The following is a 72,089-nucleotide window of genomic DNA, read 5'->3' as shown; positions in this document are numbered from 1 at the left end:
AGGTGTAATGGAGCTTGAAGTGTTGATGCTATCTTGGCACAAAATAGTTAATGCACCAACAAATCCAACAACAAATGGAAATGATAACAAAGAGAATGATGGTTTCCAGCTAGCATTAGTGAACACAACAAATTAACCATCACTTGAATGGAGCCAAGAAGGGACCACTGTTGAACAGCCACAAGACAAGTTCAATACATGCAAATACTTCAAATTCTCAGGACGAATTTCATGGTGATACTACAACTCCTCTTGGAAAAATCATCCCAATCTAAGGTGGGGTGAAAACCATTGGCAAAAGAACAACAGCCACAACCACACCCGTACACAAATAACCAAATCACCATGCCACTAACACTAATCAATATAGAAAAACAACACATATCAACCACCTCATAATAACTCACAAACTCACCAAAGCAACTTCCTGCACCAACATCCAACGCACAGAATTACCACACTAATCACCCACAACTTTCAACAACAATCAACCCCCTCATATCCCCAATTGACCATCATGAGACTAGAATTTCAAGTCTTGAAGCAACCTTGCAAGCACTTGCTCAAACCACTCAAGCCTTAGCTAAGGGACAAAGGAACATGAGGTCACCATGAAGAATATGAGAGACAAGGGACAATTAGCCAAACAAGCTAAACGCCAACCCAATGTTCTTCCAAGTGATACGATACCCCCCCCAAGAGACACAAAAAAGCCATAAAATGGGAGGAGTGTAAAGCAATCACCCTGAGAAGGGAAGAAAGTGGAGACAGAAGCCATTACTCAGGAAGCACATCAAGAAGGCTTAAAAGAAGAGGTGAAGGAACAAAAGCAGAGCAAGAAACCTATACACAAAGTGATAAATTAGCTAGGAGGCAGTGAAAGCATACCAACCAATGCTCCCATACCCTCAAGGTTTTTAAAGAAGAGAACAAAGAGAACAATATTCCAAATTCTTGGAAATATTCAAGACACTACACATCAACATCCCCTTCATTGAAGCACTTGAACAGATGCCCCTATATGCTAAGTTCATGAAGGATTGTTGACAAAGAAAAGATCCTTGAAAGAGGGACAAACGGTTGTGATGACCAGGGAGTGTAGTGCCATCATCCAGAAAAAGTTGCCAAAGAAGATGAAAGACCCATGGAGCTTTCACATCCCCTGCACAATAGGCAACATGATTGAGAGAGCATTTTGTGATCTTGGTGCAAGCATAAATCTGATGCCTCTATCTTTGATGAGGAAGCTTCAGATTCATGAATTGAAACCTACAAGGATAGCCCTTCAAATGGCGGATAAATCTATTCAGCAAGCACTCGGGGTTGTAGAGAATGTATTAGTAAAGGTGGACAAATTTTTCCTCCCGTTGACTTTGTCATCCTAGACATAGAGGAAGATGACAACACTCCCATTATTCTAGGGGCCCTTTTTAGCTACTGCCAGGGCATTGATAGATGTCGAAAAAGGAGAATTAATGCTAAGGGTGCATGATGAGCATATAGTGTTCCATGTCTTCAAGAATTTGCAAGACTCCACCCAAGAGGAAGAGTGTATGAAGATTGATTCCATAGATCCAAACTTGAAAGAGGCACCTGATGGGGCACTTCCAAGCTCATGCAGGAAAGAAATGAAGAGGTGGAGGTGCTGCAACAAGCTCAAAGAATAGAGGAGAAGCTGCAATCAAAGTCAGCATTTAAGATTCATAGCAAGGACCGTCCAAAAATTGAGATCCCAAAACCTGAACTATCTCCTGGAAAAGAAGAGTCCCAAGAAGAAAATGCCAAGAGGATGGAGAAACAAGAAAATCTCCACTGAAGACTTCTCACCAGGGGATAAAGTAAGCTAACTTACCAACCAATAGAGACATTTCCACACTTTTCTGGATACTACACAGTGAACAAATCCTCTCACCTGAACATGTGGAAATCATCAAGAATGATACTGGAAGGAAGCTCACGGTGAGAGGGGAAGGATTAAGGCACTATGATCATCATCCGCCCTAAAGAGGGACAACCGTCAAGCTAATGACGATAAAAAAGCGCTTGTTGGGAGGCAACCCAACCAAAGGTAGTCTTCTTTTTCTTAGTTAATTCAATAAAAGAGTTAAGTATATTTATCTGCATTGCAAGGAGCTAAGTTTGGTGTTACACACCAACAGAATTCAAAGGTGAATGTGAGGTGCTAAGTTTGGTGTTCCACCAAAAAGTTTCATTAAAGAACATTTTAACCCTTTGCATGATTAGTCACTAGCTCCAAACAATCAGAAAAACTACTTAACAATTGCTACTTTTAACTTAGATTTTATTTCCTTAATAGAAGCACTTGATGTTTCTTACATGTATTCATTCCACTGCATATAAAAGTAAGCAAGGAACTAAGTTTGGTGTCCCCACACCAACTTATGTCTAGAAGATCACAAGCATACATGCATGCTAACCATCTCTCAAGTGCTTGGGGACAAGCAACTTTCAAAGTTCATTGTAGGCGATCACTTCAATCTTGAAAAGGATCAAGCATCATCAACCAAAGAGACAAAGAGGGATATAAAGACCAACAAGGATGATGATAAGGAGTAAAGCAAGTAAACTCCAAAAGGTTGTATTGTTGAGTGATTGTCTTGTATTCAAACTACTATGATTGAAAGTGATATTGTACCCTGTTTGTCTGCTTAGTATAACTTCTTTGTAGTTCAATAACTAAGATGTTTGATATATCATAACACCATACTCTTGAAATTGCTTGCACTCAATACCTATGAAAATGCAAACAGAGAACATTTCTTTGAAAAGAATGATTGAGGAGTCAAAAATCTATTTTGAGGCAAGCAAAAGATTAAGAGAAGTGGTGGTTCTAGTTGTATGATTGTGTATTGAGGTTGCATGTTTGTGAAAACTTGCATGGGAGCTCATAGGCAGGAAATAGAGTTCAAAGAAGTATTATGGAGATTCTCAAACACTTATTGATCCAAGAAGCAGCAACAAAAGAAAGCAAAAGAAAAAAAAAACAACAAAAGAACATGGCAAAAGGCTCTGAGCATCAATTACTAGGAAGAAAAATAAGGAAATGAGAACTCAAAGAGTTACTATCCTAGTTAAATGCTTGTGGTAGAATTGTGTCAAAGAGAGAGGCTTGAGCAAGTAAATCCTAAGGGGTGTTTCAACACCTAATACCTTAAAACCAACTGGTTTGGGAGTATTGATTGAAAGCTTATCTAAAGAGCCGCTTTGAGACATGACACTTAGAGTCAAGGCCAAGACACATAAACTATGTGCTGTTTCAAGGTGATTACCTATAGAGAGATTTCCATGATATCATTTGAATGAAAGTCCTAAGATCTAAGACTCCCAAAATGTAAGGACTGATAAGCACTGGGACCCTTGCATGAACACATAATTCAGAGTTCACCCCACTATCACTTAATCACTTCACTCACCAAGGTATTACAAGTTATTCCTCAACTCATTCCAATTAAAAGAAATCTTTGTGCATAGTTCTTTTGTTGCTTGAGGACAAGCAATGTTTAAGTTTGGTGTTGTGATGCATTTGCATATTTACTATATTAGCTAGTTAGTTTAGTTGGTTTTAGCTTAGTTTCACTCATTTTCTCTAAATAAACAAGTCTTTTTATGAGTTTTGTCTTCATGCATGAGAATACCAAGGAACATGTGATTCTAGCCAAATTCATGCAAATGATTTAAGGAATGCATATATGAATGAGTATGAATGAATCTCATGAAATTTATTGCATGAATTGGTAAGACTTTAAAGCTATTTCCCTTGCTGATGATAGGTGATGAAACAAGAAAGCATGGAAGCAAGAATGATGCAAGCTGGGCAAGAAGAAGTTGGCGTTGCCAACTTGGAGATAGTGGGCGTTGTTCATGGCAACGCCAGGCAACCTTGGAAGAGAAGTTGGCGTTGCCAACTTGGAGAAGGGCTGCGTTATTGGAGGCAACGCCAGGCAACCTTGGAAGAGAAGTGGCGTTGCCAACTTGGGAGAATGGGTGCGTTTTTGGCAACAACTTGGCAGCTTGACCTTACCTTCTTTGAGGAAGCATAACTTGAGCTAGGAAAGTCCAAATGAGGTGATTCCAGTGGCATTGGAAAGAAGACATCAAGAGCTTTCCAATGATGTATAATAGTCCATATTGAAGCAGAGGATTGACACTCAAATTCTGGGAAACATTAGACATGAAAGAAGAGTCAAGAAGAAGAAAAGCAAGTTGTTGGCAATAACTTGGGCCAGCAACGCCCAAGTCTCAAACTTCACTTCCAGGAAAATACCATGCACGTTGCCAACGTGCATTAAGGCCAGCGTTATTGACAAAAACGCCAAGCCAATGGGCCAGAAGCATGATGAATGAACTCTTCCTTTCCAAGTCTAGCAACACTTCTTCCAATTGAGCCAAGAATTCAACAAAGAGGAAGCCCATATTTCCAACCCAATTCAAGATCTTTGAAAGAGATTTGGGACTAGTATAAATAGAGATTGAGTTTGTACTTTGAGGGGACTTTTTGACACTTAGAATTTTAGACTCTTAGCACTTTATTTTGAGAACTCCTTTAGCCCTTCCGGGAGGATACCCGGAGAGCATTTTTGGTTCTTCTTGGAACTTCTCTTCTTCATTTTCTTAAGCTTTAAGCATTTCCTTATTCTTCTTCATCTTTCTTTGCATTTAGTTTAATTTTGGTTTATGGCAATTGTTGTTGAAATTGGAGCTATGACTCACTAAACCCCACCTTCATTAGGGGGAAGAGCTCTGCTTGTTGGAATGGATTGGTGAACTCATCTTCTCCTCCTCAATTCTAGTGGTTGATCTAAAGAGGGAACTCTTGTTCTTCAAAGATTCAACCACCATCGAGAGAGGGGTTAATCTATATGAATTATGTGGTGAATTTGAGGAAGGAGCCACATAATTCAGTTTAGAGTTCATCTTTTCATGATTTCTTTAATCAATACACCTTGGTTAGTATGTGAGATGTAACTCTCCTTGGTTGAGATTATGGGAGTTGTGTGGCTGGATTAGATTTGAGCTTCATCTCTTCTCATGAACACTTAGATCACGAGAGTGGCAATTGGTCATGTTGAGAGAAATTGAATCACCAAGAGATTGGGATTCAATTACCCACTTGCCATGGATCTACACCCATGATTGAGAAGGATTTGACTAACATCAATTCATGAAAACTTGCATCTCGGATCCCTAATGATCCTCTCTATCATTACTTCTTATTTCTTTTGCTTCTAGTTATTTGATTACCCATAACCCAATTCCCTTTTACATTCTGTCAATTTATTATTCTTGTCATCTACAGTTTGTTCCTTTAATTCTTGCTATTTACTCTTATGTTCTTTAAATTTCTGCACCCTTTAATTCCTTGCCATTTATCTTTGATGTCATTTAAGTTTCTTGCAATTTAAGTTTCAGTTATTTACTTTCATTTTATTTCTACATTCTAGTTCTTTACATTCTTTGCCATTTAAATTCTTGCAATTATGTTCAAAAATCAAAATGCTCATGAAATCAAAACTATGTTTGCTTGACTAAATCTACCATTTAACTAAAGTTGCTTAATCTACCAATCTCCGTGGGATCGACCTCACTCTTTGTGAGTTTTATTACTTGATACGACCCGGTATACTTGCCGGTTATACGTGAAATCTTAATTTTTACGTATCAGAACCCAAGAGATAAACATTAGAGCCTTGTTTGCTTGTAGAACAGAAGTGGTTGTCAGTCACTTGTTCATAAGTGAGAATGATGATGAGCGTCACATAATCATCACATTCATCAAGTTCTTGAGTGCGAATGAATATCTTGGAATAAGAACAAGCCGAATTGAATAGAAGAACAATAGTAATTGCATTAATACTCGAGGTACAGCAGAGCTCCACACCTTAATCTATGGTGTGTAGAAACTCCACCGTTGAAAATACATAAGAACAAGGTCTAGGCATGGCCGTGAGGCCAGCCTCCCAATAATCTAAGAACAAGACGTCCAAAGATGATCTAGAGATCTAAAGTGATCAAAAGATGTAAAATACAATAGTAAAAGGTCCTATTTATAGGGAACTAGTAGCTTAAGAATTACAAAGATGAGTAAATGACATAAAAATCCACTTCCGGGCCCACTTGGTGTGTGCTTGGGCTGAGCATTGAAGCATTTTCGTGTAGAGACTCTTCTTGGAGTTAAACGCCAGCTTTTGTGCCAGTTTGGGCGTTTAACTCCCACTTTGGTGCCAGTTCCGGCGTTTAACGCTGGGAATTCTGAAGGTGACTTTGAACGCCAGTTTGAGCCATCAAATCTTGGGCAAAGTATGGACTATCATATATTGCTGGAAAGCCCAGGATGTCTACTTTCCAACGCCGTTGAGAGCGCCCCAATTGGGCTTCTGTAGCTCTAAAAAATCCACTTCAAGTGCAGGGAGGTCAGAATCCAACAGCATCTGCAGTCCTTTTCAGTCTCTGAATCAGATTTTTGCTCAGGTCCCTCAAGTTCAGCCAGAAAATACCTGAAATCACAGAAAAACACACAAACTCATAGTAAAGTCAAGAAAAGTGAATTTTAACTAAAAACTAATAAAAATATACTAAAAACTATCTAAATCCTACTGAAAACATACTAAAAACAATGCCAAAAAGCGTACAAATTATCCGCTCATCACTTGCTGAGCTTGTTGTTGATTCATTTACATCTGCTTCAGCAAGTTGGTCATCTCACATATACTCTGAGCTAGAGCCGCAGTCTCTCTGTTAGAGGATACTTCTGCAACGGCTTTTGAACGGCCTTGTCTTTGCCTGTGGTTCCTAGTAGATTCAGCTAAATCACTGATCAATTGCCATGCCTCATCAGTGGTCTTGTACTTCTTCATAGACCCATTGCTAGCACTTTCCAATGTGGTCTTATCTTGGGGCCTCATACCCTGTGTGATATAGCTGAGTAACACCATCTTATCAATTCTGTGGTAGGGGCATGCTTCTAGAAGATTATTGAAGCACTCCCAGTATTCAAAGAGAGACTCATTGTCATCCTGAACAATGGTGGAGATATCCTTCCTCAGTTTATCAGTAACTTCAGATGGAAAGAATTTCTCCAAAAACTCCTTTCTGAGTGTATCCCAGTTGGATACATTTGCTAGAGGTTGAGTGTAGTACCACTCTCTTGCTTTTCCCTCAAGAGAAAACGGGAAAGATTTCAGCAAAATTGAAGTTTCATCAGTACCATCACGCTTGACAATAGAACAGGCTGCCTGGAAATCTCTCAAGTGCTTGATGGGCTCTTGAGCAGGTAAGCCATGAAACTTGGGCATCAAATTTAGCAGTGCGGTCTTTATTTCGAAATCTGTAACTACCGCTAGATGATGCGCTTGAAACGGTTGCATCGTAAAATCAGGAGCTCCTTCCTCCTGGATGGTAACTCTCCTAGCTGCCATGTCTTCTGCACGTAAAACAACCGAATCAGTAGAACGGGGGCTGGTTTCTTCCTCAACTGACGGTTCAGATTCGTCCTCAGAGAGGACTAACCGACGCTTAGCTCGCCTTATTCGTGAAATAGTCCTTTCAATTTCAGGATCGAATATTGGCAAGTTGGGGTCAGGTAGTGAACGCGTCATTTGACGAAAGAAATACGCAGCTCATAGTAAAAACAATAAAATAAAATGCAAATAAATAAATTCTAATTAATAACTTTAGCACTCTATTGCAACTCCCCGGCAACGGCGCCAAAAATTGATGGAGCACAGAAAGTGGTGAATTAAAAATTATTAAATTAATTATGTTGCCAGTATAGTTCTTAACTCACCAAAAATATGCCTATCAATTTAGAAATATGTCACAGAGAATTTAAATTAAAAATTACTGGGAGTTTGAGTCCCAGATCGTCTCCCAACGAGTTGCAGGAAAGTGTGCTATTTTATTAATTAGATGTTTCCAAAAAGTTGAGTTACGTAGATGAAAAATTAAATTGAGAAAATTTGAAGAATATAAATAAAAGCCTTGACTGGGAGTTGATTAGTTGGAATCTCTATTATTGATGGAGTGATTTTAGGATTAATTTATAATTAATGGTTGTTCAGTTTAGTTATCCTTTACTAGGTAAAGGAAAGTCAAACAAGTTGGAATGATAGATCTGTTCACGAGTTGCAACCCACTCAGTTCAAAGGGATTGGTGTTAGTGACAAGATAGCAATCCAACAGTTAACCCAATTACAAATTCTCTTTCAATCCTTCCAACTCAAGAGTTCCTTTCAATCAACTCTCCATCAAGTGAGGGGAACTATTCGCTCATTGTAAATAATAAATCCATAACATATGAAAGGAAATTAAAAGAAGACATGATTATTGGAAGGTAAAATAGATTAAAATGAAAGAAATAATTCTTGTATTAAATAATCATAAAAGTATTCAAATGACAAAATTGAACAAAGCAAAGAACATGGAAGAAATAAACCAAGTTAAGTGAACGAACTAGAATGACGAAGTCTTGATGAGGAAATAACTCTTCTCAATGTTCCAATGCTAAGACCAATTGAAAATTAAATTCTAAAACCTAAAGAGAAAAACCTAGAGGAGGAGTGAAAACTAGATCTAAAACTGAAAACTGTGTAGAATGAATGTTATGTTCTGTTTCTGCATGTTCTCTGGCTCTAGTCTGCTGTTCCAGGCCGAAAACGGGGTCGAAATCAGGTCCAAAATCGCCCCCAGCGAATTCTGCAGATTATGCAGATCGCACATGTCACGCGATCGCGTCACCCATGCGGACGCGTCACTCGCGCTTTTCCATGCCACACGTCCGCGTCGTCCACGCTACCGCGTCGCTTGAGCTTTTCCAATCCGCGCGGCCACATGAGCCATGCGGCCACGTCACTGCGATTTGCTCCCCTTCACGCGGTAGCGTGAGCCATGTGACCGCGTCACTTCTCGCTGGTTATCTCCTCAAATTCCTGTGTTCCTTCCATTTTTGCCAGCTTCTTTTCCAATCTCCCATTCATTCATGCCCTGTAAAGCCTGAAACACTCAACACACAGATCACAGCATCGAATGGAATAAAGGAGAATTAAAAATACATAATTAAAGTCTCTAAGAAGCAGTTTTCAACCATGTAATAAATTCAGGAAGGAAATCTAAATGCATGCTAATTTAATGAATAAGTGGGTAAGGATCATGATAAAACCACACAATTAAACACAATATAAACCATAAAATAGTGGTTTATCAAGGGGTTGTAGGTGTCATCATAAACTTCATTTGATCCAGAACCTTGGTTGTGCACATATTGAACTTGTTCCTGCTGCTGATCCTCTTAGTTTTCTTCATTTGATCCCCACCCAGTTGATGGTTGATTGGTGACATTCACTGATGCAACTTGCAAACTGTGAATTCTCTTAGTCATTTCCTCAAATTGTTGCTGGATTTATTGCTTCATCACCTTGTGTTGAGCTAGGATAGTGTCCACACCTTCCAACTCCAAGACTCCTTTCCTTTGGGTTGGTTGGCGTTGCCTTTGATGAGCAAAAAAATGTTGATTATTTTCCACCATATCAATGAGATTTTGGGCCTTCTCTGCTGTCTTCATCAATTGCAAAGAACCTCTTGCTGAATAATCTAGTGCTTCTTGAGCTTTCAAGGTCAAGCCTTCATAGAAATTCTGAACTATGTCCCATTCGTTGAACATTTCAGGGGGACACTTTCTGATCAAGGTCTTGTATCTCTCCCAAGCCTCATAGAATGACTCTCTATCCATTTGAGTGAATGTTTATACCTCTGTTTTGAGTCTAATGATTCTTTGAGGAGGATAAAACTTGGCTAAGAACTTGTTCACTAGATCTTCCCAATTGTTGATGCAATCTCTTGGAAATGACTCCAACCATTGAGTAGCTTTGTCTCTCAGGGAGAATGGAAACAACAACAATTTGTAAATGTCAGGATGCACTCTATTGGTTTTGACAGTGTCACGAATCCTTAGAAAAGTGGATAAGTGTTGGTTTGGGTCTTTAAGTGGGCCTCCTTCATAGGAACAATTATTTTGTACCAAGGTGATGAGTTGTGGCTTCAATTCAAAGTTATTTGCATTGACATTTGGGGTAAGTATGCTACTCCCACAATGCCTTGGATTAGCAAAGGTGTAGGATGCCAACACTCTCCTCTGAGGTTGACCATTGTTGTTGGCTACTCCCACTGGTGGATTTGTTGGATTCTCCTCCATTTCTTGATACTCTTCTTCAGATGTTTCTTCACCAACAACACTTTTTCCTCTTGCTTCTCTTCTTAATCTCCTGAGAGTTCTTTCGTCAGTCTCACAGAGGGTAGGGGTCTCCCTCCTTGCCTTTGTCATACAAACAACAAAAAACACACACAAAAGTAGAAAACAAGAGCAATTCACTCTACTGATAGAGTGAGGTTAAGGCTAGCAAAAATTCAAACAGTTAGTGTGCTTGTTAAAAACAAAGAAAATAAAGAAAAACAAAGAGAAAGTGATTAATCTAGACCACCACCTTACTTAATCATTATCAATCTAGTCAACCCCCGGCAACGGCGCCAAAAACTTGATGGGTGGAAATTAGATTCCTACACAAAACTCACCGGCAAGTGTATCGGGTCGCATCAAGTAGTAATTACTCACATGAGTGAGGTCGATCCCACAGGGATTGAAGGATTGAGCAATTTTAGTTAGGTGGTTGATTTAGTCAAGCAAATAGTTGAAAATTTGAGTGAATTATGATTAACAGAAGCTAAATTACATGAAAGTAAAAGGGAGAGAGGAAATTGACAGTAAAGTAAAGTGCGGAAGAATAAATTGCATGAAACTTAAAGTGCAAGAAAGTAAAAGAGCTGAAACTTAAAGTGTAAGTAAGGTAAATGACTGAAGATTAGATTGCAAGAAATATAAATAGCTGAAGCTTAGAGTGCAAGGAATGTAAATTGCTTGAATAGTAAAGGGATGTGGGAGTTGGGATTCAGAATTCAACAAGAGAATGTAAACAGCAATTAACCAGAGAAGTGGAAGATGGAATAAGTTGCAGATAATCTAAACAGAAAGATAAAATTGCTTGAAGAACAAAACAGAAAGTAAACTTAGCTCAATTGTGAAATCTAAAAGAGAAATTGAAGATCTCAGGGGATCAATGAGACTAGATAGTAGATCTAGATCTCAATTCCTTCTTTGATCAAACAGAAAATAAGCTTGCAGAAGCAATGTAAATGAAAGCAGTAAGTGAAAATCAAAATCAATTTCTAAATTCTCAGAATTAAGCAGAAGAAGAATAAAAAAGGATTTCAGATCAAGAATTGAAACAGAATTCCTTCAATTTCAATGCAAAATCCCAAAACAGAAAGTGGAAGTTGTAGAAGCAAGAACAATGAAAAAGAAAACTTAGATCTCAATCCCAATTTCCCAATTTCAAAGTGAAAACTAAAAAATTAGCTAAAGGAAATTAAAAATGCTAAAAAAGGTTCTCTACAAATCAAACTAACTCCTATTTATACACTTTCTATTTTTTTGAGTTTCAGAACTTGGAATGGGCTTTTCAAATTGGTGAAGAATTGAATCCAAATTGGTTTTTAATTGAAATTCAACCATGGCCACCTCCCAGGGGAGGGCTCGGTTAACTAAGGCAACACAGCGCTATCAACCTTGGCCCAGGCTTCGAACCAAGCCTTCCTTCATAGCGTGTGGTTACTTATTTCAACGTAGCGCTACTAGCTTTGGGTGGGACTCCCCCTTCGAACCATGGTGGCCTCCTTTTGGCCCATTTCCTCATTAAGCATAGCACTCAGTGAACTAAGTTCACGTAGCGCTCTCTCTTGCCTTGGACAAGGTCCCCATTTCGACCCTTGGTGACTTCAATTGTTAGCAATTTCCTTGCTGCAATAGCGCTTAGTTGAAGTTAAGCAAAGTGGCGCTCCCTTGTATGTGCCTGGTTCGAACCTTAGCTCCACCTTTCCTTGACATTGCGCCTTGCTTTTTTTCATGAGGAGCCCGATAAAGTTAACAAAGTTAACCGAGCGCTATTGATTTTGCCTTGTTTTCTTTTTTTCCTTGTAGCGCTCGGTTAAATCACCCAATGTAGCGCCTTGTCCTTGCTCCATTGGCTTTGGACTAGCGCTCAAATAGAGAGCGTTGCGCGCAATAAGAGAGCGCTACACCCTTGCTTTCTTGATGCCCCTTTGGTGAGTGCCATGCTTTTGTGTCTTGGGTCACGCTTTTCAAAGCGTGGCCTAAAGTCCAAAGCTTGCTCTAACTTCAAAAGTGTGCCAAAATCCCTTTTTTCACCATTTCTTCACTTACAAATAATCAAAACAACCAATCAAAGCATCACCAATTTCACAAGGCTTATAAATCATTCAAAAACCAACTAATTTTAGCTTAAAACTTATGATTTTGTGTCAAATAAAGGATGGTTGATTGATTCAACAAAACCATGCAAATCCACTCTAAATCACTTACTTATAATGCAAGAAAGTGCAAAAAACCTAATGAAACAAGTGAAAAATTCTTGAAAAGCTAGCATAAGATGACTTGTCATCAAGTACGTGAGTTTTTCCCACATTCAAACAATTAATAGTATGTGCACTGCGTAAGAACTAGATTTTAGAATAAAATAATAAACCGATTAATTAGAATAAAATAATAAATTAATCTCCCAGAATAGGTTTAAAATTTAGAAGTATTAATTTGAAAATTTAACAGTGAGATTTGATTTCAGTGGATTTTTTCGACTGGGAAAATGTAATTTTCTGCAAAAATTTGCGTAAAAATGCATACAGATAAATTAGCCGGTAGCACTGGCTTAAGTCTCTCTGGTATTGTGTGAGAGTAATAAAAATGGTAGAAAACCTTAGAAAAATATTTAAAGTTGAAAATCGGGCGATAATTCTAAAAGTTTGGCCCAAAGTTGGGCCAAACGGGCCAAAAATGCTAACAGGTTGGACTGGATCCAAGTTGGACTCAAGCCCAATATATAAAAACTCAATTAATGAGCCAACAAGCTCATTCTCAGCCCTAGAGAGAGGGAGCCACGTTGAGTGAAGAGAAGGGAGAAGAAAATGGATGTCACTATTCATCGTCACTTTCCGGGAGCCATAACATGAGCTACGGTACTCCGATTGACGAGCCATTTATGGCTACACGAAGCTCTCGTCGAGCTCTTCATTTCTAGCCAAACAAAGGTGGTGAGAACTCAAAGCTCATACTCCAGTTTTCTGCCCTATGTAATTCCACAATTTTGGGTTTGGTTTTTGAGTAAGTTTTGTGATTTTGATGGTTTAGGTGAACTCTAGTAGTGGATAATTATCGGATTTTGCCTCAAACACCATTGGGTAAGGTAAGGAACCTCTATACCCTTGTGGTTTGGTGTATTGTAAGCTTTCATTATTGATTTTGGTATGTTATATGTGTATAGCTTGATATTTGGTGATTATTGGAAGTGGTGTTGTCTTTTAGATTGGGTGTTGGTGGTTGAAACTGTGTGGAAGCTTATTGGAATTCATTTTGGGTGATCTTTGAGTTGCATGAAAATCGGCCAAGGTATGATTTCGGTTTCTTTTATGTAATATGTAATATTTCGTGACACTTAGCCTATTGGCCTTTAAGATAGGATTGAATGATGTGGTTGTATGATTAATTGCATGTAAATGTTATCGTTGATGATGATTTTTATGAAAGTTGAAGAAGTTGTATATGGTGGAGTATGAATATTGATGATTATGAAGATTGTGATTATTGGATGAATTATGATGTTAAAAATGGGTAATTGTTGATGTGTTGATAATTGATGATGTTGTTGTTAATACATGAGGAAAAATTAAAGAATTTATAATGATAAGTTGATAAACAATGTTTGTGATGGTTTAGAATGCTGTATATGTGAATTGTTTGATGTTGGAATTGTTGATTATGTTTAAGATGGTCATATTGAGAAGACATTAAGGAAATTATGAGGATTTGATGGTTTGATAGCTAGATGCTTGAGAAATGGTTGGGAAATATTTACTATGAATATTTGATTTGCGTTGAGTGCGTTTTGTTTGGTTTGGTTTTAGAAGTTTTGGAAAAAAAAACTAGAGAATTGTCACTTTTGGTAAAAACCTATTCTTGGTGAACTTTGGCGAATCATAACTTAATCTTTAGACATTGAAATTGAATATTTTTATTTTAAATTAAAGATGATTTCAAGAGCTTTAAAATGATATAAAGTTTTAGAAAAATAGAGTTTTATAGAGGAAGTTATGAGCGTTTGAAATTCGGTGCAAAAATCTGAAATTTTGTAGCTTTAAAATTTTTCCAAGTCTGCTAAGGCGAGTACGCGACACATAGATGCGTACGCGGCATGGTCCAATTTTACTTGGATGCATACGCGACACATTGGCACGTGTACGCGGACACAATTTCTGCAACCTGTGCGTGCGTACGAGTAGTGTGCGTACGCGCAACCCCTGTTTTGCTGAAAAATTATTTTCTTTACTTTTCAAGGATTTTTTAGCTTTCTAAACTTCTTTAATTACCATTTAAGATTCCTATATAGTAATTAGGTCCTAAGACTATTAGAGGTGAGTTAGTAAATTAAATTGATGAATTTTTGTTATAAGTTTAGAAGACGGTGACTAGGCTTGGAAAGTTCTGTAGATGGAATAGCTTGAGTGTCTTAGCGGAGTATTGAGGTGACAATGAATTGAGAAACATGAATGATTATGGTTAATGAGATAAGTATAAGCAGGCTTGTGCTATGAGCAATTATCTCTGAGATTGAGTTTGTGCTTGTGATATGCATTGTTGTCCTTCGTAGAGGCTGTGGTTGTGTCCCGTATATGTTCAGGTGTGAGGGCTATGGCAGTCTCCCACTCATGTGACATGTATTGAATTGTTAAGTTGCTATGCACCCCGAACAAGGGCTATGGCAGTCTCCCACTTGTCGAGGTAGCGGTGCTGGCGTAGGGGCTAAGGTAGTCTCTCGCCTAAGTTGAGATGTAAGGTCTGAGGTAGTATGCTGCTTGCGTAACCTTTTCTACTGCAAGAGTACGCCAGGAAATGTATCCTTGGAGTGAGCATGCAAGTGCGCCAGACACTATACCCTTTGAACGGTAGTGCACAGGCAATATATCCTCGGAATGATAGTGCGCGGGGCATTATATCCCTGACGCGGCATAAAAGCGACATCTAAAAGGATGTGACGGGTTGGCATTTATGGACCAACAAATGATATCATGAGCCAATAGGATAAACGTTCATCATATTCATTTTCTATGTGTTTGTTTATTTTGCTTATCTTCAATATGCCTAAATGAATCACATGCCTACTTGCTATTTGTTTGCTTATTGTATATGTATATTACTTGTGTTTACTTTTTTGTATTACTTGTATTTTCTGTTGGAATTGAGGAAGCTTGGTAGGTAATGGCAATAAGATCGTATGGAGGTTAGGTTGGTGAAGGCTGTGGGACAGCGGTGTTATGTTAGTTGGAAATCCCTTAAGTTAGATTACCATGTTTATGGTTTAAGTTATTTATTTCGTTAAGCTTGAATATTTGTATCGATGTGAAGTTCTATGATTGCCTTTGGTGTCTTGGAACCTTATATCTTACATATTCAGCACTATTACCATACTGAGAACCTTCGGTTGTCATACCATATGTTGTTTTTATTTTCAGATGCAGGTCGTAACCCATCTCACTGCATTGCGCGATGGTGATAGAGCGGAGGATCTTTTACTATCTTTTGTATTATGGTTATTATGATGTAATTATTCTCTCATCTTTTGTATAAATATAAATTTGTTGCCTAAGAAGCTTTAGTTTAAAACTTCGCGAGATAGGAGTAAACCTTTTATAAAACTCTGTTTTATTTTCTGACTAGTTTGCCTAAACTCCACAGGTTGTGACTAGATTTCTTTTTGTATATCATACTTATATATATCTTGTCTACTTTAATTATTACCTTGTGTAACCTGGAGCTATCTACAAGGTTATATATGTACATATTATGTTTTGTATCTTTTCATGCCAACACGTTTAATTATCGTATGTGAATGCTTCACGATTTGTAATTCTGCATTATGCGATTTTGAGCTTTTATTCCTTTATTGGGCTTCTAGTATTCTTACTTCTATATATATAGAATGGTATGAGCATTAGAACTATCATAGCACTTTATTATCCTTTGCCTTACGGTTAGAGGTAAGGCTTAGGGTGACAGGGTATTACATTTAGTAGTATCAGAACAGTTAGTCCTCGTGAGCCTGAGGGATGGACCAATTGTGCTTCATTGCATACTTTGGGTCATTTTTCTTTCGTGCTATTTAGGATATCTGCTTGATATTGCATAGCATATTTGTTTGTGAGTGCCTTTTTGGGAGAATTGAAACACTAGGCTTGAGATATTGAGACTGATCACCATTATATCGATTGTTTGGTATGGACAGGAGACCTAAATGGTGCCTTACAGGCAAGGTCGGCCACGTACACGAAGAGAGAATGAGAGTTACCACATTTGATTTTTGTTTATGTGTAGATTATAGGGTGAATTGTTTAGTGCAAAGGCAGGTAGAAGTGGAGAGAAACAAGTGAACATGATTTTAGGCTTGAATTTGGCTGTGTTTGACATTTGATTTTAGTTATGATAAGTAGAAATTCATTAGTTGTTTAGTATGTCTAAGGGAGGTTGAATTGTATACATTGGTTAAATTGTAAATGAATTGAATAATTGAATGCAGAATAAACGGTATGGTGGTATTGTGGACCTTGGTATTTTGTTGAATGAATAGAGAAATCCAATTTCTAAGCTTATATTCAACATATAAACATCACCAAAGAACCATTAAATATTAAATTTCAATCACCAATTCATCAATCACACATAAAAAATTATTTCTCAAACAACTAATTTAATTAAACCCTTACCTTTTTCTTAAGCTCAAAACTGGTTCTCTTTGGGAGCTTTCAACCTCACTTTCTTTCCTAAATTTCAATGAAAGATAATTTTTAATGCAAGAAAACTATGAAGGCTGAACTTTCATCAACAAAATAAAGCGGATTTCCTCATCTTTCTCAAGATAGAATTGATGATTTCTTTCTCCACAATGCCTCTAAATATGATTTCCTAAGCAAGAACATCAAGGAGACATCAAGTTTCGTTCATGAGTTCAGCTTGGCCAAAACTTCAAGAAGAAAAAACAAGAAGCATACATCAATTTACTTTGATGACACTACAACAAATAAAGGTTTCGCAACGGTCAAAAATTGTTGCCATAGATAAAAAAACTGTTCCTCAAACTTTAGGCAATGCTTTGACAACGATTTTTGAATTGTTATGTATAAGACCGTTAGCAATGCTAATAAGCAATGGTTTTTTACCTAAGGCAACGAAAATAAAAAAAATGGATGCCCTTGTTACCCTAATGGACAACAGTTTTCACAACAATTTTTAAAGAACAATTTTTACCATTGTCTGTCATTACACACTGGTTTAGAACTGTAATAGGATAGGCAATGATTTCACGTTGTTGTAGCTTTGTTACTAATTTGGACAACGATTTGAAAACTGTTGACTTTTATTGATAACTTTAAGAATTATGAACCGTTACCTTTTGTATTTTTTTATAACGGCTTTAATACATTGTCATTTTGTAGCTGCCTTTGACAACGATTTTAACACCATTGCCTTTTGTGACTTTTGACAACAGTTTTTTGTAGTTATATATTTCTTTATTTTCAATGGTTTCTCATGTTGCATTGAAATTAGTATTCTAACTATTTTTTAATTTAGTGTCATTAAATAACCTTAACTATTTGAATCAAATTACTAAAGAAAACTAATAGAATATTTACCATCAAATTTGATTCATAAAGTATTCTATAAGATCTACATACATTATATCATTATTGTAAAATACCATAATATTAGTCTAAGTCATAACCACTTCTAATTATATCATGATTGTTCAAAAATACCATAATACTAGTCAAAGTCATAACAACCTCTAACTATATCATCTTTGCAAAATATTTAATAACAAAAGAGAGTCGAAGTAATTAAGTAGCAAGTAGGATTATCAACAAGTCCACAATGTCATGACTTTTGCTTTCTAATATTTGATCTTTAAATTTTGTGACATTAATTAAGTTCATTTTTCCCTTCAACGTGATTTTCCTGTGAACAAAATAGAAAATAGTAAACTAAATATAAAACAATACCTTTCTAATATTAATAATGCTTGCTAAAAAAATGTTTGAGAGAGAGAGAGAAAGAGGAGGACAAATATATATAATATTTCTCTATTTCAATACACAAGACAATAGTATCATAAATTTTGCGAAGTTGTGAGCATATAGAATCAAGATCAACATAAATCAATCGTTATTTAAGATATGATAACTTATAGAAACTTAGTGGGTGATGCAAATATATCAAAAAACAAAATAAATAGTACCTGCCAAGTAGATAGACACTTTTGTTGAGCATTTTGATCTTTACTTTCTATTGCCTTGAAAATAGAGTACACAAGCAAAGCAATTCCACTGAACAGCTGCAACAAGAAGCACAAAGTGTAAATAGTTGAATGACGAATTGAACAAAATCTAACGGAATGACAAATCAGTAATAGATAACAATAACACTAACAAAATCAACAACAATAACTAAACAATAGAGAACAGAATAACAAAATAATAGACCTTAGAATCAATAATCAGTAACTAAATAATAGAGAACAGAATCAGTAAAATCCATAATCACCAAAAAAAATATATAAATTAGTAATCAATAAGATATTCATCCAACAAATCATCAAATATCAGTCAAAGCTCAAATAGAATCATCAAATATCCCTGAAAGCTTAACCAGAAAATACAATCATCTAACATCCCTCCCACGAACAAAAAAAAAAAGAAAAATTAAGAAAAATAAACAAATAGCTTTCAAGAGGAGAGAAGACCTTTTCGGCAGAGAACAGTGGCAACTCACCGCCATCCGTTGTAGACCTGAGAGGGGGAGAGAGAGAGTACCTTCGTAGCTATGAGGGAGAGAGACAGGGATGCTGGTGCAAGGGAGAGAACCTCGTTGTCGCCGCTGATACTTTTTGGGCTCTAGGCTACCCTACGAGAGAAAGAGAGCTATGAGAGAGGAAGAGTCGCATCGTCATCGCCATCGGTGATTCCGCTGCTTTCTGGGCTCTGGGCGACTTCGATCCGAGTTGAGGGAGAGAGAGGTAGGGACACAGGAAACCAGTACAAGGGAAAAAGACCGAAGCAGTTGTCGCCGCCAGCAGTGCTCTGAGCCACTGTGGCCTGTGACGTTGCCTCCTGCCTGCAATTGCGTGAGAGAGTGGGAAATCGCAAGGGTGAATAGGGTAGAGGGAAGAGAGGAGGGTGTGGGTCTTTGGGTGAAACTGAAACCCTAATTTCCAATAATTTATGATTTATATGATGTTTTAATTATTTTTAATAAATTATTTTTTAAAAGTAAAATTCTCAAACTAATAAAATAAATCATAAGTAATTTAGATTTAAATTTTTAAAAGAAACAGATAAAACGTTTAGCACAGAAAAAACTGCTAACACGTAGTATACATGTTTAATGTGAAAAAAGAAAGCAACGAAGGATTTTATTTGTGAAAATTTTTTAACAATAATAATATATTAAGTAATGCTATAAATTAAGTATTTTTAAAAAATGGTTTTCATATATACTATAAGTTAATTTTTAAGTATATTTTTGCATAATTATTTAAACAACACTTAAAATCGTTGTTTAATAAAAAATCATTGTAACGGGTATAAAATAGTTCTTTATAGTAATCTAAGAGAACGAGTTTTATATATATTTTGTACATAATTATTTAAACAACATTAGAAAATCGTTGTTTAATAAAAAATCTTTGTAACGGTCATAAAATCGTTCTTTAAAATACTTAAAGAGAATAGTTTTATTTTATTGCTATAAAATAATGAAAAGTTGAACTTCAACCGCAACACTACAAAAATCGTTGTCTAAGACCATTTAATAGAACATTTTTAAGGTATAGCAAATTTTGGCAACAATTTTATGCGTATTGATAAACCCCATTTGTAGGGTTTATCTTGTATTGATTTTAGGGGATTTTATAACTTTTTACCCACATTTATCCATTGAAATAGCATGGTTTTATAACTTCTCCTTTAATTGTGCTTAAGAGTGAAAACATGCTTTTTAGGTCTGAAAATAGCTAAATCTAATTCTCCTTGATTCCATTAGATGCCTTGATATGTTTGTTAAGTGATTTAAGGTTTAGGAGGCAAAGATTGGATCAAGGGAATGAAGAAAGAAGCATGAAAAGTTGGAGAACTCATGAAGAAATGAAAGAACCGGAGAGCTGTCAAGCCGACCTCTACGCACTTAAATGACCATAACTTGAGCTACAGAGGTCCAAATAATGCGGTTCTAGTTGGGTTAGAAAGCTAACATCCGGAGCTTCGAAACGATATAAGATTTGTCATAGTTGCTACATGTATGGTGGTGCGCACGCGCAAAGTACGCGCACGCGCCGTTGCTGCCACCTGGTTCACTTAAAGCAAAACGTGGCCAGCGAATTCTAAAGCCTTGTGGGCCCAATCCAACTCATTTCTGATGCTATTTAACCCAAGGAGTGAAGAGGGAAACATATGTTAGTTACCATTAGTTTAGGATTAGTTTAGAAGTAGTTTCTAGAGAGAGAAGCTCTCACTTCTCTCTAGGATTAGGATTAGGATTAGTTCTTAGATCTAGGTTTTAATCTTTGCTTTCTTCTACTTCTATCCTCTTAATTCCTTGTTGTTACATTCATCTTCCTCTATTCTTTTGTTGTAATTTCCTTTATGTTGTTCTTATACTTTGTTGTAGATCCACTTTTGTTCCTTCCTTTCTCTTTCAATTCAATTCAAGGTAAATCATAATAATTGTGTTCCTTTTGATTTGTGTTGTTAATTCCTTTCAATAATTGTTGTTAGATTTTGTTCTTGTTGTTGATTTACTATGTTTTCCTTTTATGCCTTCCAAGTGTTTGATGAAATGCTTGGTTGGATTTTAGAGTAGGATTTTATACTCTTGGCTTGGAAAGGTAACTTAGGACCTCTTGAGTTACTAATGTCCAAGTGATTGATGATTGGGAGCCATTGACTCTAGTTCTCACTAATTGAATTAATGGAGAGTTAGGAATCATGGACTAGGATTGATATAGCTCATTTGACTTTCCTTTACTACTAGTTAGAGGATGATTTAATGAGATTAATCCTTGCCAATTCTCATATTGTGGTTAGTGATTAGGATAGAGATCCTTGACCACCAACCCTTGCCAAGACCTTTTTAGCCATTAGTTTACTTTCTTGCCATTTATCTTTCATGTTTCTTATCAAAACCCCAAAAAAATAACTCATAACCAATAGCAAGACACTTTATTGTAATTCCTAAGGAGAACGACCCGAGGTTTGAATACTTCGGTTTATAAAATTAGGGGTTTGTTACTTGTGACAAACAATCTTTTGTATGAAAGGATTTTTTATTGGTTTAGAAACTATACTTGCAACGAGACTTCAATAGTGAAATTCTATACCGTAAAAAATCCAATCATCAAAATGGCGCCGTTGCCGGGGAATTGCAATGGTGTTGTGTTATTGGTTATTGTATATATGTGTATATTGTGAATAGCTTAATTTTTGGATTACTTGTTAGTTTTTGCTAGTCTTAGTATTTTGTTTCATTATTTCTTATTAATTTTTGTTTCTTATTTTCTCTTGCTACCATGAATTCTCACTTTGGCTATGAGTGTAATGACAACTATGTTGTAGGTGATGAGAACTATAATGAGAATGTGTATCAAGAATAGGATAACCAAAGGTGGGAGGAACCATATGCTTATGATCAATCCTCATGGCAACAACCCCCACCAATGCACTATAAAGAAGAGCCATTCCATGATGCATACCAATCCAATGGCTATGGTGAATCTCCTTGTGACTTTCAAGAACCACCACCATATGCCTATGAGTCATATCCTCAACATGAGCCTCAACCACACTCACAAGCCTATTTTCAACAAACACCTCCATATGACCATGATCCTTACCCACCATACCAACCGCCTTTTGAACCATATGAGCCATACATGGAACCACAATTCCAAGATTACTACTCCCAAGAACCACCTCAATACACACCACCACCTTACCAAGAAGAACCACCTTCCTATAATGAACCCTTTCTCCAAGACAATGAACCCTCTTATCCACTCCAATCCTCAATGGATGAAATCCTTAGCCTTGTACTTCAAGGGCAAGGAGAAATGCAAAGGGAGACACTAGAATCTATGGCTACCTTGACCAAGGTAGTAAGCACTTTAGCCTCCCAATGCTTGAGCACTCAAATCACTCCCATGGTCACATGTGGAGAATCAATTAAAGAGCATAGCATGAAGGAGAGATTGGAAACTCCGGTGGAAAATGAGGAATACCACTTTGTATTAGAACAATTGGAGAAGCCTATGACTATTGAAGAAAAGGAAGAAGTGGTTGAAGACTTAGGAGATGCGGAACCTCCATGGGAACCTAGAGTTGAACAAAACCCCTCCAAGAAGATTGAGGTTGATGTTGATGAGGAATGTGCACAACCTCCAAGGCATATTCCATATGAAGACTTGGAAGGAACGGAGCAAGAGTTGAGTTCCCGTGGTAATGAAGATCATGCATCCAATCTTCTTGGTGGTGAATCCTTTGAACTTGAAGAACCTTCTCCCAATGAATTTGAAAGTGATGTGGAGGTAGATTTCTCTCAACCTCCCAATTATGACTTGAGTGATGGAGAGAAGTTAGATGAAGTTGATAAACAAAGGATTGAGAATGAAGAAGTTTATGAAGAGGTAGTGATTGACAAGGAAGCAAACAAGGGAGTAGAGCTTGCAAGCACATTGGAGATACCTCTCCCCAAGCCACCACCATCCATTCTCTCATTCAAGTGGGTAAATTCCTTATGCTCAAGCTTTATTATTCCCCTTGAATATGGTTTGCTTAAGACGGATGGTCAACTAAGACATATTTGTGGCTTTAAGAGTAAAAAGGAGATGGTTAGTGGTTTGAAATATCATTCTAGGTTCATTATGGTTGCATGCTCAAAGCTTAATTGTAAAGGTTGGTGTATAACTAGAATACATGGGCCTGGAAGGATGTTTGGTCACTTTGTTGAGAATTCACCTTGCTCACCACCCACATGGATTAATGATAATCAACTTGGAGATGGGTGTGAAGACAAAATATGGGATCCGGGAACACATGAGGATCAACATTGGGAGCCTATGGTTTGTGAAGAACTCCATCAAAGCTTGGAGATATTAATCTTGAATAATGAAGCTTATTGGAAGTCCAAGTATTGGTGGAAGTTCCAAGATGAATACAAGCACAAGCCACCTTGAGAGGAGCTCCCCATAAGTCCAACTTAAGGACAATAAACAAAAGTGCTAGGTGGGAGACAACCCACCATGGTAAAATCCTTTCATTTTCTTTTTTGTACATATTGGTAGAACTAGTTTAATTTCATGTTTAGATTAGTTGGTTGAGTTTAATTAGTATTTTATCATGTCAAATAAGGTTTTATGGTATTTTGGTAGATGCTTGGAGGTTTAGAATGCTTGGATTGGTGCAAAAACATAGCAAAAACATTTTTGAAAAACAGAGCACCATCCACGCGTACGCGCACTTCACGCGTACGCGCACATCATGCATTTTGGACCATCCACGCACGCGCGCCATGCGTGCGTACGCGTGGATTGAGAAGTTCCACATTCCATACATTTTCCAGAGAGTTATGCCTACGCCACGCCAACGTTGTGCCTTTGGCACAACCCCACTTGCGCGCATGCGCACATGACGCGTACGCGCCACTCTCGAAATAAACCATCCGCGCGCGTACGCGTGGATTTCCTTCCTTCACCACATTTCTTTTCTTCTCCTCTTTCTATTTCTTTCCTCCTCCTACCCCTCATCCAACACTTCCAAACACCATAGATAACCATTTATTTTAGTTAGTTAATTAGTTCGTCGGTTAGTTTGTTAGTTAATTTTAGTTTAGTTTTCATTTTATTTTCTCTCTTTTCATCATAAGTGTTGGATTATTGACTTTGTTTACTATGCATTGCTTCCCCCTTATTGCCTAAATGCTAATTTAGCATTAATGTTTTTAGATAATCTTTGTTGGATCCTATGATTGAGGTTATATTTTGCTACTTGGTCTTGAGTTTTTCATGCTTATCTTTTGAAAAATACCAAGTGATGAGAATTGCCTTCGAGCTTGTAACTCTTCTTGAATTACATGATTTGGCCACCATGTGATTTGAGCCTTATTTTGTGATTAGGCAACCTCTTGATGGATGATGTTGTGCATTTACCTTAATGCATTGTATTTTATGATTATATGCATCCATATGTGTTTGGCTTGAATGCTTTCATGCTTCTTTAATGCTTGTTTTACCTTACAAGTTCACTTAAAGCATCTCAAGCATAGTAGAATGAGTAAAGTGCATGCTTCTTTTGTGACATAACTTTTATGCTAATGTGTGTTCTAAACCGTGCAATTTAGAATTCACACACTTATTTGTCATTAATGTCACACTAATTCACTCACTCAATTCTAGTGATTTACCTCATTCCAACAATTATGCTTCCTTGCTTTTGTATTACCCTACCTTATGGTGTTATATTTTTGTTTTTCATAATGAATGCACCACAAGCAATAACAAAAGCAAGACTAAGAACACGTAGCAATCCGGAGAGTCGTCGTACCCCCTTGTTCATCTTTGAGTGCACCGAGGACGGTGCAAACTTTTAAGTGTGGGGAGGTCGTCACCGTTCGACGATTTTGGGTGACAAGTTTCTAATCCCAACACTTTTGCATTTTATTCTAGGATTTTAGGATTTTTACTTGCATTCTCTTAATTTTTGCATATGTATACACAATAAGCTTAGTCAAAATAATGAAAATTTTCAAGATTTCTATCTATAGGGCACCTTAATTAATTTGAGTGAAAACTTTTCATAGAACTTGCTTGAAATATATATATATATATATATATATATATATATATATATATATATTGTGGATCATATTTTTGAGCTAAGAACACAAGCAAGTGAGATTTGAGCCTAATGGTGTGGTTACATCCTATAACCACTTATTTTCCTTCTTGTGTGCATTATTCTCTTTCTATGAATGTAATCTTTGATTTGTTTGATTCTTTATGTCCATTATTTTGTGTATACATGCATTTATATGATTGAGGCCATCATTTCATTAGCTCACTTATCCAAATAGCCAACCCTTTTATATTCCTTTGTTAGCCAATTTGAGCCTACGATTAACCCACTTGTTCTTAATTTTAGCACATTACAAGCCTTAAAGCGAAAAACAATAAATGTCCTTATTTGGATCTTTGATTAGCTTAGGCTAGAGTGTGTGAGTATCATTCAAGTGTGGGAACCTTGGGACATTGGGTGAATAAAAGGGTAATTTTGTATTGTTATTGAAAATATTGGGAATTGGGTACATACTCATGTATTGATCAAATGTAAAACCTTATGCATTGAGATTCTTGTATATAGAAAAAAAATGAGAAAAACAAAAGAAAAAGGAAAAAAAATAATATGGAAAAGAAAAAAAAAAGAAAGGAATAAAAAGGAGACAAAATGCCCCAAATCAAAGTATAGTCCAATAAAATCAATGCATAGGTGTTGTGAAATTAAAAAGGAATACATGAGTATGTGAAAGAGTGAAAAATGGGTAGTTAGGTTGGAATTTAATTGTATAGGATGTCATAGGTTAGGTGGGAAGTTTAAGCTTATCAAAGATTCAAATTTCAAACTCACTTAACCAAATATGCATCCTACCTTGACCCTAGCCCCATTACAACCTAAAGAAAAGACCTCATGATACTTGTATGCATGCATGAAATATATGTCGATTGTTAGAAGAAAAACAAATCTTAGAAAGCATGATTAGGAGAGAATTGAGTGAATCAACCCTAAACACTTGAGCGAATAGAGTGCAAATACATTCGGTGAGGGTTTGATGCTCAATTACATGTTTCCACCAATGATCATCTCCTTTCATGCAAGTTTGTAAAAATATTTAATAGCTCAATTCAATTGTGGTTTGGCATGGTTGTTGATGACAAGTCATCATATACCCATTTTTCAAGCTAATTTCACTTGTTTTGTTAGTCTTTATGCACTTTCTTGCTTCTTAAGTAAGTGATTTGGAGTGAAAATGCACAACTTCTTTAAATCAAGCAACCACCATGAAATTAATGTTAATCCATGAGGTTTAAGCTAATTTTAATTGAATTTTAATTGATTTATAAGCCTCTTGAATTTAGTGATACTTTGAGTGGTTGTTTTGGTTTATTGTAGGTGAAGAAAAGAAAAGAAAAGGAAAAGCGTGGCCTAAGAAGTGTAGCCCAAGGAAAGGAAAGTGTGGTCAAAGCAAGAGGAAGTGTGCCGCATGCAAAGGGGGAGGCAAACATTGCCCTCCACAAGGGCACACTGCCCTCTAGGAGGGCAACATAAGGGAACCAAGCAAGGAAGGCAACTCTGCCCTGCCCACTACAAGGGCAGAGCACAAAATTGTGCCTTGGAACCAAGAAGAAGAGAACCTTGCCCTGCCCTCCACAAGGGCAGTATCGGGCTCACCAAGGAAGAAAATCAAAGGAAAAATGTCACCCATGCATGCCACAAGAATCGAACACGGAACATGGAAGAAGCAAGGAACTAAGGTTGAGTGCCGTGCCAAGAAACCAAGGAAATTAATTGAGCGTGTGTTCCAGCCGTGTTTCGAACACGGGACATCAAAGTGGAAACACTGCCCTGCCCTCCGCGAGGGCAGGGCAGCATTTTGTTGGTGCATGGATCTGGCGCACCAAGAGACATTTCTGGCGCACCAAATCACTCTCCTGGCAGCACCAGCGCGCATCACAGCTCAATCCTGGCAGCACCATATTATTCTGCCCTGCCCTCCGCGAGGGCAGGGCAGCATCCTATGCACCAAGGCAAATTCTGGCGCACCAATTCTTGATTCTGGCAGCACCAATAGCGCACCAATGCAATTTCTGGCGCACCAAAAATTTTCGCCCTGCCCTCCGCGAGGGCAGGGCAGCATTCTGCGCACCAAGGCTGCACCACGCCACACCAACAACGCACCAAACTCCAAATCCTGCCCTGCCCTCCGCAAGGGCAGGGCAGCCTCCTGGGAGCAACTTCTCATGGGCCGAAAATTCAAATTAAAATCCCATTTTAATTCATTTCTTCACCAAATCAAAAGCCCATCCAAATCCCAAAATCCAAGAATAGAAAGTGTATAAATAGGAGCTAGTTTGATGTAATTAGGACTTTTGGACTTACCTTTTGCTTTGCCTTGAATTTTGCACTTTCTTTGAGCTTTTGTAACTTTCCTTGAGAGACTACACCAAGATTTCAGAGAATTGGGGAGGAAAATTGATCTCTCTTCTTCCTCATTCTTGCTTGGGTCTTTTTAATTTCCTTGTTTTGATTCTTGGGTGTTAAGAATTGAGGAAATTCTGTCTCAATCTCCACTCAAGAACTCTTTAGTTACTTTTCTGCATAATTGAATCAATTTACATTCTTTTTACTGCTTCTTCTTCAATTCCTTGTCAATTGCTTTGTGAACTTGGATCTGGGAAGGCAAATAGAGATCTAGGCTCTGCTACCTAGTCTCTTGAGACCTGAGATCCCATTTTACTTTTGGTTCTTCTGTGAACCCTGCTGCACGTTAATCTCATTTTCTGTTTGAATCTCTGTTTGATCCAATTCATCTTCTACTTAATTAATTGTTGCAATTTAATTTCTCTTTGTTTAGATTCTGCAATCCCAGTCCTCAAATCCCTCTTACATTCAAGCAATTTACATTTCTTGCCATTTAAGTTACTACTATTTATATTTCTTGCACTTTAAGTTTCAGTCATTTACTTTCTTGTTCTTTAAGATTCTGCAAGTTTACTTTCCTGCTCTTTAATTTACTGCAATTTGCCCTTTCCCTTTTACAATTACTGTCATTTACTTCCTGTTAAACACAAATCACTCAACCAACACTTGATTCGCTTGACTAAACCAACCACTAAACTAAAATTGCTCAATCCTTCAATCCCTATGGGATCGACCTCACTCATGTGAGTTATTATTACTTGATGCGACCCGGTACACTTGCCGGTGAGTTTTGTGTTGGATCGTTTTCCACACATCAAGTTTTTGGCGCCATTGCCGGGGATTGAAATAGATTGACAATGATTAAGTGAAGTGGAGGTCTAGATCAAGCATTTTTTTATTTTTGTTCTCTGATTCAAATTGAAACCAAGGTGTTTGCGTTTTTGCCCCACTAAGAAATTCTCATCTCAGACATGAATTTCAATTTTCCTTGGTGTTGTGTTTTGCAAAATTCAAATGGAGTTCACCTCATCTTTTAGTCAAACAAACTTCTTGGGATATTGACCGCCATCACAATATGATTCAAGTCAGTATTCTAATTATGGTTGGGAATATCACCAGGAAGACACAAATTCTGAGCACTCCAATCCATGGAGATTTGCTTCAGAACCCCAAGATGAGCAAGAGAATTATGAGGGATACCAACCACCACCACAAAATGCTTCATATCATTATTCTCATGGTGGATGGGAGTATCACCAAGAAACTGCAAATTCTGAGCAGTCAAATCACATGAAAAATTATCCACCCTCACTTCCCAGTTTCTCATTTAAAAGTTCTTCATCACCTGATTATGCCTCAACACAAAGTTTCCTCCAAAATCCATACAAGTCATCCCATCAATCACACAACTCATTCCACACCCCTCAACACAACTTCACCACAACACATCCATGTCACCAAAATTACTCTCTACCTTCATCTCTTGAACCAGCAGATGAGGATTACATTCAAGCCACTGAAATACATAGAAAACTCGTGAAAAGATACACACGACCCCAATCCTGGAAAGAAATCATCCTCAAGAAGATGAATGGGCCCTTAGAGCAAACAAGAAGGAACCTAGAACCATCAAACAGAGAGGATGAAGACCAATTTGTGGGTGAGGAAGTGGAAAAGCAAGATGAGGAAGCCTCTGTGTCAAATGAAATTTCAATAGAAAAGGAGGTTGTCGAGGTGTTTGAACCTGTAGCTTCATATTCACAGAAGCTAATTGACGTGATAGAAGAACCTGAAACTTCTCTCCTAAAGGAATTAAAGGAAAATCATGAAGAAGAAATAGAAGAAGATACTCAAGAGAATTCACACTCAAGTGAAGTAGAGAAGTGCACAGAGGAAGAGCTCATTGAACCATCACTGCAAGGAACTCTTGATGAAGACAAAACTCCAACAATTACACAACCACCAAGACTTGGACTCAAGGAAGTGAAGGCAATTAACAAAAGCACCGAAAAGAGGATTATGACCAAGCTACAAAAGACAATATTCATGAAGAAGAGAAGGTCAACTACAAGCAATCTTCCCCCTGATCAAGCAAGCAAGCTCAATCAAGCCAATTTCAAAAGAAAGCTTGCTGAAAGGAGACCAAGACAGGGGATAATAGCTGAATCTTTCCCTCCTTTGAGGTCATTCCTCTTAACAAACTGGAAGAAGAGGAAGAAAGTGAAGAACAACATGTCAAGCTAATGACACTAAAAGAGCACTTGTTGGGAGGCAACCCAACCTGAGGTAGTTTTCTTTTCATAGCCTTTTCAATAAAAATGTTGAATAATTGGTATGCATTGCAAGGAGCTAAGTTTGGTGTTGCACACCAAAACAATTTAAGGGAGAATGAAAGATTCTAAGTTTGGTGTTCCACCAAAAATCTCATTTAAAAACACATTCTCACCTCTTGCATAATGCTAGCTCTAAGCAATCAAACAAATTATCCAACTATTTAACTGCTTTCTAGTGTTGATTCCATAACCTTTAGCAAGGACACAAGGTTTCAAATATGGTTAACTTGTTGCATCTGAGACAGTGGCAAACAATTAAGTTTGGTGTTCCCACACCAAAATGAATCCAAGAGCCACACTCAATTTATGCATACTAACCATACACTTAAGGGCTTGAGAAGCAAGCAACTTTGAGAAATATGCAGGACATAAGTCAACAATTGAAGATATTGTGCATCCTAACTCAAAGAAAACACAACAGAAGGAAGAATCAAAGGTCTGCAACTTCAAAGGTTGTATCTAAACTTAATCCTTACTGCTGTGAATTGTTTTAAACATGGAAACCATTATATATCTTGCTAAAGTGTGTATCTAGTTGCAAGTGAAATTGTTTGTTGAAAATGCCAAATCTGCATAATGCTTGTTATCCATCACTTAGCTTTAATTTTGTTTTGTTTCCCATATGCTTGAATAAAAGAGATTTGGTTTGAATTGAAAAGTAAAATATCCAATGTTGCATAAGTAGAATGGAAGTTAATGGTGGTATATGTGTTTGATTAAATGCATAACTCATGAAATAATTGCTGCATAATATCAGTTTCATTCAAGTGTGAGTTAGCTTGCTGTTATCAAGATCCTTACCAACAAATAAAAAAAGCCCTTGAGAACAAAAACAGAAAGAAAAGGGAGAAGAAAAAGCCAAAGTGGCAAGAAAAGCAAAAAAATTAAAGGTTGGACACCAATAGCTTGGACCCTAGGACACATGCCTGTGGTGTTCTTGTACTAAGATATGCTTGGATGAGTAAATTCTAAGGGGTATTTTAAAACCCGGTCACTTAGATCAACTGATTTGGGATGGCCAATTGAAAGTCCACAATAAAGAGCAACTTAGATACAGAACATTTAGTTATCCAAAGAGATGCTGGGCATCAATGATCCTAGGAAGAATTAGTGAGCCAAGTGTCTGTGGTGGAGAGATGTTGAGTAAAAGAAAGAAACAAATAAAGCCAAAGGCTAATACTGCAACATTTGACACCAAACCTCCAAAAGAATAATAAGCTTGCTAAGCATTGTAAGCCAAGGAAAGTTAACAAGGGAGTAATTAAAAAGTGAGTCTTCTAACAGCAAGTTTAGCAAGCCTTTGAGGAAAGATGTGTATTATGTAGCAGCAACAATAAGTGAGTTGTCATTGTCTGCATAAAGACCCAATAAATCAAGTTCTGCTATATGCCTAATAAGGATATGTGTTCTTTTCTTATTCATGTCATTTACTCTTAATTTTTGATGCTTGCTTGGGGACAAGCAAGATTTAAGTTTGGTGTTGTGATGACAAGTCATCATATACCCATTTTTCAAGCTAATTTCACTTGTTTTGTTAGTCTTTATGCACTTTCTTGCTTCTTAAGTAAGTGATTTGGAGTGAAAATGCACAACTTCTTTAAATCAAGCAACCACCATGAAATTAATGTTAATCCATGAGGTTTAAGCTAATTTTAATTGAATTTTAATTGATTTATAAGCCTCTTGAATTTAGTGATACTTTGAGTGGTTGCTTTGGTTTATTGTAGGTGAAGAAAAGAAAAGAAAAGGAAAAGCGTGGCCTAAGAAGTGTAGCCCAAGGAAAGGAAAGTGTGGTCAAAGCAAGAGGAAGTGTGCCGCATGCAAAGGGGGAGGCAAACATTGCCCTCCACAAGGGCACACTGCCCTCTAGGAGGGCAACATAAGGGAACCAAGCAAGGAAGGCAACTCTGCCCTGCCCACTACAAGGGCAGAGCACAAAATTGTGCCTTGGAACCAAGAAGAAGAGAACCTTGCCCTGCCCTCCACAAGGGCAGTATCGGGCTCACCAAGGAAGAAAATCAAAGGAAAAATGTCACCCATGCATGCCACAAGAATCGAACACGGAACAAGGAAGAAGCAAGGAACTAAGGTTGAGTGCCGTGCCAAGAAACCAAGGAAATTAATTGAGCGTGTGTTCCAGCCGTGTTTCGAACACGGGACATCAAAGTGGAAACACTGCCCTGCCCTCCGCGAGGGCAGGGCAGCATTTTGTTGGTGCATGGATCTGGCGCACCAAGAGACATTTCTGGCGCACCAAATCACTCTCCTGGCAGCACCAGCGCGCATCACAGCTCAATCCTGGCAGCACCATATTATTCTGCCCTGCCCTCCGCGAGGGCAGGGCAGCATCCTATGCACCAAGGCAAATTCTGGCGCACCAATTCTTGATTCTGGCAGCACCAATAGCGCACCAATGCAATTTCTGGCGCACCAAAAATTTCCGCCCTGCCCTACGCGAGGGTAGGGCAGCATTCTGCGCACCAAGGCTGCACCACGCCGCACCAACAACGCACCAAACTCCAAATCCTGCCCTGCCCTCCGCAAGGGCAGGGCAGCCTCCTGGGAGCAACTTCTCATGGGCCGAAAATTCAAATTAAAACCCCATTTTAATTCATTTCTTCACCAAATCAAAAGCCCATCCAAATCCCAAAATCCAAGAACAGAAAGTATATAAATAGGAGCTAGTTTGATGTAATTAGGACTTTTGGACTTACCTTTTGCTTTGCCTTGAATTTTGCACTTTCTTTGAGCTTTTGTAACTTTCCTTGAGAGACTACACCAAGATTTCAGAGAATTGGGGAGGAGAATTGATCTCTCTTCTTCCTCATTCTTGCTTGGGTCTTTTTAATTTCCTTGTTTTGATTCTTGGGTGTTAAGAATTGAGGAAATTCTGTCTCAATCTCCACTCAAGAACTCTTTAGTTACTTTTCTGCATAATTGAATCAATTTACATTCTCTTTACTGCTTCTTCTTCAATTCCTTGTCAATTGCTTTGTGAACTTGGATCTGGGAAGGCAAATAGAGATCTAGGCTCTGCTACCTAGTCTCTTGAGACCTGAGATCCCATTTTACTTTTGGTTCTTCTGTGAACCCTGCTGCACATTAATCTCATTTTCTGTTTGAATCTCTGTTTGATCCAATTCATCTTTTACTTAATTAATTGTTGCAATTTAATTTCTCTTTGTTTAGATTCTGCAATCCCAGTCCTCAAATCCCTCTTACATTCAAGCAATTTACATTTCTTGCCATTTAAGTTACTGCTATTTACATTTCTTGCACTTTAAGTTTCAGTCATTTACTTTCTTGTTCTTTAAGATTCTGCAAGTTTACTTTCCTGCTCTTTAATTTACTGCAATTTGCCCTTCCCCTTTTACAATTACTGTCATTTACTTCCTGTTAAACACAAATCACTCAACCAACACTTGATTCGCTTGACTAAACCAACCACTAAACTAAAATTGCTCAATCCTTCAATCCATGTGGGATCGACCTCACTCATGTGAGTTATTATTACTTGATGCGACCCGGTACACTTGCCGGTGAGTTTTGTGTTGGATCGTTTTCCACACATCAGTTGTTAATACCTTTTGTCCTTGTGCTTATATATGCTTCTTGGGAATTAATTTATTTTGACCAAGCAATTGCATTCATGTAGATAGTTGCATATAGGTAGATTGCATTTAGTTAGTTTTCATTGAATAAATGTTGATCCCTTTGCTTTCTTTTGGTTTTAGCATGAGGACATGCTTGGTTTAAGTGTGGGGAGGTTGATAAACCCCATTTGTAGGGTTTATCTTGTATTGATTTTAGGGGATTTTATAACCTTTTACCCATATTTATCCATTGAAATAGCATGGTTTTATAACTTCTCCTTTAATTGTGCTTAAGAGTGAAAACATGCTTTTTAGGTCTTAAAATAGCTAAATCTAATTCTCCTTGATTCCATTAGATGCCTTGATATGTTTGTTAAGTGATTTAAGGTTTAGGAGGCAAAGATTGGATCAAGGGAATGAAGAAAGAAGCATGAAAAGTTGGAGAACTCATGAAGAAATGAAAGAACCGGAAAGCTGTCAAGCCGACCTCTTCGCACTTAAACGACCATAACTTGAGCTACAGAGGTCCAAATGATGCGGTTCCAGTTGGGTTAGAAAGCTAACATCCGGGGCTTCGAACGATATAAGATTTGTCATAGTTGCTACACGTATGGTGGTGCGTACGTACAAAATACGCGCACGCGCCGTTGCTGCCACCTGGTTCACTTAAAGCAAAACGTGGCCAGCAAATTCTAAAGCCTTGTGGGCCCAATCCAACTCATTTTTTATGCTATTTAACCCAAGGAGTGAAGAGGGAAACATATGTTAGTTACCATTAGTTTAGGATTAGTTTAGAAGTAGTTTCTAGAGAGAGAAGCTCTCACGTCTCTCTAGGATTAGGATTAGGATTAGTTCTTAGATCTAGGTTTTAATTTTTGCTTTCTTCTACTTCTATCATCTTAATTCCTTGTTGTTACATTCATCTTCCTCTATTCTTTTGTTGTAATTTCCTTTATGTTGTTCTTATACTTTGTTGTAGATCCACTTTTGTTCCTTCCTTTCTCTTTCAATTCAATTCAAGGTAAATCATAATAATTGTGTTCCTTTTGATTTGTGTTGTTAATTCCTTTCAATAATTGTTGTTAGATTTTGTTCTTGTTGTTGATTTACTATGTTTTCCTTTTATGCCTTCCAAGTGTTTGATGAAATGCTTGGTTGGATTTTAGAGTAGGATTTTATACTCTTGGCTTGGAAAGGTAACTTAGGACCTCTTGAGTTACTAATATCCAAGTGATTGATGATTGGGAGCCATTGACTCTAGTTCTCACTAATTGAATTAGTGGAGAGTTAGGACTCATGGACTAGGATTGATATAGCTCATTTGACTTTCCTTTACTACTAGTTAGAGGATGATTTAATGAGATTAATCCTTGCCAATTCTCATATTGTGGTTAGTGATTAGGATAGAGATCCTTGACCACCAACCCTTGCCAAGACCTTTTTAGCCATTAGTTTACTTTCTTGCCATTTATCTTTCATGTTTCTTATCAAAACCCCAAAAAAATAACTCATAACCAATAGCAAGACACTTTATTGTAATTCCTAGGGAGAACGACCCGAGGTTTGAATACTTCGGTTTATAAAATTAGGGGTTTGTTACTTGTGACAAACAATCTTTTGTATGAAAGGATTTTTTATTGGTTTAGAAACTATACTTGCAATGAGACTTCAATAGTGAAATTCTATACCGTAAAAAATCCAATCATCACGTATCTTTTGTATAATTATTTAAACAATATTAAAAAACCGTTGCTAAAAGAATTATTATAATGGTCATAAAACTATTCTTTAAAATAGTAAAAGTGAATGATTTTATTTTGCTGCTATAAAATAATAGAAAACTAAACTTCAATAGCAACATTGTAAAAAATTACTATTATCTAAAACCATCTAATAGAATTGTTTTAAGGTAATTTTGACATTGCTAAAACCCATATTTGTTGTAGTGTGAAATTGATATGAGGATGAAGAGGAGATCAAGAAGAACACTTTAATCAGTTTAGATTTTTGAGAGAGGTTTTGGTTTGGAACACTACAAAAAAACAGGGTTAAAACGGCGGTTATTTTTGGTAATTACGGCGGTTAGAACCGCCATTATTACCGAAAATGGCGCCTCCAAGAAACGCCGTTATTCTGGGCGCCATTCTGGTTATTACGGCGGTTTTCAGAAAACCGCCACAATTACCAGAGGTTAATACGGCGGTTTTTTGAGGGTTAAAATGGCGGTTTTTGAATTGTTTAAAATGGCGGTTATAACCGCCGTTTTTACCAGAATGTTGTGGCATCATTTCCATTTAAAATGGCGGTTTTTAACCGCCATTTTTACCATTATAACCGCCATTTTTACCAGGTTATAATGGCATCTTTTGGGTTTAAAATGGCAGTTTCTAACCGCCGTTTTTACCCGGTTATAATGGCATCATTTTCGTTTAAAATGGCAGTTTTTAACCGCCGTTTTTACTAGCGTATAATGGCATCGTTTTCATTTAAAATAAGGGGGTTTCTAACTGCCATTTGTATCTAATTATGATGACAATTTTATGCTTTTTAAAATAAGATCGAAACCACCAATTTAAAGTGATATTTTCGAAACTCACTTAAAAATCTTGTAATAACCAAAAGGCACAGCCATAAATCAAACATCATAACATGATTTTTTATTCATACATGATCCAAAAGTCATAATCCAAAAATAAAGTATCAAAGTAACATTTTTTAATAATACGTCTTAACATATAATCCTTAATATACTCCTTAATATACGTCTAAACATATCAAACAAGGTCATGCTTCCTTGTTGCTTGCTCCAGAAAATCTACTTCCTAACTCTTTTGGTGATGGAATCTCAATCTCCTGATCCAATCTCTACAACAAAAATATAATTATTATGAGCACAAAAAATACAAGAAAAAGGCATATATTAATAATAAGTGGATATTTATGAATTTGAATTCATCTAAAAAAATTCACATATAAGAGCAAATTAAATATGAGAAAGATTTCAAACACTCATCATACACATTAAATTAAAAAAAATCATATGCTAATTAATTCTGATCTCTGAAGAAAATTCATATGCTTCATCACTGTGAGATAACCTTCTTATTCATTAATTAACAATTAAATAAGCAAACTAACTCATCATCCATGCATGCAAACTGCTCCCTATATTTTCATGCCCCACAAGCATCAATATTGCTGAGAATTTTTTGTTACTGAGCACAAGCTAATGCAGAAATCATGGTTTTAAATTGAAGTTACACCTATTATTGTTGTAATATTTTTATTAAGTCGTGCATATAGATTAAAAGCCGTTTCAAGCAAATAATTTAATTTTGTTAATAGGCGCTACTGCTATACGTAACCTACTAACATTAGTTGATCTCACAGGAACACCAAAATAATAGTTGAAAATATAATAATTAATAAGTATATATAAAATGTGAATTATAACTAAGAAGCATAATACAAATCAAATAGAGTTTGGTTTAGGTTTGAAGAAGGCAGAGTATAAGTGTAAACAAAGTTAAACGTGAATGATTGATATTGATTCAATTGTGTATTGCCTAAGTTAAACTATTGGATTGTGATATTATCATGCTTGTTTTGACAGAAAATTATATGCCTTAAGAAAGATAGACACAAGAGAATACTAATCCATTATTGCCTACTTTTGAAGTGTACCTGAGATAAGGCTATAAACAGTATTAGCATGGGAATTCCAATTTCAACTCAGCTCCCAACCTAACACAAATAGTTCAGATTCAGAATAATATACTAAACTATATTAGTGATGAGAAAATAATTGTGAATTTCACTATTAATAATGCAGTAAGTGGGGCTGGTGTTATATGTAACACAAGGAATCCTCTGTCAAATAGTCCAAAACCAACTAATGCATTAAGAAACTTGAAGATCATGGAGCTTGACTCCAGCAGCAACGGAAACCAATAGCTTGTTCTTTTGTGAGAAGCAGGTTCAATTTCAAGACCACATCCTTGACTGCAGCAACACAAGGAGAAAATGGAGTGAAAATGCAGTAATACTTTCATTTATCATTTCAACACAAGCTGCTAATTGAATTCATGCCTCTTCCACCAGCTAAGTAATAATGAAAAAAAAAGTGAGAAGCCCCAATCTCTTTTATAATACTTTCATTTATCATTTCTTTTATAATAATAAAAAAAATCTGAAACAAGTCATCATATGAGATACATATAGTATTTACTAAGTACTAGTATTGAACAAATTCATATCGTGAACTTGAAATCTCTTTCAAGTATAGCAAATGCGCTGAACATCAAGATGGTAAACTGTAAATGCAAGCTAAGGCTTAATTATTAGCTTGGTTAATTAGATTATTAATAACTTCTAATATATAATCCATTAGTAAATAATCTAGAGATATTATTTAACTTAGTATTTTTATATTGTACGAACTAGGGTGCTTGACTATTTTAGTGGGACTAATCAAATGTACTACTAATAATAATGTAGCATTTAGCTTTAGTATCTTCTTAAATCTTAAGTAGTCATGTACCTTTCTTTGATCTAAATTTTATATAATATGTTTCATCTACGAACAACTTAAACAATTAACAAAGACGCCATAAAACAAGTGCCACCAATCACATAGCCCTTCTTTTTTAATAGCAAAAGTTAATCAGTGAACTTTAATTTAATACTGAGACATGTAGCGTTTATTTTTATATTTTTCCATATATAATAGAATAAGATTTTATACATGCGATATTTTGGCACTTTCTTAGAAGCACCAACTACTACTGCTATGTATCATGATGCATATGAATCTAGTTTTAATCACTCAGAATCATCATAATATAAATCAGATGAGCATAGAATATGACTGATTCCATAGAAAACAGAATAGAATAAACATACCTTGGGTATGGCATTAGGTTAGATTTTGTTAAGAGCACTGCAATACCCTCTTACCATGATCAAGATCCCCTTTAATTTCCTGTTTTGGCTACATGATTTAAGACATATTATAAATTGGAAATATCAGTACAGAACTACAAAGTAATAATCTACATAAACTGATTCTCTCATGTGCCAATTGCTTAACGAAGACGTATAAATAATTGTAAAAGTAAAAGATAAATATAAATAATTGTAAAGTAATTGAATATTTACGAAAAATAGAAAATTATTAGTATTTTTCCATGCTATCATACATACCATTTACAGATGCCTCAGAAAGAAACTCAGAATTCAAGCTTGATAATGCTGTAAGAACTAATGGATGGGTACTGAGAACAGATCCGGGAATCCTGAAACGAACAAAAATTTAAAGAGAAATAGTAAAGCCAATGGAAAAAGAAACACATAAACCAAGATAATAAAGTTGTAATATTCAAATTAAATACATATCTCCCCCATATTCTTCATTAACTTTATAAACCCTTCCTGAAATTATACAGCATTTGTGGAATGCATCTATGCTTTCCATCAGTTTCACTTGACAAGTCTGTTTCCTATAAGTTGAGATACTCATTCCATTCAACATTCTTTTGTTTAAAAGCCAACTGTCAATTATATATTTGTGATTTTAAAAAACCCAAATATATACATATAGTTGAGAACACTATAGATCGCCCAAAAAAAATTAACTAAATGCTTGACAGTAAAGCACACTCATCTGACAAGCTTCCTCCAATATGCTACACAATTCAGATGATTCATTTATACAAAACAGTTCTTGAATAATTAATCTTGATCAGAATAATATATTAATACATTCAATAAAAACAACTTAGCCGAACACTCCAATATGCAAAGAGGTAGAAAAAAATTAGTACCCATGCTTTAGGCGAAGCCACAAAGCAAACGCTTCAAGAACCTGAATGATAACCAAGAAAAAAATACTATCCGACAAGGCAGCAACTTTGAAAATTATAACAACTTGTCACTTAGTAACTCAAACTTTAGGCATTTGTCTCATTAATAAAATGAAGAGATGACACATAATCACACATATCATACTATGACCTCTGGCAAAACTGTTAGTAACTCCAAGAATCCTGGTATATATTCCGGATGAGAATCCATCTCGTCCCTAAGCCATTTCACTATACCACCATCTCCCCAATCTTCAGCAGGCACATGCACAGCCAATGCAGCCACAGCAATGCTAATCTACACATTAAAAAAATTTGAAGAATACATTTGGTTACCCTAAACTTCCATTTAAATATATTCAAATGATAATAAAAATAACTGTAAGAAAAGATAGAACGGTGCAAAGGACTTCTAGATGAACCTGAGTTCTGACTTTTGGATGACCCTTGTGGAACTTTTTTAGCAAGTTCTGTGTTCAAAACAACAATGAAAATAAAGCCTTAGCAAATTCATTATTTATTGTACATACTAACGCATCTGAATTGTCATAGCTGACAGACATCAAAAGATCAAATTATAATAGTGTCCTTATGTACCGATTTTGTATAATGTATTATATTATCTTTTATGTACTTTATTAGCTATGTAGAATTGATTTTCCATAAGATCCAATTACATTCTTGCAATTATATTAGTACATGCATATAGAAAGCAAATCAGGCAAGTGTTTTAACTTTCAATTACTAAATCAAAGATCAAAACATAACATTAGATCTCCTACTTCAGCAAACAAAAATGCTCAGAAGCAATTATCCGCCTAATTTTATATTGAACAGATTTTCTATAATCACAAAATTTAATATTTTCAAAATATTTTTAAGCTAATAAGGCATTCTGGTTAGATTTTTGAGTGAAAAAATCTAAGAGCAATTATAGAAGATCTAACTAGAATTGTGATGATCCTATGCCTTCAGTAATACTGATATTATATATCTAAGAGCAATTATACAGAGAGGTTAATCTAACATTAGAAAATTTTATCAAAAGCCTAGAAATCAAGGAAATTAGATTCTTAATTTGACAGTAAGCAAAAGCAAACAACAATTGATATTAAATTAGGAATTTAAAAACCCTAACTTTCAGAAAAAAAGTGAACAGAAGAAAGGAAGACCTAATGTGGCGCTGGCGGATCAGAACCTGGCGTGGTGGATTGACTTGGCCATGCTGGGATTGAAGACGAGAGTCTGGAGGTGGCGCTCGAGGAAGTTCTCGACGGTGAGAGCAAGGACGTAATCACAAAAGTGAAGAGATTTGTCGAAGCTCGCTAAAGCAGCAACAATGTTGCTTGCGGCGGCGAGGTGATAAATGAAGCAGCAAAGGAGATGAGTGGCGATGGCTAACCTTTAGATCGAAGCCAGAACAAGATCGTAGAAGCTCATTGAAGGCAGCGGCGAGGAGATGAACGATGGCGGTGAACGGTGAGGAGATTCTAGTCGGAGGAGAACGCGGCTGAGGGGATCCTTGGTGGAGAGAGTTGTCGCTGGAGCAGATCGCGCCGGAGTAGATCCTTACAGAAACAGTGTATGCGGCAGCGCGTTATTTCTTCAATTAGGGTTGGAATCAGATAGTGTGTGGGTATTTTAAAATCATGGCCCCAGATAAGGGCGGTTTTAAACCGCCATAATCATTGAAAACCGCCATTTTGCACAAAATCATTACGGCAATAACAGATTATGCCATTATATCCGAATATTATGGCAGATTTATAAAACCGCCATTTTATTAATGCCATTTTAAACCTTTTTTTGTAGTGGAAGGTAGCTAAACTTGAAGCTTTGTGTTTATGGAGGTGTTTGCTTCGTTTTTCTCTTTTTTTTGCTTGAAAGTTTGTGGAGAATAAGGAAGAAATGAAGGAGGAGGTGGCTAGAGGAGGGAGGCCGTGGCACTTACGTAGGTAAGTCATAAGGTGGGTTATTGATTAAATATCATTTAGGAGATAATTACTAAAGTTTGATATATTAGATCACATATATTTACTCTCCTACAATAAACATATAACTTACTAGTATATATGATACTAGTAACATGATTATTTCGACTATAAAAGATCTATAGAGATGTCTTAGCATAGCTAAACTCATTGAATAGTGTCAACATTAATTCACACCGATAGATTTTGGGTCTGGTTATCATATTATTAAACTTATCTTAGGTTTAACTGAGGCGAGTAAAATAATCATATAATAATAATATATTATTTTTTTCTTGAGATTTAAGTTTGGCTCGTCGACGTGAGTCTAACCGTGTCACTCAAAGTTTTCGAACTTTCCGGCCGAAACGGCCTGAAAATTAGCTTTCTGCTGTGCTATTCTCAGCTAGGATAGTGAGGTGCCTACTAATTTATTTAAGGTGTTTGCTTTACAAACTTTCAAAAAAGTTTGTTTTTCTAAAAACCTGTTGTTACAAGGAAAGGCTTTGGTTCATTTTTGTTGGATGATTGAGAAAAATTAAGTGATGTCGACCAAAAAACTAAAAAAGAAGTCATACAAAACAATATGATTTTACTTGTTAAATTGTGGTGGTGTATGCAAAGTATGAAGTTTGTCAAATTATTTTTGTGTTAAATAACATTTTAAAAAACACATTTTCTATAAGGAAACAATATGACATTATTTACTCAGATACGTTTTTTCTTGAATAAAATAAAATAACTTCATTTCATGAGTTAGGTACTGAAAAAATAAATTTTTTTATGTAATTTAGTAGTTTTATATATAATTGTTTTTAATTATGTGATAGATTTAAGTTTCAATTATTTCTTTTGTTAATATTTATTTATTTAATCATTTTAATACCATGTACTGAAATTTTTGTACCTTCTCAAATTAATGTGTATACAGTTATATTTTTATATTCATTTTTATAAATTTGATTGCTTATTTAAAAATATTAACATAATAACATTTTTAACATTATTATTATTTAAAAAATTAATAATTATTTACATTTTATGTGTTAGTACTCAAATTGGGTATGTTAGATATATAGCTTTTTTGAAAAAAATTATTTTTTGTTGTAAACTTATATTGTTAAAAGGAAAAATTTAAGCTTTTCCTTTTTATTTTAACTTATTTCTACTATCATTTTTATTTTGAGATATGTATGTTATATTTTATATTTGTTTTGATGTTTTAAAAATTTAAAAAACGAAACCATTTTAATTGATAAGATATATATGTGACAACTTAAATAAATATACCATAAAAATACTAGTATCTTTTAATTTCATAAAATATTATTAATATTGTTGTATCTCTTTTATTTAATTGTCATATCAGGGTTTAGAATTTGAAATTTACTATTTATCATAAATGATATGTTTGTAAAAAAATTTAAATAAGTGTACATGTATTATTTTTTAATTAAAATTTTTAGTTTTATGATAAACACATGCAGTGTGAAATAAGAACTTAAACTTAAAATATTATAGTGTGACATGTGTTTACATTTTTATCGTTTTAAAAGTATAGATATTTGTAATTTCTAAATGTTTAGAAGAAGTCATCATCATTAATTTATTATTAATGCCAATTCTTTTTCTAAACGACAATTAGGTAGTGAGTATCCACAAGTTTGGACTTTGCTTAAGTTCTTAATGAGGTTTTGATTTCTGTGGGATAAGAAAACACCTTTGGCTTATTACTATGTGAGTGTCATATTACCACAATTTTATAATTTTTTTAAATGTGTTAATGCTATCTTTTTTGGTTGATATAGAATTCCATTAGTAACAAAATTTATTCTTTTAATGTTAGACTCTAACCTATTTATAGTTGGATAGGTGGATAAGACTGTAATATCTTTTTAAACAAAAGTATTGAGAAAATTCATAATTCGCAACACAATATGAAAACAGATAAAGATTCATCTTTGTAAATTCATATAAGCCATTGAATAGAAATTGTAAGCATTGTTGAACAATGGTGTTTCTACGGCTAGAATTGTTAAAGGAGAAAATAAGAGTTTTTCTATAAGTTAATTATTTATTTTAAGTGCATGATTAACTCTTTTTTTAAATATTTTTTAACCTATGCAATTTTACATCCATTTAATAGGACAAAAAAGCAATACCAACCCGTCAAATCCCTTCTTTGATACAAAAATTTAGGCATAAGCTATACAATACAACTGGTTTAAGAATATTGTAATTTTTATCTCTTTATATTTAATTAGAATTGGAGTTATTTTTTTGTTTTCAATGGCAAGCTTTCTTTTAGAAAAATTAGTTGATTGGGTATATAATTTAAGTTATTTTTTTTGGTTAGTTTTAAAATTGTTAATGTCCTAATTCTTTTGTTTTATGAGTCATTTTTGTGATAATCAAAGATATACTTTATTCAAAGAGGTCAAATAATTAGTATTGAAAAGAATTTCATATGATTATCATCTTATATTATAGAGTACTAATTAATTTTAGAGAGTTTACTTTATATTAGGTCGTGTAAAAAAGACTTATTAACTCTTTCATGCTATCAACATTCATGTGCATATTTGTTGGATTTGTTGTTAATATTATGTTAGGATTTGTGGTAATTATTAGTAGTGTATAATAAAAGAAATATAAGTGAAATTTCTTAAGATTTTGAAGACCATGCCAAAAGAATTTTATGAGAGTAAAATTGCATTATATTTTTTGTATAAATTATAATGTTGGCCAATAATCACTTGGTACATGTATTTTTATAAGTGATGGCAGATAAATATTATCCACCACTATTAGAGGAAGGAGACGAGAGTAATAAAAGTCACAACTCACAAATTTATTATCTAACAAATAGGAAAGAAATTTAAAAAAAAAAATTGTATTAATTTACATCGAGTACAAGTTTGTCACTTGCTTTGAACTATCAAAGGTGAAAAAAGACAAAAATAATAGTACACATATTTTAACAAATTATATATCATAACATGATAATTCTATATAGTGATTTAATTTCTGTAAAAATAACGAATGGCTTAATTTTTATATTACTTATTCATAACAAAGGCAACAATGTGTGCCTTTTCTCTTAAGGCAAACATCAATAACATAATACATTATCCAGTTATTTTACATTACTTGTAGTTTTATAATTAATAATTCCTTATTTCAACTATGTTGCACTCTTCCCTTTGAATTTATGTTATGCTCTCTTTCTTTTGAATTTAGTTTCATAATCACTAATTCCTTCTTTCAGTACTTGATATATTATTCTAAACTATACGTAAATTACTAATAAAATATATTATTTTTTCAACAATGTATAAACAATTATATTATTATTATTATTATTATTATTATTATTATTATTATTATTATTATTATTATTATTATTATTATTATTATTATTATTATTATTATTATTATTATTATTATTATTATTATTATTATCAGGACTCTAAGTATTCTCTCTAAATTATCAGAACTTATGACTTCATACTTGATATCCTTTGCTACACAAGTTCAACTATCCATTATGCCATCATAGTCTTATTTAATTATTTAAATTTCATACAAATCAGTAATTACTCATACTCTATGATACAAGTAGGCAAGAGAAAGCATTGTATGCTTTCTATCTTAGAGCAAAAGTTTTCAATAACAATATAATATATTAAGCTCAACATATGTATTTTGTTACTTTTAGAATCATCGGTATCCCCTTTGAACGAATTTCTCATTTCCCATCCACTTTAACTTATATTCAGTTTACTTAAAATACTAATAAGCGAAAATTAATGCTCATTGTAACACCCTCACTATCAGAATATCACGCTTCCGGCTGCGCCATTTTAATAGCTCGGATATTCCGACGACTCTAAATTTATTTAATAATAAGATAGGAGCCAACTTAAAACCGTATAATCTTTCAAAAGACTTTTAGTTGAAAATAGAAATACATACTCACAAACCATATATATTGTAACACCCTACCATACAGAGTCTTATGCTTAAGTCACAATTCAGAGATGGCAAGGTATTACGACCTCTAAAATAAAAATTTAGTACGTATAGTAGTATGAATGATTGATTATAACTAGGAGCCTTTGTAGAAAAAGGGGTAAACAAAAACCGCAACTCAAAAGCGCAACACTCCGATCGTTAACGTAACGAACAGGGATAACCCAACGCGAGATTATATATATACAAAGGAGTGTCAAAAACAGGAATATCAAGACTCAAGATCCGGCTGCGAAGATAACCGGTCCGAGCATAGCAATATATACATATGATAAAATAAGGAAAACCCCAAAGGAAACCCAAAGGGACACAAATACATAAAACCTATTCTCCAAAATCTCCCATAAGAGGAGTCATCACAGTTTGTATTATTTAATGGAGATAAAAGTATCTAAGCAAAATATATAAACCAAAACATAGTCCCGAGAACAAAGGATCTTCGCAAAGTCTAGAAGTCTCCAGCATGCCTCAGCGGGAAACCTCACGTCCTGCATCTGAAAACCACAAAATCCGCATGGGTGAGAACCAGAGGTCCCCAGCATGGTAACCGCTTCCACATATATAATACATAATAATAGAGGAAAGCCAAAGGCAATCCTAGTACTTCCTCCAGATAATATCAAAGCTTATAAACAAGCTAAACCATATAAGGGCATCTGACTAAAGATTCTTCAGTCTAACTAATACTTCCCTTTCCAATTCCTTCAAACCTCCCAACCACCAGCAGGAGTATAATATAGCAAACACAGTTATATCAGACAAAGAATATACAAATAGGAGCAGTTAAGACATTTAAACAATTAGCAAGTAATATGCAGTCAAATAGGCAATCTCAAATAATTCACATAGTATGCATATGATGAATGCCTGTCCCTAGTGGCCGATGATATCATCTTGTCGGTTATAGAGCCAACCCGACAAGTCCTGGTCGCTAACCATTGGACTATCCCTCTGTTGCGCATCCCCAACTCGAGTTATACTCGTTATAAACTTGATCATAAACATGATCCATATCCATCACCCCTCACTGGTGAATATTTCGGGGGCGAGCTCATCCGGGTCTTTCACAGTGCCCGGCCACACTTACGACAAAGGGTCAACAGAGTCTCGAGCCTCCACCTGGAGCACGTGGTGGCTAGCCACTGCTTCCTCCCAGGGATCTCGTGCCTCTGATAGTGGAAGTGCAAATCTCAATTATCAATAATTCAGCATAAACATGCATGAATTCTCATCCATGGATCAACATCCATACCAGCCATCCGGCTCACTGTTCAGTCCAGAACCAGCCAATATTCATACCATACACAGCCTTTCCGGCTCACGGTTAAATCCATAACTAGCCATCCGGCTCACGGTTAAATCCATAACCAGCCGTTTCATTAACAATTATAGCCTTTCGGCCCATGGCATAACAAGCACTTCCACCACCATCCTCCGCATCTCACATAATCATCTTGATCCTCATTGATCATTCAATTTTCCCTTGCTTCACGAGCAAGTTACCTCATTCACTAGCCTCTTTTTAATAGCTAGGCATGTCATAATGATTTAAGACATAAATGGTGAGATCGGAGGCTTAGAAGTATGAGATTTGGCTTTTAAAACTCGAAAATCAACTTTGGGATGAAAACGGGGCCACGCGTACGCGTGCGCGATGGCCTCAAAAACTCATCGACGCGTAAGCGTCATGCACGCTAATGCGTGGATTAAAAATTTGCCAATCGACGCGCACGCGTCAACCACGCGTACGCGTGGGTACTCTCGTGCCCCAGGCACAAAGCTGGCACGGTTCTGGCACAACTCTCTGGAAAATGGCTGGGCATTGGGTGCAGCACCATCGGCGCGCCCGCGCACACCACGCGCACGCGTGGATGGCGTTTTCTGGAAGATCGGCGCCTACGCGCCAAGTGCGCCCACGCGCAAGGGGTAATTCTGCTAAAAATTTTCTAAGTTAAAAGCTGCAGAATTCACAGATTTAAACCCCAATCTTCCAACGGACATAACTTCCTCATTTTAAATCGTTTTTCACCCGTTCTTTGAACGGCATGGACATCCTGGATCCAATTTCATTTCTAAACAGATTTGGTACAAAACAGAGATCTGTAGTCCAAGTTATGTCCCGCCAAAGTGTACCCAAAAACCATATTTTCATATAAAACCACAAAGTGCCAATTTCAAAACAAGCCATTTCCAACTCTTTTCAAAACCAATCAAAACATGCCAATTTCATCCCTTTTCTTTGAAATCAATCAAAATATATCAAATTCAATATCAAGCCTCCTCAACTCACACATTGACACATTACCACAATTTACCAAAATCACTATCTCATTATTTTACCCCACTTCACCCAAGTGGCTCAAACTCAAACACATTGACATATCATATACTATTCCTCATGCCAATTCTCAACAACACCAATTCCAATAAATCATTATTGTACACAATCAACATCATACCCACCATCAACATGGTTCAACCCACAATTCAACCATAACCAATCATCAAGCATATATCACAACATGCATATTTCTCATACATCATACCACCAAGGCATCAATAATCATCATCACATATATGACCACATCATATATCTCAATCATTCAACAACATCAACAATTCAATGCCTATCTTAGGGCCTCTAGCCTAAGTATTTCCTACCACATTACATATTAGATACGGGAAACCGAAACCATACCTTAGCCGATTTTCCCAAGCTCCCCCGGAGCACTTCCAAACCACTTATCCACAAGCTCTCAAGGCCTCAACACCTCCAAGAACAGATTTTTCACCACCAAACCCTTTCCAAGCTTTTCAAAGTCACCAATCAAGCTCCAATATCCACACATACACAACCTAAGCCACAACCATCATACCCATACACAACATCTCAAAACCCAAACATCATAGAACAACAAAATTACACTAGGGTTGAGAATCTTACCACACCCAAGGTCTAAGGAGACAAGATTAACCTTCTCCTTCAAGAGAGTTGGGTCCTATAACATCAAAGAACCCAAAACTCAACATTTTACCCATGAAACTCGAAAATAAGGGCTGGAATTTCGAACAGAAACACATGGCTTACCTCAAGATTTATTGTATGGGTTTTGTAGAGCTCTCCGCGGTGAACGCGTGGCTGCAAACGGAGCGGCAATCAGAGCTCTAGATCAAAAGTTATGGTTGTTTGAAGATCAAGTGAGAGATAGAGTTTTAAGAGAGTGTTCTTCCCCCATTTCCTCTCTTTTCAGCGTGTTTGGTGTTGTGTGAGGAGAGAGAGTGCTGAAAACTAGGGTTTTGGTTTAGTTATGTTGGGCCAAGGGCCCACTTTGGGTCCGGTTGGCCCGGTTTGGCCTGTTCGGTCCAACCTTGGTCCGAATTCTATAAAATTGGTACCAAAATTCTCGTCTCAGTCTCCTCTATCACATTTAGCCATAAAAATCACATTTTAGACTTTCTAAAATAAATTCTCATTTATGGGTTAATTAGCCATTAATTAACCGGGTTTTACATTCTACCCACCTAATTGGGAATTTTGCCCACAAAATTCAAATGCAATTACCTGAGAATAAATGCGGATAGTCCGTTCGCATCTCCGACTCAAGTTCCCAAGTGTGTTCCTCAACACCGCCTCGACTCCATGCCACTTTGACTAATGAAACCTCTTTTCCACGCAACCCTTTAATACTAGTATCATCAATTCTGACTGGAGCCACTGGTAGCGTCAAATCTTCCCTTAACTGAACCAACTCAGGTTCTAACACATGGCTAGCATCAGGAGTGTACTTCCGAAGCTGCGACACATGAAACACGTCGTGCAGATTCGAAAGATGAGGTGGTAGAGCCATCCGATACGCCACCGGTCCAATCCTCTCTAGGATCTGAAATGGACCAATGTATCGAGGATTTAACTTCTTTGCCTTAATCGCCCTACCTACTCCTGTAGTCGGAGTAACCTTAAGGAAAACATGGTCTCCTTCCTCAAATTCTAAGGGCTTTCGCCTTTGATCGGCGTAACTCTTTTGATGACTCTACGCCGTAAGCATCCTATCTCGGATTTTCTTGACTTGTTCAGTAGTCTCAGCTATCATTTCCGGTCCCAACAAGCTTTTCTCTCCAGCTTCATACCAACATAGCGGAGATTGACATTTTCTCCCATACAAGGCCTCATACGGAGCTATTCTGATGCTCGCATGATAACTATTATTGTATGCAAACTCCACTAATGGCATATACCGATCCCAACTCGCCAGTTGGTCCAAAACACAAGCTCTCAACATATCCTCTAGTGTTTGGATCATCCTCTCAGATTGACCGTCTGTTTGAGGATGGTAAGCCGTGCTCAAGCTTAATTGGGTTCCAAAAGCCTTCTGAAATACACCCCAAAACCTTGAAGTGAAACGAGGATCTCTATCAGAGATTATAGTAGCAGGTACACCATGAAGTCTCACAATCTCCTTTATGTATAACCGTGCTAGCTCCTTGATGAGCGGATAATTTATATACTTTTTGGCATTGTTTTTGGTATGTTTTTGGTATGATCTAGTTAGTTTTTAGTATATTTTTATTAGTTTTTAGTTAAAATTCACTTTTCTGGACTTTACTATGAGTTTGTGTGTTTTTCTGTGATTTCAGGTATTTTCTGGCTGAAATTGAGGGACCTGAGCAAAAATCTGATTCAGAGACCAAAAAGGACTGCAGATGCTGTTGGATTCTGACCTCCCTGCACTCGAAGTGGATTTTCTGGAGCTACAGAAGCCCAATTGGCGCGCTCTCAACGGCGTTGGAAAGTAGACATCCTGGGCTTTCCAGCAATATATGATAGTCCATACTTTGCCCAAGATTTGATGGCCCAAACCGGCGTTCAAAGTCACCTCAAGAAATTCCAGCGTTAAACGCCGGAACTGGCACCCAAATGGGAGTTAAACGCCCAAACTGGCACCAAAGCTGGCGTTTAACTCCAAGAAGAGTCTCTACACGAAAAATGCTTCATTGCTCAGCCCAACCACACACCAAGTGGGCCCGGAAGTGGATTTTTATGTCATTTACTCATTTCTGTACACCTTAGGCTACTAGTTTTCTATAAGTAGGACCTTTTACTATTGTATAAGAAATCTTCGGATCTTTGGAACCTTTTTCTTTAGATCTTTTGATCACTTTGGGAGGCTGGCCATTCGGCCATGCCTAGACCTTGTTCTTATGTATTTTCAACGGTGGAGTTTCTACACACCATAGATTAAGGTGTGGAGCTCTGCTGTACCTCGAGTATTAATGCAATTACTATTGTTCTTCCATTCAATTCCGCTTGTTCTTGTTCTAAGATATCACTTGTTCTTCAACTTGATGAATGTGATGATCCGTGACACTCATCATCATTCTCACCTATGAACAAGGTGACTGACAACCATTCTTGTTCTACAAGCAACCAAGGCTTAGTGAATATCTCTTGGATTCTTTAACCAGAATCTTCGTGGTATAGGCAGGACCTGATGGCGGCATTCAAGAGAATCCGAAAGGTCTAAACCATGTCTGTGGTATTCTGAGTAGGATTCAATGATTGAATGACTGTGACGTGCTTCAAACTCCTAGCAGGCGGGGCGTTAGTGACAGACGCAAAAGTATCGATGGATATTATTCCGGCCTGACCGAGAACCGACAGCTGAATTCCGCTATGCCGTGACAGGACATATGCAATCGCTTTCACTGAGAGGATGGGAGGTAGCCATTGACAACGGTGAAACCCTACACGAGCTTGCCATGGAAAGGAGTAAGAAGGATTGGATGAAGGCAGTAGGAAAGCAGAGAGACGGAAGGGAAGGCATCTTCATGCGCTTATCTGAAGTTCCTACCAATGAATTACATAAGTATCACTATCTTTATCTTTTATGTTATTTTCGTTCATCATCATATACATTTGAGTTTGCCTGACTAAGATTTACAAGATGACCATAGCTTGCTTCAATGCTAACAATCTCCGTGGGATCGACCCTTACTCACGTAAGGTATTACTTGGACGACCCAGTGCACTTGCTGGTTAGTTGTGCGAAGTTGTGTAATGCCATGGAATTGAACCACCAAGTTTTTGGAGTTCATGACCAGGGATTATGAGAGTTGTGAAAAGTATTGTTCACAATTTCGCACACCAAGTTTTTGGCGCCGTTGCCGGGGATTGTTCAAGTTTTGAGCAAGCTTTTGGTAACAATGCCGGGGATTGTTCAAGTTTTGAGCAAGCTTTTGGTAACAATGCCGGGGATTGTTCAGTTTGGACAACTGACGGTTCATCTTGTTGCTTAGATTAGGTATTTATTTTTTTCGAAATTCTTGAAGATGAATTCTAGAGTTTCATGATGATTTGTTGAAATCTGGCTGGCTGAGAAGCCATGTCTAATCTGATTGGACCGAGGTTTCAACTTATCACCACAAAAGCTTGTTGATTTTCATCAATTTTGCTTTTGGAGCAGTGATCTGCTAAGGCTTGGCTGACCTTTGGTCATGTCTAGTGTTTTGGACCGAAGCTTTCTTTGAAAGCTTGGCTGGCTGTGAAGCCATGTCTAATTCCTGGACCGGAGTCTTAGACTAGCATTGCACTGATTCCTGGAATTCTCATTAAGAATTTTGATACCTTTTTCCACTTAATTTTCGAAAAACACAAAAAAAAAATTACAAAATCATAAAAACCAAAAATATTTGATGTTTCTTGCTTAAGTCTAGTGTCTCATCTTAAGTTTGGTGTCAATTACATGCATTCATTCATGTGTCTTAAGGATCTTCAAGAAATTCTTGATGATTTCTTACTCTGATCTTTGAATTCTTTTGGCTTGAGTGTTTATGCGTCTCATATAGTGTCAGTAGTATACAAACTGCTAAGTTTGGTGTCTTGCATGCATTGTTATTTGATTCTTGTTACATTTTGATTATTAAAAATCCAAAAATATTTTTAATTTGTGTCTTTTCAAGTCAATGATACAAAGAATTGAAGATTCAGAACATACTGCAGAGGAATTATACAGAAAAAGCTGAGCATTCAAAAATGCCCAGTGAAGAAGACAGACTGGCGTTTAAACGCCAGCCAGGGTACCTGGTTGGGCGTTTAACGCCCAAAGAGGTAGCATTTTGGGCGTTAAACGCCAGAATGTATACCATTCTGGGCGTTTAACGCCAGGATGGTGCTAGGGGGAAGATTTTGTTTTCAAAATCAATTTTTTTTCAAGTTTTCAAAGTTTTTCAAAATCAAATCTTTTTCAAATCATATCTTTTCAATCAAATGTTTTCAAAATCAATTTCTTTCCTTTTTCAAAGATACTTCCTAACAATTAATGATTTGATTGAACATCTCAAATTTGTTACCTTTTCTGTTGAGAAAGGTTTAATGTTTGAATCATATCTTTTCTTGTTAGGCAAGTCACTAATTTCCAAAATCAAATCTTTTAAAATAATTTTCAAAACATATCTTTTAAAAATTGTTTTCAAATCATATCTTCTCAATCACATTTTTTTTAAAACCAATCATATCTTCTCAACCACATCTTTTTCAAAATATTTTTCAATCAAATCTTTTTAACTTCTAATCTCAAAATCTTTTTCAAAAATCACTTTATTTCTTTTCCACTTTCAATTTTCGAAAATTATCAATCAATTTTTAAAATGTTGTTGACATCTTTTTAATTAATTTTCAAAAATCCCCTTCCCTCCTTCTCACATCCTTCTATTTATGGAGTACTGCTCCTTCTTAATGCACAATTCGAACTCTATCTCATCAAGTTCGAATTCTTCTACCTTCTTTCTTCTATTTTTCTTTTCCTCTGACACTTCAAGGAATCTCTATACTGTGACATAGAGGATTCCACATTTCTCTTGTTCTCTTCTCTTTCATATGAGCAGGAGCAGAGACAAAGGCATTCTTGTTGAAGCTGACCCTGAACCTGAAAGGACCTTGAAGAGAAAGCTAAGAGAAGCTAAAGCACAACTCTCTGTTGAGGACCTGACCGAATTCTTCAAGGAAGAAGAACCCATGGCAGCCGAAAACAACAACAATGCCAACAATGCAAGGAAGGTGCTGGGTGACTTCACTGCACCTACTCCTGATTTCTATGGGAGAAGCATCTCTATCCCTGCCATTGGAGCAAACAACTTTGAGCTTAAGCCTCAATTAGTTTCTCTAATGCAACAGAATTGCAAGTTCCATGGACTTCCAATGGAAGATCCTCATCAGTTCTTAGCTGAATTCTTGCAAATCTGTGACACAGTCAAGACTAATGGGGTTAACCCTGAGGTCTACAGACTGATGCTATTCCCTTTTGCTGTAAGAGACAGAGCTAGAATATGGTTGGATTCTCAACCTAAAGAAAGCCTGGACTCTTGGGAAAAGCTAGTCAATGCCTTCTTGGCAAAGTTCTTTCCACCTCAAAGATGGAGTAAGCTTAGAGTGGAAGTCCAAACCTTCAGACAGAAGGATGGAGAATCCCTCTATGAAGCTTGGGAAAGATACAAACAATTAATCAGAAGATGTCCCTCAGACATGCTTTCTGAATGGAGCATCATAGGTATTTTCTATGATGGTCTCTCTGAACTATCCAAGATGTCTTTGGATAGCTCTGCTGGAGGATCTCTTCATCTGAAGAAGACGCCTACAGAGGCTCAAGAGCTAATTGAAATGGTTGCAAATAACCAATTCATGTACACTTCTGAAAGGAATCCTGTGAACAATGGGACTAGTCAGAAGAAAGGAGTCCTTGAGATTGACACTCTGAATGCCATACTGGCTCAGAACAAGATATTGACTCAACAAGTCAATATGATTTCTCAAAGTCTGTCTGGAATGCAAAATACACCCGGCAGTACTAAGGAAGCTTCATCTGAAGAAGAAGCTTATGATCCTGAGAATCCTTCAATGGAGGAGGTGAATTACCTAGGAGAACCCTATGGAAACACCTACAACTCTTCATGGAGAAATCACCCAAATTTCTCATGGAAGAATCAAGAGAAACCTCAACAAGGTTTCAACAACAATAATGGTGGAAGAAACAGGTTTAGCAATGGCAAGCCTTTTCCATCATCTTCTCAGCAACAGACAGAGAGTTCTAAGCAGAGTACTTCTGACTTAGCAACAATGGTCTCTGATCTAATAAAGACCACTCAAAGTTTCATGACTGAAACAAGGTCCTCCATTAGGAATTTGGAAGGACAAGTGGGTCAGCTGAGTAAGAAAGTTACTGAACTCCCTCCTAGTACTCTCCCAAGTAATACAGAAGAAAATCCAAAGGGAGAGTGCAAGGCCATCACATGGCCGAACCCTGGAAGGAAGAGGAGGCAGAGGACGCCACTGAGGAAGACCTCACTGGACGTCCACTGGCCTCTAATGAGTTCCCCAATGAGGAACCATGGGAATCTGAGGCTCAAGATGAGATCATAGAGATTCCATTGGACTTACTTCTGCCATTCATGAGCTCTGATGAGTATTCTTCCTCTGAAGAGGATGAGTATATCACTAAAGAGCAAGTTGCTAAATACCTTGGAGCAATCATGAAGCTAAATGACAAGTTATTTGGAAATGAGACTTGGGAGGATGAACCCCCTCTGCTCACCAAAGAACTGGATGACTTGTCTAGGCAGAAACTGCCCCAAAAGAGGCAAGATCCTGGGAAGTTTTCTACACCTTGTACCATAGGCACCATGACCTTCAAGAAGGCCTTGTGTGACTTAGGGTCAAGTGTAAACCTCATGCCCCTCTCTGTAATGGAGAAATTAGGGATCTTTGAGGTGCAAGCTGCAAAAATCTCACCAGAGATGGCAGACAACTCAAGAAAACAAGCCTATGGACTTGTAGAGGATGTTCTGGTAAAAGTTGAAGACCATTACATCCCTACTGATTTCGTAGTCCTAGAGACTGGGGAGTGCATGGATGAATCCATCATCCTTGGCAGACCCTTTCTAGCCACAGCAAAGGCTGTAATTGATGTTGATAGAGGAGAGTTAATCATTCAAGTGAATGAAGAATCCTTTGTGTTTAAGGCCCAAGGACATCCCTCTATCATCATGGAGAGGAAGCATGAAGAGCTTCCCTCAAAACAGAGCCAAGCAGAGCCCCCACAGTCAAACTCTAAGTTTGGTGTTGGGAGGCCACAACCAAACTCTAAGTTTGGTGTTGAACCCCCACATTCAAACTCTAAGTTTGGTGTTGGGAGGTTCCAACACGGTTCTGAGTATTTCTGAGGCTCCATGAGAGTCCTCTGTCAAGCTAATGACATTAAAGAAGCGCTTGTTGGGAGGCAACCCAATGTTTTATAGTTAACTATTTTCTTTTGTTATTTTATCTTTTTTGTAGGTTGATGATCATAAGAAGTCACAAAAACAATGAAAAAAGCAAAAACAGAATGAAAAATAGGAAGAAAAATAGCACACCCTGGAGGAAGATGCTGCTGGCGTTTAAACGCCAGTAAGCCTAGCAGTTGGGCGTTTAACGCCCAGTCTGGCACCATTCTGGGCGTTTAACGCCAGAAAGGGGCACCAGACTGGCGTTAAACGCCAGAAAAGCGCTAGAACCTGGCGTTAAATGCCAGGAATGGGCACCAGCCCGGCGTTTAACGCCAGAAATGGCTCAAAACGTGAATTTTGATGCCACTTGGTGCAGGGATGACTTTTCCTTGACACCACAGGATCTGTGGACCCCACAGGACCCCACCACCACTCTCTCTCTTCTTCCCCCATTCACCAGTCACCTCAACACATCTTCCCCAAAAACCCTTCACCTATCAAATCCCATCTTTCTCTTCACCACTCACATCCATCCTTCATAAATCCCCACCAACCTCACCCTTCAAATTCAAACCACTTTCCCTCCCAAACCCATCCATAATGGCCGAACCATTACCCCCCCTCTCTCCTATATATACCCTTCTTCAACCCTTCATTTTCACACAACCTAAACACCATTTTCCCCCCTCTTTGGCCGAACACACCACCATCTCCCTCTTCTTCATTTCTTCTTCTTCTACTATCTTCTTTCTTTTTTTGCTCGAGGACGAGCAAACATTTTAAGTTTGGTGTGGTAAAAGCGTTGCTTTTTCATTTTTCCAAAACCATTATGGCATCCAAGGCCGGAGAAACCTCTAGAAAGAGGAAAGGGAAGGCAAAAGCTTCCACCTCCGAGTCATGGGAGATGGATAGATTCCTCTCAAGGGTGCATCAAGTCCACTTCTATGAAGTTGTGGCCTTGAAGAAGGTGATCCCCGAGGTCCCCTTTTCACTCAAAAAGGGTGAATATCCGGAGATCCGCCATGAGATCCGAAGAAGAGGTTGGGAAGTACTCACCAACCCCATTCAACAAGTCAGAATCTTGATGGTTCAAGAGTTCTATGCCAATGCATGGATCACAAAGAACCATGACCAAAGTGTAAACCCGAATCCAAAGAATTATCTCACTATGGTTCGGGGGAAATACTTGGATTTTAGTCCGGAGAGTGTAAGGGTGGCGTTCAACTTGCCTATGATGCAAGGAGATAAGCATCCTTATACAAGAAGGGTCAACTTTAATCAAAGGTTGGACCAAGTCCTCACAATCATATGTGAAGAGGGCGCACAATGGAAGCAAGATTCAAGAGGAAAGCCGGTTCAATTGAGAAGGCATGACCTCAAGCCCGTGGCTAGAGGATGGTTAGAGTTCATACAACGCTCAATCATTCCCACTAGCAACCGGTCCGAAGTTACTCTAGACCGAGCCATCATGATTCATAGCATCATGATTGGAGAAGAAGTGGAAGTTCATGAGGTTATAGCCCAAGAACTCTATAAAGTGGCGGACAAGTCTTCCACCTTGGCAAGGCTAGCCTTCCCTCATCTCATTTGTCACCTCTGTTATTCAGTAGGAGTTGACATAGAAGGAGATACCCCCATTGATGAGGACAAGCCCATCACCAAGAAAAGGATGGAGCACACAAGAGACCCCTCTCATTATGAGATCCCTGAGATGCCTCAAGGGATGCACTTTCCTCCACAAAATTATTGGGAGCAACTAAACACCTCCCTAGGAGAGTTGAGTTCCAACATGGGACAACTAAGGGTGGAGCATCAAGAACACTCCATCATCCTTCATGAAATTAGAGAAGACCAAAGAATCATGAGGGAGGAGCAACAAAGACAAGGAAGAGACATTGAGGAGCTCAAGCACTCCATAGGATCTTCAAGAGGAAGAAAGAGCCGCCATCACTAAGGTGGACCCGTTCTTTGATTTCCTTGTTCTTTATCCTTCTGTTTTTCGAATTTTATGCTTATGTTTATCCATGTTTGTGTCTTGTGATCATTAGTGTCTTAGTGTCTATGCCTTAAAGTTATGAATGTCCTATGAATCCATCACCTTCCTTGAATAAAAACGTGCTTAATTGAAAAGGAAAGAATTGCATGAATTCTGAATTTTATAATAGTTTAATTAATTTGATGTGGTGGCAACACTTTTGTTCTCTGAATGTATGCTTGAACAGTGCATAGGTCTTTTGAATTTGTGGTTCATGAATGTTGGCTCTTGAAAGAATGATGAAAAAGGAGACATGTTACTGAGGATCTGAAAAATCATAAAAATGATTCTTGAAGTAAGAAAAAGCAGTGAATACAAAAAAAAAAAAGAGAAAGGAGACGAAAAAAAAAGAAGAAAAACCGAAAAAAAAGAGAAGAAAAAGAAAAGAGAAAAAGAAAGAAAAAGAAAGAATAAAGTTGTGATCCAAGGCAAAAAGAGTGTGCTTAAGAACCCTGGACACCTCTAATTGGGGACTTTAGCAAAGCTGAGTCACAATCTGAAAAGGTTCACCCAATTATGTGTCTGTGGCATGTATGTATCCGGTGGTAATACTGGAAGACAGAGTGCTTTGGGCCACGGCCAAGACTCAATAAGTAGCTGTGTTCAAGAATCATCATACTTAACTAGGAGAATCAATAACACTATCTGGATTCTGAGTTCCTAAAGAAGCCAATCATTCTGAATTCCAAAGGATAGAGTGAGATGCCAAAACTATTCAGAGGCAAAAAGTTAAAAGCCCCGCTCATCTGATTAATACTGATCTTCATAGATGTTTTTAGAATTTATTGCATATTCTCTTCTTTTTATCTTATTTGATCTTCAGTTGCTTGGGGACAAGCAACAATTTAAGTTTGGTGTTGTGATGAGCGGATAATTTATATACTTTTTGGCATTGTTTTTGGTATGTTTTTGGTATGATCTAGTTAGTTTTTAGTATATTTTTATTAGTTTTTAGTTAAAATTCACTTTTCTGGACTTTACTATGAGTTTGTGTGTTTTTCTGTGATTTCAGGTATTTTCTGGCTGAAATTGAGGGACCTGAGCAAAAATCTGATTCAGAGACCAAAAAGGACTGCAGATGCTGTTGGATTCTGACCTCCCTGCACTCGAAGTGGATTTTCTGGAGCTACAGAAGCCCAATTGGCGCGCTCTCAACGGCGTTGGAAAGTATACATCCTGGGCTTTCCAGCAATATATGATAGTCCATACTTTGCCCAAGATTTGATGGCCCAAACCGGCGTTCAAAGTCACCTCAAGAAATTCCAGCGTTAAACGCCGGAACTGGCACCCAAATGGGAGTTAAACGCCCAAACTGGCACCAAAGCTGGCGTTTAACTCCAAGAAGAGTCTCTACACGAAAAATGCTTCATTGCTCAGCCCAAGCACACACCAAGTGGGCCCGGAAGTGGATTTTTATGTCATTTACTCATTTCTGTACACCTTAGGCTACTAGTTTTCTATAAGTAGGACCTTTTACTATTGTATTAGAAATCTTCGGATCTTTGGAACCTTTTTCTTTAGATCTTTTGATCACTTTGGGAGGCTGGCCATTCGGCCATGCCTAGACCTTGTTCTTATGTATTTTCAACGGTGGAGTTTCTACACACCATAGATTAAGGTGTGGAGCTCTGCTGTACCTCGAGTATTAATGCAATTACTATTGTTCTTCCATTCAATTCCGCTTGTTCTTGTTCTAAGATATCACTTGTTCTTCAACTTGATGAATGTGATGATCCGTGACACTCATCATCATTCTCACCTATGAACAAGGTGACTGACAACCATTCTTGTTCTACAAGCAACCAAGGCTTAGTGAATATCTCTTGGATTCTTTAACCAGAATCTTCGTGGTATAGGCAGGACCTGATGGCGGCATTCAAGAGAATCCGGAAGGTCTAAACCTTGTCTGTGGTATTCTGAGTAGGATTCAATGATTCAATGACTGGGACGTGCTTCAAACTCCTAGCAGGCGGGGCGTTAGTGACAGACGCAAAAGTATCGATGGATATTATTCCGGCCTGACCGAGAACCGACAGCTGAATTCCGCTATGCCGTGACAGGACATATGCAATCGCTTTCACTGAGAGGATGGGAGGTAGCCATTGACAACGGTGAAACCCTACACGAGCTTGCCATGGAAAGGAGTAAGAAGGATTGGATGAAGGCAGTAGGAAAGCAGAGAGACGGAAGGGAAGGCATCTTCAGGTGCTTATCTGAAGTTCCTACCAATGAATTACATAAGTATCACTATCTTTATCTTTTATGTTATTTTCGTTCATCATCATATACATTTGAGTTTGCCTGACTAAGATTTACAAGATGACCATAGCTTGCTTCAATGCTAACAATCTCCGTGGGATCGACCCTTACTCACGTAAGGTATTACTTGGACGACCCAGTGCACTTGCTGGTTAGTTGTGCGAAGTTGTGTAATGCCATGGAATTGAACCACCAAGTTTTTGGAGTTCATGACCAGGGATTATGAGAGTTGTGAAAAGTATTGTTCACAATTTCGCGCACCACTCCTCAAGGGTGTACGTCATACGAATGGGTAAGAAGTGAGCTGACTTCGTCAGTCGGTCCACAATCACCCAAATAGCATCAAAACCAGCCCTAGTCCTTGGCAATCCTGACACAAAGTCCATTGCAATACTTTCCCTCTTCCATTGTGGAATCTCTAAAGGTTGCAACATACCGGCAGGCTTTTGATGTTCAATCTTTACCTTTTGACAAGTTAAGCACTTTGAAACATATTCCGCCACATCATTCTTCATACCCGGCCACCAAAACATCGCCTTTAAATCATGGTACATCTTAGTACTTCCCGGGTGAATGGAGAATCCGCTTTTGTGTGCCTCCTTTAAGATATCATGCCTCAAGGTGCCAACATCCGGCACAATGATCCTACCCTTGAATCTCCATAACGCATCTTTTTCTTCCGACACTCTCCACTGTTTTCCTTGCTCAATGGCTGGTAACACTTTCCATAACGCTTCATCATTTTCATGAGCCTTTAGGAGTTCGGACTTAAAGTCACTTGAGATTTCTAATCGGCTCAAACACAAGGTTCCGGATACCTCTCGAGCACCAATTTTTAGACTCTCGAATCCCTTGAGCAACTTCTCCTCTTGAAGCATCATCCAAGCCGCATATAATGACTTCCGACTTAACGCATCCGCCACTACGTTCGCCTTTCCCGGATGGTAATGCAACTCAAAGTCGTAGTCCTTCAACAATTCCATCCACCTTCTCTGCCTCATATTAAGCTCTTTCTGATCAAAGAGGTACTTCAAGCTCTTATGATCAGAGAAAACTTGGAACTTAACCCCAAAGAGATAATGCCTCCACACCTTCAAGGCAAACACAACCGCAGCGAGTTCCAAATCGTGTGTAGGGTAACTAACTTCATGAGGTCTCAACTGTCGTGAGGCATACGCCACCACATTATGATGCTGCATCAGCACGCACCCTAAACCCTTTAATGAGGCATCACAATACACCTCAAAAGGCTCGTTCGGCTCGGGTAACACTAACACAGGTGCAGTGGTCAACTTTTTCTTCAATGTTTGAAAGCTCTCCTCGCACTCAGGAGTCCAAACAAACGGAGTGTCTTTGCGGGTTAACTTTGTCATTGGCAAAGCTATCTGTGAAAAGCCATTGATAAACCTTCGGTAATAGCTAGCTAAACCCAGAAAACTCCTTATCTCTGTTACGGTGGTTGGTTGTTTCCAATCCATCACAGCCTCCACCTTAGTTGGATCTACGGCTATTCCCTTCTTACTCACCACGTGACCCAAAAACTTCACCTCACTCTTCCAAAATTCACACTTAGACAGTTTTGCATAAAGTTTCTTCTCCTTTAAAATCTGCAACACGGTCCTCAAGTGTTCCGCATGCTCTTCTTCAGTCTTGGAATAAATTAGTATGTCATCAATGAAGACAACAACGAATTTATCCAGAAACGGACGGAAAACTCTATTCATGTAATCCATGAATACTGCAGGAGCGTTCGTCAACCCAAAGGACATCACAGTGTACTCGTAATGACCATAACGAGTCCTGAAAGCGGTCTTAGGGATATCCTCACCCCTCACCCTTATCTGGTGATAATCGGATCGCAAATCGATCTTGGAGAAAACTCCAGCTCCTTGCAACTGATCTATGAGATCATCAATTCTCGGCAATGGGTACTTATTCTTTATTGTAACCTTGTTCAACTGCCTGTAATCCACACAGAGCCGCATACTCCCATCTTTCTTCTTCACTAGTAGCACTGGAGCACCCCACGGAGAGACACTTGGCCGTATAAAATTCTTTCCCGAAAAATCCTCTAACTGAGACTTTAGCTCGTTCATCTCTAACGGTGACATCCTATAAGGAGCACTTGAGATTGGTCCCGCCCCGGGCATCAATTCAATAGCAAACTCAACCTCTCGGTTAGGTGGAAACTCATCAATATCATCGGGAAACACTTTCGGAAACTCACACACAACCGGAATCTGCTCCAACCTTTGATCATCACCTGAAACACCCGCGGTTAACAACATGATACCCTGACATTCGATTCCAGAACAGTTCACCATCATCGAATTCAAGTAATAATTATTCACCACGACCGGCCCTTCTGTATCTTCCGGCATAAAGTACACCGACTTTGTAGAACAATCAAGAAGGACATGGTTCTTAGATAACCAATCCAATCCCAAGATAAGATCAAGTCCGATCATCGGCAAGCAGACTAAATTATGAACAAAATCACGCTGCTTGAACCTAAAGGAAACTTCCGGGCATCCTAGCCTAGTTACCGTGGCTTCATGGGTAGCATTGTACACTCTTAGATCATAACCTAAGGTTACAATCTTCAATCCTAACTCATGGGCTTTCTCAAATGCAATGAATGAATGCGATGCTCCCGAATCAAATAAAGCATTTAAAGTTTGACCAGCCATTTCACAGTTACCTCTAATAAGTGTCTCGGATCCCTCAGCTCCTACAGCTGAAGTGGTGAACACCCGACCAGTCTGTTGTGCTTTCCCAGCACCTTGTTTTTGCCTCTCAGGACAACTTGCGGCTTTATGCCCCGCCTTTCCACAATTGTAGCACAAACCCCATCCGGCCTTGCATGGTGCTCCCGGATGGTGACTTCCACACCTAGTACAAGCTTGATCATTCTGAGGCTGCTTCCCAAACTTCTTTCCTTGGGAGTTGTTGTTGTTGGGCCTCCTAAATGAGCTTCCCCTCTTGAAAGACGGACCTCTAGGTGCAAAGCTCTTCCCTCGGTTCTGTGGGAATGATCCTTTGTGACTCCCTTTCTCAGCGGTTGCCCTTTTCACACACTCTTCAGCAACCCTACACTTGTTCACTAATTCGGAGAAAGTCCTAATCTCCATTGGTCCCACTGAACTGAAGATATCACTCCGGAGCCCTCCTTCATACTTAACACACTTCCATTCTTCATATTCCACCGGAGTCCCTTGACACATACGAGAGAACCTGAACAGCTCCTCAAACTTGTCAGTATACTCTGATATGGACATAGTACCCTGCTTCAGCTGTAACAATTCAAGTTCCTTAGCCGTCCTAGCAGAAGTCGGAAAGTACTTTTTATAGAACTCTTCTTGAAAGACATTCCAGGTGATATAGTCATCACCCTGCGGCAGAAGACGTCGGATGCCTTGCCACCAATGCGACGCTTCACCTGTGAGCATATAGGTGGCAAACTCGACACGCTGTCCTTCAGGTACCACTTGTGCTTGCAGTGCTCGCTCTATAGCCTGAAACCATGTATCAGCCTCAGTCGGGCTAGTAGTTCCCTTGAACTTAGGCGGATTAACCTTCAAAAAGTTTGCCAAGGTCATCGGACCCTGAACTCCACCTCCATCATTGCCATGGTTGTTCATCTGTTGACCAAGAGCCTCAGCAGTGGCTTGCATAGCAGCAGCCATGTTCTCCAACGCAGCCATAAAGTTCACCGGGTCATTAGGGTTATTCTCCGGTGCACGAGCATTCGTACAACCTCTCGCACTACCTCTACCGCGTCCACGAGGCGCCATCTGGTTCCTATACACACCCAACAATCGATATTAAGTTGATCAGTCTCAATATCGGAAGTCTAGTGCTTCAAAGTCCCAAATGCATGCTCATGAACGTTTATGCCAATTATATCAAGCAGATATACTAATATCACATAACACACATACAGAGAATGCACAGAAGCATAGTCAGTCCATCCCTCAGGCTCTACAGGAACGAACTGCTCTGATACCATAATGTAACACCCTACCATACAGAGTCTTATGCTTAAGTCACAATTCAGAGATGGCAAGGTATTACGACCTCTAAAATAAAAATTTAGTACGTATAGTAGTATGAATGATTGATTATAACTAGGAGCCTTTGCAGAAAAAGGGGTAAACAAAAACCGCAACTCAAAAGCGCAACACTCCGATCGTTAACGTAACGAACAGGGATAACCCAACGCGAGATTATATATATACAAAGGAGTGTCAAAAACAGGAATATCAAGACTCAAGATCCGGCTGCGAAGATAACCGGTCCGAGCATAGCAATATATACATATGATAAAATAAGAAAAACCCCAAAGGAAACCCAAAGGGACACAAATACATAAAACCTATTCTCCAAAATCTCCCATAAGAGGAGTCATCACATTTTGTATTATTTAATGGAGATAAAAGTATCTAAGCAAAATATATAAACCAAAACATAGTCCCGAGAACAAAGGATCTTCGCAAAGTCTAGAAGTCTCCAGCATGCCTCAGCGGGAAACCTCACGTCCTGCATCTGAAAACCACAAAATCTGCATGGGTGAGAACCAGAGGTTCCCAGCATGGTAACCGCTTCCACATATATAATACATAATAATAGAGGAAAGCCAAAGGCAATCCTAGTACTTCCTCCAGATAATATCAAAGCTTATAAACAAGCTAAACCATATAAGGGCATCTGACTAAAGATTCTTCAGTCTAACTAATACTTCCCTTTCCAATTCTTTCAAACCTCCCAACCACCAGCAGGAGTATAATATAGCAAACATAGTTATATCAGACAAAGAATACACAAATAGGAGCAGTTAAGTCATTTAAACAATTAGCAAGTAATACGCAGTCAAACAGGCAATCTCAAACAATTCACATAGTATGCATATGATGAATGCCTGTCCCTAGTGGCCGATGATATCATCTTGTCGGTTATAGAGCCAACCCGACAAGTCCTGGTCGCTAACCATTGGACTGTCCCTCTGTTGCGCATCCCCAACTCGAGTTATACTCGTTATAAACTTGATCATAAACATGATCCATATCCATCACCCTCACTGGTGAATATTTCGGGGGCGAGCTCATCCGGGTCTTTCACAGTGCCCGGCCACACTTACGACATAGGGTCAACAGAGTCTCGAGCCTCCACCTGGAGCACGTGGTGGCTAGCCACTGCTTCCTCCCAGGGATCTCGTGCCTCTGATAGTGGAAGTGCAAATCTCAATTATCAATAATTCAGCATAAACATGCATGAATTCTCATCCATGGATCAACATCCATATCAGCCATCCGGCTCACTGTTCAGTCCAGAACCAGCCAATATTCATATCATACACAGCCTTTCCGGCTCACGGTTAAATCCATAACCAGCCATCCGGCTCACGGTTAAATCCATAACCAGCCGTTTCATTAACAATTATAGCCTTTCGGCCCATGGCATAACAAGCACTTCCACCACCATCCTCCGCATCTCACATAATCATCTTGATCCTCATTGATCATTCAATTTTCCCTTGCTTCACGAGCAAGTTACCTCATTCACTAGCCCCTTTTTAATAGCTAGGCATGTCATAATGATTTAAGACATAAATGGTGAGATCGGAGGCTTAGAAGTATGAGATTTGGCGTTTAAAACTCGAAAATCAACTTTGGGATGAAAACAGGGCCACGCGTACGCGCACTCCACGCGCACGCGTGGATGGCCTCAAAAACTCATCGACGCGTAAGCGTCATGCACGCTAATGCATGGATTAAAAATTTGCCAATCGACGCGCACGCGTCAACCACGCGTACGCGTGGGTACTCTCGTGCCCCAAGCACAAAGCTGGCACGGTTCTGGCACAACTCTCTGGAAAATGGCTGGGCATTGGGTGCAGCACCATCGGCGCGCCCGCGCACACCACGCGCACGCGTGGATGGCATTTTCTGGAAGATCGGCGCGTACGCGCCAAGTGCGCCCACGCGCAAGGGGTCATTCTGCTAAAAATTTTCTAAGTTAAAAGCTGCAGAATTCACAGATTTAAACCCTAATCTTCCAACGGACATAACTTCCTCATTTTAAATCGTTTTTCACTCGTTCTTTGAGCGGCATGGACATCCCGGATCCAATTTCATTTCTAAACAGATTTGGTACAAAACGGAGATCCGTAGTCCAAGTTATGTCCCGCCAAAGTGTGCCCAAAAACCATATTTTCATACAAAACCACAAAGTGCCAATTTCAAAACAAGCCATTTCCAACTCTTTTCAAAACCAATCAATACATGCCAATTTCATCCCTTTTCTTTGAAATCAATCAAAATATATCAAATTCAACATCAAGCCTCCTCAACTCACACATTGACACATTACCACAATTTACCAAAATCACTATCTCATCATTTTATCCCACTTCACCCAAGTGGCTCAAACTCAAACACATTGACATATCATATACTATTCCTCATGCCAATTCTCAACAACACCAATTCCAATAAATCATTATTGTACACAATCAACATCATACCCACCATCAACATGGTTCAACCCACAATTCAACCATAACCAATCATCAAGCATATATCACAACATGCATATTTCTCATACATCATACCACCAAGGCATCAATAATCATCATCACATATATGACCACATCATATATCTCAATCATTCAACAACATCAACAATTCAATGCCTATCTTAGGGCCTCTAGCCTAAGTATTTCCTAGCACATTACATATTAGATACGGGAAACCGAAACCATACCTTAGCCGATTTTCGCAAGCTCCCCCGGAGCACTTCCAAACCACTTATCCACAAGCTCTCAAGGCCTCAACACCTCCAAGAACAGATTTTTCACCACCAAACCCTTTCCAAGCTTTTCAAAGTCACCAATCAAGCTCCAATATTGGTGCACAAATTTGTGATCCACACAACTAACCAGCAAGTGCATTGGGTCGTCCAAGTAATACCTTACGTGAGTAAGGGTCGATCCCACGGAGATTATTGGTTTGAAGCAAGCTATATTTATTTTATTAATCTTAGTCAGGATATTAATTAAAATTATCAGTTGGAATTATTAGATTGGAAAAATAAAAGAGAATGATAGCGTTACTTGTTGTGCAGTAATGAGAAATATGTTGGAGTTATGGAGATCCTTTGTCCTTTGAACTTTAACTCTTCCTTGAAATCCTTTTCCACACGCAAAATCCCTTCTATGGCAAGCTCTATGTAGGGTGTCACCGTTGTCAATGGCTACTTCCCATCCTCTCAGTGAAAACGTTCCTATGCTCTGTGATGAGCGGATAATTTGTACGCTTTTTGGCATTGTTTTTAGTATGTTTTTAGTATCTTTTAGTTAGTTTTTAGTATATTTTTATTAGTTTTTAATTAAAATTCACTTTTCTGGACTTTACTATGAGTTTGTGTGTTTTCTGTGATTTCAGGTATTTTCTGACTGAAATTGAGGGTCCTGAGCAAAAATCTGATCCAGAGACCAAAAAGGACTGCAGATGCTGTTGGATTCTGACCTCCCTGCACTCGAAGTGGATTTTCTGGAGCTACAGAAGCCCAATTGGCGCGCTCTCAACGGCATTGGAAAGTAGACATCCTGGGATTTCCAGCAATATATGATAGTCCATACTTTGCCCAAGATTTGATGGCCCAAACCGGCGTAGCAATTCGGCCTCAGAAATTCCAGCGTTAAACGCCGGAACTGGCATAAAACTTGGAGTTAAACGCCCAAACTGGCATGAAAGCTGGCGTTTAACTCCAGAAAAGGTCTCTACACGAAATTGCTTCATTGCTCAGCCCAAGCACACACCAAGTGGGCCCGGAAGTGGATTTTTCTGTCATTTACTCATTTCTGTAAAACCTTAGGTGACTAGTTTACTATTAATAGGATCTTTTGACATTGTATCCGTACCTTATGATCTCATGACATTTTTACACGTTTCTTTGTGTACATTCCACGGCATGAGTCTCTAAACCCCATGGTTGGGGGTGAGGAGCTCTGCTGTGTCTTGATGGATTAATGCAATTACTACTGTTTCTTATTCAATCATGCTTGCTTCGATTCTAAGATATCACTTGTTCTTAACCCGGATGAATGTGATGACCCGTGACACTCATCATCATTCTCAATTATGAACATGTGCCTGACAACCACCTCTGTTCTATCTTAGATTGAGTAGATATCTCTTGGATTCCTTAACCAGAATCTTCGTGGTATAAGCTAGAACTGATGGCGGCATTCAAGAGAATCCGGAAGGTCTAAACCTTGTCTGTGGTATTCTGAGTAGGATTCAATGACTGAATGACTGTGACGTGCTTCAAACTCCTGAGGGCGGGGCGTTAGTGACAGACGCAAAAGAATCACTGGATTCTATTCCGGCCTGATTGAGAACCGACAGATGGATAGCCGTGCCGTGACAGGGTGCGTTGAACATTTCCAATGAGAGGATGGGAGGTAGCCACTGACAACAGTGAAACCCTACATACAGCTTGCCATGGAAGGAGCCTTGCGTGTTTGATGAAGAAGACAGTAGGAAAGCAGAGATTCAGAAGATGGAGCATCTCCAAAACCCCAGCCTATTCTCCATTACTGCAATACAAGTAACCATTTCATGTTCTTTTGCTTTTTACAATCAATCCTGATAATTTCTGATATCCTGACTAAGATTTACAAGATAACCATAGCTTGCTTCAAGCCGACAATCTCCGTGGGATCGACCCTTGCTCACGCAAGGTATTACTTGGACGACCCAGTGCACTTGCTGGTTAGTTGTGCGGGATTGCAAAAGTGTGATTGCAATTTCGTGCACCAAGTTTTTGGCGCCGTTGCCGGGGATTGTTCGAGTTTGGACAACTGACGGCTTATCTTGTTGCTTAGATTAGGACTGTTTTATTTTTATTGGTTTAGAGTCTTTTAGTTGAGTTTAGTCTCATATCTTAAGTTTGGTGTCAATTGCATGCTTTTGTTTTTCTTTTAAAATTTTCGAATTTTTATGTTCTTAATCCCTTTTTTATTCATAAAAATTCTAAGTTTGGTGTCCTCTTTGTGTTTTTCTCTTTTAAAATTTTCGAAAATTAGTGTTTGATTTTCTAAAAATTTTAAGTTTGGTGTCTTTTTGTGTTTTTCTCTTTCCTCTTTTCAAAAAATCAAATCTTTTTCATAAAAATTTTTTTCAATCATATCTTTTTAATTGCCATTTTCAAAATCTTTTTAATTAACTAATTGATTCAGTTCTCAATTTGCTTTGATCTTATTTTCTTTTTATTTTCGAATTTTTTTTTCCTTTTGTTTTTTTTTCGGTTATTTAAAAAAAAATAAAAAAACAAAATTTATCTCTTTGCAATCATTATCATTTCCCTTTTGTCCATTATGGACTTAAGTGGAATTAATCAGTCCAAAAGGACTCTGGGGTCATATGCTAACCCCATTACAGCTGCATATGGGAGTAGCATCTGCACACCTCCCATCAAAGCAAGCAGCTTTGAGCTAAACCCTCAACTCATTATCATAGTGCAGCAAAATTGCCAGTATTCCGGTCTTCCACAGGAAGAACCTATTGAGTTTCTGGCACAGTTCTTACAAATTGCTGACACAGTGCATGATAAAGAGGTAGATCAGGATGTCTACAGACTATTACTGTTTCCATTTGCTGTAAAAGATCAAGCTAAAAGGTGGTTGAATAACCAACCTACAGCAAGCATAAAGACATGGAAACAGTTGTCAGACAAATTCCTGAATCATTTTTACCCTCCAAAGAGGATGACACAGCTAAGGCTGGACATCCAAGGCTTTAAACAAGAGGATAATGAATCCCTTTACAATGCCTGGGAGAGGTATAGAGGTATGCTAAGGAAATGTCCCTCTGAAATGTTTTCAGAATGGGTACAGTTAGACATTTTCTACTATGGGCTTACAGACAAAGCTCAGATGTCTTTAGACCACTCAGCTGGTGGATCTATACACATGAGGAAGACAATTGAAGAAGCTCAGGAGCTTATAGACACTGTTGCTAGAAACCAATATTTGTATTCTAGCAATGAGTTCTCTCCAGAAGAGGAAGTCATGACAGTAGTCACTGACTCTAATCCTCAAGAACAGATAATTGAGCTTAATCAACAACTACTCCTGATGACAGAACAGTTAGCAGAATTTAAAGAGATGCTTCATGAAACTAAAGTTGCTAATAAGAGCATAGAACTACAGTTGAATCAAGCAAAACAGCAAATATCTAAACAGATAACAGAGGAATATCAAGCAGTTCAACTGAGGAGTGGGAAGACACTGAATACCACTGCTCAAAAGAGCAAAAAGCCAAACAAGGAACAAATGACAGAGGACAACCAAACCACTGTTCAAAATCCCTCTGAGGACAGTAAGAGCCCAGAGAGGAATTTCATTGGCGTTCAAACGCCAGAAAGGGAAGGAAAGCTGGCGTTAAACGCCCATTCCTTGCCCAGTTCTGGCGTTCAAACGCCAGAAAAGGGGGAAAAGTTGGCGTTAAACGCCCAATTTCCACCCAACCCTGGCGTTCAAACGCCAAGGGAAGATCAGACACCTGAGAGTGCTGACAGTAATCCCTCTAAAAAGGCTTCTTCAACCACTTCTGTAAGGAATAAACCTGCAGCATCTAAGGTTGAAGAATATCAAGCCAAGATGCCTTATCCTCAGAAACTCCGCAAAGCGGAACAGGATAAGCAATTTGCCCGCTTTGCAGACTATTTAAGGACTCTTGAAATAAAGATTCCGTTTGCAGAGGCACTTGAGCAAATACCTTCTTATGCTAAGTTCATGAAGGAAATCTTAAGTCATAAGAAGGATTGGAGAGAAACTGAAAAAGTGTTTCTCACTGAAGAATGCAGTGCAGTCATTCTAAAAAGCTTACCAGAAAAGCTTCAAGATCCTGGAAGCTTTCTGATACCATGCACATTAGAAGGCACTTGCACCAAGACAGCCCTATGTGATCTTGGGGCAAGCATCAATTTAATACCTGCATCCACTATCAGAAGGCTTGGGTTGACTGGAGAAGTCAAACCAACCAGGATATGCCTCCAACTTGCTGATGGGTCCATTAAACATCCATCAGGCATAATAGAGGATATGATTGTCAAGGTTGGGCCATTTGCCTTCCCAACTGACTTTGTGGTGCTGGAAATAGAGGAGCACAAGAGTGCAACTCTCATTCTAGGAAGACCTTTCCTAGCAACTGGACGAACTCTCATTGATGTACAAAAGGGGGAAGTAACCTTGAGAGTCAATGAGGATGAGTTCAAGTTGAATGCTGTAAAAGCTATGCAGCATCCAGACACACCAAATGACTGCATGGGCGCTGACATTATTGACTCTCTGGTAGAAGAGATCAATATGGCTGAAAGCCTAGAATCAGAGCTTGAAGACATCTTCAAAGATGCTCAAACTGATCAAGAAGAACCAGAGGAAGCAAAGGAATTTTCGAAAATTCCTCAGGAGGAGGATAAACCTCCCAAACCTGAACTCAAACCACTACCATCATCCCTGAAATACGCATTTCTGGGAGAGGGTGACACTTTTCCAGTGATTATAAGCTCTGTTTTAAATCCACAGGAAGAGGAAGCACTGATTCAAGTGCTAAGGACACATAAGACAGCTCTTGGGTGGTCCATAAGTGATCTCAAGGGCATTAGCCCAGCTAGATGCATGCACAAGATCCTGTTGGAGGATAATGCCAAACCAGTGGTCCAACCACAAAGGAGGCTAAATCCAGCCATGAAGGAGGTGGTGCAAAAAGAGGTCACTAAATTACTAGAGGCTGGGATTATTTATCCTATTTCTGATAGCCCCTGGGTGAGCCCTGTCCAAGTTGTTCCCAAAAAGGGAGGCATGACAGTGGTTCATAATGAAAAAAATGAACTGGTTCCTACAAGGACAATCACAGGGTGGCGTATGTGTATTGACTACAGAAGGCTCAATACAGCCACCAGAAAGGATCATTTTCCTTTACCATTCATAGACCAAATGCTAGAAAGACTAGCTGGTCATGACTATTACCGCTTTTTGGATGGCTATTCAGGCTATAACCAAATTGCAGTAGATCCTCAGGACCAAGAGAAAACAGCATTTACCTGCCCTTCTGGCGTGTTTGCCTATAGGAGGATGCCTTTTGGTCTGTGCAATGGACCTGCAACCTTTCAGAGGTGCATGCTCTCTATCTTTTCAGATATGGTAGAGAAATTTCTGGAAGTCTTCATGGATGACTTTTCAGTATATGGAGACTCATTCAGCTCCTGTCTTAACCACCTATCACTTGTCCTGAAAAGGTGCCAAGAGACTAACCTGG

At 38.0% G+C, this 72,089-nt stretch overlaps 1 long non-coding RNA gene and 1 other non-coding gene across 3 annotated transcripts; both read right to left on the bottom strand.

The window, feature by feature from the left end:
* Positions 1-35,938: 35,938 nt before the first annotated feature.
* Positions 35,939-40,893, bottom strand: LOC130982901 (uncharacterized). 2 transcript variants are annotated; one of them, XR_009087212.1, is made up of 8 exons: positions 40,619-40,893; positions 40,389-40,461; positions 39,639-39,686; positions 39,178-39,514; positions 38,558-38,649; positions 38,258-38,345; positions 37,040-37,357; positions 35,939-36,220 (listed from the first exon to the last, which is right to left on the bottom strand). It is a non-coding gene; the product is annotated as an uncharacterized LOC130982901 (long non-coding RNA). The 2 variants fall into 2 exon arrangements; XR_009087211.1 differs by having other exon boundaries at positions 40,389-40,879.
* A 12,741-nt stretch (positions 40,894-53,634) lies between these two features.
* Positions 53,635-53,742, bottom strand: LOC130984283 (small nucleolar RNA R71). The gene has a single exon (XR_009088226.1). It is a non-coding gene; the product is annotated as a small nucleolar RNA R71 (small nucleolar RNA).
* Positions 53,743-72,089: the final 18,347 nt, after the last annotated feature.

The sequence above is a fragment of the Arachis stenosperma genome, chromosome 5 (genome assembly GCF_014773155.1).
Source record: "Arachis stenosperma cultivar V10309 chromosome 5, arast.V10309.gnm1.PFL2, whole genome shotgun sequence".
NCBI lineage: Eukaryota > Viridiplantae > Streptophyta > Magnoliopsida > Fabales > Fabaceae > Arachis > Arachis stenosperma.
Note: the sequence above shows the minus strand (reverse complement) of the source record. Positions and strands in the feature narration are given on the sequence as shown.